Source organism: Taurulus bubalis (genome assembly GCF_910589615.1).
Source record: "Taurulus bubalis genome assembly, chromosome: 5".
NCBI classification, from domain to species: Eukaryota; Metazoa; Chordata; class Actinopteri; order Perciformes; family Cottidae; genus Taurulus; species Taurulus bubalis.
The window spans coordinates 20,682,740-20,754,828 of record NC_136593.1 but is presented as its reverse complement, the minus strand read 5'-3'; the positions used below and the strand labels follow the sequence as shown (position 1 = coordinate 20,754,828).

At 42.7% G+C, this 72,089-nt stretch overlaps 1 protein-coding gene across 1 annotated transcript; it reads left to right on the top strand.

Moving 5' to 3' along the window:
• Positions 1–29,259: 29,259 nt before the first annotated feature.
• On the top strand, positions 29,260–69,043 carry cntn3b (contactin 3b; the record flags this gene model as incomplete). The annotated part of the gene is made up of 22 exons (XM_079218572.1): positions 29,260–29,314; positions 31,560–31,695; positions 41,462–41,637; positions 45,698–45,796; positions 48,855–49,058; positions 50,879–50,981; positions 51,330–51,514; positions 51,940–52,076; positions 53,288–53,417; positions 54,042–54,192; positions 55,877–56,004; positions 58,437–58,612; positions 61,635–61,752; positions 62,581–62,739; positions 62,885–63,034; positions 64,470–64,540; positions 64,909–65,143; positions 65,652–65,761; positions 67,033–67,219; positions 68,048–68,160; positions 68,252–68,417; positions 68,952–69,043. 22 exons carry the CDS (start codon positions 29,260–29,262, stop codon positions 69,041–69,043), a joined length of 3,081 nt encoding a protein of 1,026 aa, XP_079074698.1.
• Between the last annotated feature and the right edge of the window lie 3,046 nt (positions 69,044–72,089).

Below are 72,089 nucleotides of genomic sequence, written 5' to 3'. Positions count from 1 at the left end.
TTGTTTGAGTGAAGTACAAGAATATATTGTCCAAACACAATAAACAAGACCAGTACAGCACACTGGTGAAAATATTGATTTCTCTTGTAAAAACAGGAAATACATCAATGCATTTTGCTAAAAAAATCGGAACAGATCCTATTCTAACTAGATTTAAAAAACACAGGCCTCTTGCCTTGTCAAGTCCTCACCTGTGGTCTTTTTTACATTAGCTTACATCCTGATTGATGAGTCGGCACAAGCAATCAGGTGTACTGGGCAATTGGTCCCACTGGTGTGGCCTTTTGAATGGCAGACAAGTGACTTTATGTCAGATCCCTGTCTGATGTAAAGAACAGTGAACAGTGTGTTGCAAAGAGTAGCATGTTGAGTTGCAAATTGGGTGCAAAGTGTTTTGAGAAAACAGTAAAGTGCAGTACAATATGAGTAAATAATAACCGCAAGTTTGAGGAAAGTCAGATAAAGGTGATTGTTATCTATTTACGTCATTATTTTAAATCAAAGCCTGATCCTATTTCTGACCATAACCAAGTAGTTTTGTTGCTTCACCCTAACCAATCGTTTCACAACATTAAGCATGGCATTGTGAGTTTCTGCAAGGCCGATGTGAAAAGTAGTTCTGAAACTATTGGTGTTATTGGTATAACTACTCAGTCAATCTCACATCTGAACGCACAGGTCTGTGTGTTCAGATGTGAGATTGACTGAGTAATGAGATAATCCTCCTTCAACGCTCTACTGGGGGAGGCTTTGAGCTTTCTCATTGGGCTTTGACCTATGCTGCAGAGTGTTGAGCATCATATAGCAACATCTAGCCTCATTTAGGAGTGTCTCATCCAGATCGTTGGGAAACACCTCGGATAGGTCCACAGTAAAGCTCAAGGAAGCTGGCTGCCGCTCATAATTGGAGGTGGAGAAGTTAACGTGGCATTCATTTATTTGTTGAAGCAACGCTGCAGGCTTCAAGAAGCCTGACTGGTCCCCGCCCAACCTGCCCACGACCTACCTCGCAATGTGGCGGCTGCTAATTTCTCCTCTTAAGTGTGCATCGGTGGCTGACTTTTCAAATTAATGTTTTAGGGGAAACAATTTTAAAGTGGCATTATATCCATTACATCCAGGCCTAAATTTGAATCAGTGGAATGCTGGATTAGATTGCTGTGGCCTGCACCATGCAGTCTGCCGTAGTGCACCCCCACATTTCAGAAGCTCCCTCAGGGATTTCAGCATGTAGCTGGGCCTGCTGACAGTCAGGCGCTTTAAATGGAGACATACTGTACATGATCCCCTGCAGCTAAAGCAATTCAAGGTGGTCCAGATTCTCATACATCCATCTACCTTGTCCATTCAAGTCAGGTCCAGCTCAGCCACCGGGGCCAAACACACCTGTCAGCAGAGAACTGTTGGCTGCAACCTGCTGGTCATCTTCAAGCTTGTATTTCTGTGAGCTCCTCTGGGTCCTCCAGCACCTCGGGGCAGAAATACAACATTTAGGCACTTTTACAACTTCTCCCCCTTGCATATTTGCATTCCAGAACAGTTTATCCTCAAATCATCAACGGACGGATGGCAGCATAGAGGAAAATAAAGAACTGGAGATAACGCATTTCTCTTGGATGCCAGGATACAGAGTTCACCTCTCGCAGCAGAGCTCCAGTCCAATTAAACCTTCTATCTACTTCTAAATATGTTAGGTGGCTTTCACACTGGTTTCACTCCCCCGCCTCCCCAGTGCAATAACTAACTGTGTAACCAGCACGTAGTGATATGTTTCACATTATTTTGCCTTATTGACAACGCTCCTTTAAATAGGTACTTATGGCACAAACTGCTCTGTCAGACTTTAAAGCTGCTCCCACTTGGATTTATTCTACACATTTTTTTTCACACATACCTGCAGCCAGTATTTTTTGTGCGTGTTTTGTGTGCGTATTTTTGGCAAGATGCAGACAGTTTGTACTGCCGAAGGGTCAAGTGTTGTGAACTGAAAACTCTGATGTCTTTTAGAACAAAGCCAATGGCGGAAGGCTATACTGCTGTCGATAATAATGTGCAGAAAGAGAAATATGTAGTCTAAAATAGTCAGTAAACTGCAGCAATGTAGAGCTTTGTTGCATTTTACCCACGCTACCTAAATACAGCACCATCAAGTGTGCGGGAGCAGTCAAACAAGGAGCTGTTTGTGCTTAACCTTGTCTCCTAGAACAGAGTATTTTACCCAATTGTTACCAGGAGGCGGTCAGGTTGGATGGTGGAGCTGTAGTCTGAGGCATTACCTTTCCCTTAAAACACATGTGATGTTGCATATTAGTTGGATATGAACATAATTCGTGGGAGGGTTGTTGTGCTACATTGTGCTGTGTCAGAAGAAAAGTTTTCCTCTATGATAATGTGTGGAAATGTAAGGAAATCCAAGCAGAAATATTCAGTAAGATTATTGATATGTTTACAGTTGCAATTGCTAAAAGACATTTTTCTGAAACTAGTTCCCTCTCGGTCAAAACTCTACACAGAAACCAAAATCATAAGTGCAAAAACAGCATTAGACACAATTATGTTGAATATGACATAGAAGATGACATAGTTACTGCATTATACTGGAAACAAAACGCAGCATATTGCATATTCAACTCTCTCTTGGCCTCCGTTTTTTGTCCACGCCATTCAGCGAACCTGATTACTTTTAGTGCTCAATCTCTGATTTCTAAGCGATCTAATTGGTCACAGGTGGACTCTGTAGTGCATGAATACGATACACGGTGTGGTGGTTTCAATAGTTGTGCCATAACCATATCGGACTTGTTTGATCTTATGTCATAGAGATTTTCTCATACACATACATTGCAATATTTCAGTTATTTTAATTATTACATTTCGATTGCTTACTTATTCTTTTGTTGTTTTGTGTAACATGGATGGAAAAGGGGTCCGCGAGCATGCAGTTTGGTGCATGCATTTGGTGTCCAAGATTAGCCGTGGACAGACACAGAGATACACTCACACACACCTTCACACACACACACACACACACACACGCACACAATCTTGCTTTACGGAGATAATTATTATAATAACTATCATAAACTCTCTTCAGAATATTTTTTCCCCTATCCATTACAAGGGAGTAAGCAGTACTGTTGTGTTTTGTGGCATACTGAATATATATAGTGTATATTTAGTGGACTATGCCATGTAATGTTGAATGTCTTGGTCGGCCCTGTGAGAGACCATGATTGTTTTTCCTGTTTGAAGGAATGACATGAGATGAGATGAGATTAGTCTGCCAAGAGCATTCTGCCGGAGTTGATTCCCAGTGTTAAGAAGGGTGCATTTACATTGCGATGAGAGTGGCAAAGGACAGGATTTTTTATTTCTATTCAGTAAAGTCAGCGTAGTTAAGAGGCACTCCAAATATGGCACTCAGTGGGTTAGGTACAGTAGCAGTCGTGCTTTTGAAAAACAAGTGGGGTTAGAGTCCAATGGTTAGTTTCCCCATCCATCCGCCCTCCCGTCACAGATTTTGTTGTGCAAAAATAACGTACCTGACTTCCTCCAGAACCCGTCACAATAACTATGTCGGCCAGAGGTCTCTTTTTTTCCCACAGTCATCCAGAGTCATTTATTTTCTTGGACTTCTTTGTAAAAAAGTAGATTTGTCTTTTCTTTAAGAGGATGTCATTTTACTTTGATAGGCCATGCTACAGGAAACACCCGTAAGTACTTTTGAGTGTGAACTATTTATAGTAATCTGGTTTTGTCGTGACACTGGCACTAACAACTGGTAGATCACACTAATTGTGTTATGTATGACAGTCTGACTCCGTTGCAGTTTTTGTCCTCCGGAAACATGTCACAAGCGGAGCATCTGTTTCTCAGCAGCCACATATTAGTGTTGTTTTGTCCCAAAAAAAAATCTTCATTTTGTTTCAAGCATTCAAACATAAATACACAGTTTTAGGTTCCTTCGATGGCGGTAACAGATGCTTCCCTTGGCTCTGACCTCGTCTGTCATCATCCTAAACGTCGATACAGCTGATCTCACGGCATGCTGTCATTTACCTGTATCTTGTAGTGATAATAACCAACTGGTTAAGTAGAAGCCTGATAAATATAATAAATATAAAGTGCAGCACTGACGGGTGCAGATGTAGTGGCACAAGGTAAGGCAAAAACAAGGACAGAGAAGTACAAATTATCAAAAAAAACATGCAGCCTCGTGAGAAGAGTGAACAATGAGAGCATGTTGATGTTGTTACAAAAGCCTCCGGAGTGAAAATCGCAAAACCTCAGAAACCAACAAGGCAGACAAGTTGTTTGGCAGCTAATTGAGGAGCTCTGAGCTTGTGCCAGAGTTGCGTTGGGGAGCTTGTTGGGGTTTTTAATTAATACCAGCGGACCTCCGAAAGCCCTAAGAGCGAGAAGCCATGGAAGCGAGGCGCTCGCTCAACCGTAAAGGTACAGAGGTCGGCACACGCCAGATAATTGCATTGACGTTCTGGTGGACTACACGGCACTATATTCATGTTGCTGGTGGAGCGTTTTACCAAAGTGTTTTTCCCACTGTCCTGTCAAACACTGGTTTGTTATCTCCTGGAGGATTGTGTAACAGAACCCTCTTATTTCAGCAGTTGCTACTGAGCCCAAACCGTTCAGCGGTCGAGCTGCAGCCTTTGGTCCTTGCTGGATCCATGCGGCTTCTTAACTGGAAAAAAATGTTGCAGTAGCCCACTGTTATTGAGATTAATGTCGCTTTGATTGTTGTTACCTGTGCGGAGGGGCGGTCGGGAGAGCAATGGTGGAGTTATTGCCAAGTCTGCAGGGAGGCGTCTAGTGACTGAAACTGTCCACTTCTGAACCCCCTGATCGCTAAACCAGGACCATCCGTCTTTCGACATTCAATCCAGGGTTTCTGCCTTTCTATGTCTCCGAAAAACCCAGTGGCAAAAGGAATCATTAGTTTGATTCCTTCTTTGTGTCCAGCTGTGCAATATCGTCTTGGCTGACTTTGGGCCGGATCAGTCAGCTCTGCTGGAGAAAAGTGTTTGAGAGTCGCTGTAATGACTGATCAGTCTTTTTCTTTCCCTCTTCCGTCGGACACCCATTTCGAACTTCTAATTCAAATTGAGGCTGATTAGAAACAAGATCATTTAATTGCCGCTATGTTAGAAGTCTGCCTTCTGCTGATCTATACAGGAGGTTGATGTATTAGATTCCCGCAAGTTACTCTTTAAATTTCCTGTTTTTCAAACTTTCTTGCTGAAACCACATATACTCGAGTCGAGCAGAGATCGTGGATAGATCGCTATTCTCAGCTTACAGAGAGCTGTGAGGCCCGAGGGGGGGCATGTGCCTTAATAGATGGTTAGTGATATACATAATATTTCGGTTTTGACAGCAAATCTGTTCTTAAGTTGCCGTGACAGCCACTCAAATTCATGCCAGAGAGCTATCAAATGGAATGGATTATTCCCCTTACGTTGCCTGTCTACAAACCAAACTGAGCGGGCCATGACACAGTTCCTCTGGCAGTGGTTTGTGTGGTGGCATGCTGCCAAGGAACAAAGGCCCTAGCTTGGCAACAACGAGGAACATCTTCATAGCCCCGGCTCAACTTTTCAGAATCGCGCAGGTGAAGAGAGAGGGGGGGAAAAAAAACAGCTGCGCACAGCCGCAGCCGGGCGAGGATCTCGGGCCTCACTCCGATTTGTGAAAACACAGCTGCTTATTGTGCCCGAAGTCGGGGTGAGTCACACCAATTAATGCCCCCCATCTTCCTTCCTGGCAAATGTGGATGAATGCCGCTCGTCAGCTCTCTCTCTCTCTCTCCCTCTCCCTCTCCTTCTCTCTCTCTCTCTCTCTCTCTTTCTCTCTGAATCACTCCCATTGCATCTCAGATGTTCAGCGTAAAACATCCGCAGCAAAAGGCCACGTGCGATCACTAAGAGGCTCTCAGCTTCATGCACTATTTAGATGTCTCCCTAAGAGCCCTCTGCTCTTCCTTACCACTCATTGAGATAAACATCCAATTCATTCTGTTGCGCTTTTTCTCAGCGCCTGTACAGGACGTTTTCATAAACACGTGGCTGAGACTTCTATTCAAGTCGGTTCATTTTAAAAAGGAAATTGTCTGCAGATGAAAATCTGGTTTTCAGACAGGACTTAGAAGAAATGTGAACAGACATTAAAATAAATAAAAACCACACACACAACATAAATAATATAAAACAGGAACCAAATGTGAGCCAGCAACATTAAACCAAAATACTTGTTCATCACTCATTGATGTGAAATGCCACATACACAGGAAGCCACATCGCTGCATGTTAAAATGAAGCAGTCTGCAAGATTCTTTTAGTCCCGCGTTAACTCCTAAATTGGCACCCAGGGGCTGTCGATGCAGGAGAGAATAGCATTAGCTTTCCTCACCACCGCCGCGCTTCTCCAAAGACTCACTCACAGCAGTAAACACAACTGTCTGTTTTCACCCAAGTTTCCTGATCTGTTTATTAGCGCCTCCGAGAGAGAAAAGCAGCCAAGACAGAAGACGCTGCTGCTCGGCAAACACAGATAACACTTAAACACCACCGTTTCTCTCCTGCAAAGAGGCTGCAGAAATGGCAACATTAGCCCCAAATGTGATAAAATGTCTGATCTGAATATTAATACATGCAAGCACGGGGAAAAGAGCATAACCCAGGGGAGAGGCAGTAAAGGAAACGAGCCACTAAGAGAGGACGCCACTGACCCAGATACAGTGAAATGTGACAGTACAGAACCTTTAATATCCTGCCCGTAATGACCGTAGCTAACTGGACACGTAGCTGACCTGATTCACAACGACGCTCACGTCGATCGGCGGCCGATGAAAACCGTCTGGCTTTCAGCTGATCATTCTCACCACACACACACACTTCCACAACATGTTTTTCGGCGTGGACGTTCTTCAGCGTGAGCGGAGAAGATATAGCGCTCGCAAAAAAAAGGCCCTTTTCACCGTAGGGTAAACATGTGTAATTGATAACATTAATTATGGCCATGTTCCATTTAGGTACCGATACTGTGCACGCTGGCTCACTGGCGTGGCTGTGACACTAAGTATAGAGGGACCATAATTAACGTTATTAATGTCACCTGTGTTAACCCTTCAACGAAAAGGGACAACTTCCCACAACCGCGAGTCAGAAATAAGATGTGGAGGAATAACCTGGAAACTTCCGGAACAGCTTACTTAATCAGACACCGATCATATTGCCATTCATCCACACGCCGCTCACAGTAATGGCAGCGGCCGGCTCTTTCCCAGCAGCACAGTAACGAGGCGAGGTTGCATTGAGTTGCATTGTGAAGGCCGAGCTCTATTCAGTCAATGAGAGTATTGGGCCAAGGTATATTATAACGCCATCATGATATGTTGAAATGTAGCCTTGTAGAATTTAGTTTTTGGCAAGACACTTGAATTAATACTGTTTGTTGAAGGAGATTCATTCATCGCAAAATTAATATGAAAGAGGGAAATTATGACCCTTCAACTTCCTAACACTAGCTCTAAGCTTATGGTACAGCATTTAAACTACTGATGCCAAGACTTTTTCATCAAAACAAGTATTTCAATGTTATACAAATAATGTAGTTATTGATCATTTTAATTGGGTGTTTTAATGTACATAACCACTATAGACGACAGTAAAGAAAAATAATAACTTTTAGAACAGATTACACTGACTTGGACTGGATGGTTGAAATAATTGTTTAGGGTGGTGGTAAAAAAAAAAAGTAAGTCTTGAGCCTTGCTGTCAATTATAGTTTTTGGAAAGAAAGCTGAAGTTTGCTTAGACAATTGCAATCTGTTCATTTCTACTGAAACTTTTTATTTCGTCCCTTCTCTCAGCTCTGCAAACCCTCTTGTAAATCCTCCAACTCCAAGTAAAAAGCTCTTTTACAAACTGTTTTCTCCCTGCATTCCATCTTCACAATCTCCCTGCTCTTATTCCAGTGTCTGCCTGCAGTGAATTACTTTGTCGAGGGCTGCTTGCAGGTGTATAATGGCTAATGTTTTCCAGACAGTCTAATTTGTTCACATTTTATCTCCATCTTTATGCCTCCCTAACCTCCCTCTACAACCTCCCAGCCTCTTTTCTTTCTACTTTTTGCTCTTTTTGCACTTAATAGGGATGCACTGTTTGATCGGCATGACTGCAGCACTTCATTAGTTCAGTGGTCGTAAAATGTCACTGAAGTTCATGTTCAGGTCAGTGAAAGCAGCGATATTACTGAATCAGAGTTGGACATATTTTAGCCTGGAGCTTGAGTTTCAGAAAACTACCCAGTTTATTTTATAAGCAATACTGTAGTTGGAGAAAATGTTGACAGAAAAGAGAAAGATCACAAGTGGGAGTAGCTTATTCTTCCCTTACGGTCAATATATCTTTATTATCTACGCTATAAAATAGGGAAACATTTCTGATTTCATTAATTTTGAACATGATAAACTATATGGTGTACATTGACTATTAAATTGGGAAGTAACTTTCTAAACTGTATCAGAAAATCCTAGTTTACAGATCCAAGGTGAGTGAAACAATAGTAAACTACGGAACTCACAATAAAGGTTCAATTCATTGTATTTTATACGTACAAACCAGACAGAAAAGCAACACTACTGAAACACGAGCAAAGACAAGTCAGACGGACAATGAGTCACACTCTGCCTGCGAGGCCCCCCAACATTCATCAAGACGTAATGTTATGATTCACCGTGGAGGCATGCAAGTTGTCTTGTGTCTTCGTTTGCCAGAGAGACACGACTTGTTAGGTTAGGTTGGTTATTTTTGTACCCGTAGGTAGACTTGGTTTGCAATAGAAAGCGATGCATCCATCTCGACACACATTACAATTACCAGAGACAACCAGACAAACATGATGATATAAATACACAAAGCTACAGATCAGTGCGCTGGTATCATTATAATGTGTTCACCTGAGTGATGGCAGCTGGAACAAGATGTTTTTTATAACGCTTTGTTCTACAGCGTGGTACTAAATACCTCCGTCTAGAAGGGAGAAGCTGAAATTCCCTGTGCAGTATTTGAAAGCCCATACTAAACTAGTGTATACAATGATATGGCTAAAATGTAGCATGAAATATATTTGCAAAGAACAGCCATACTATAGAGTATGGCACAAAAAAACCCCACAATGTCGTAAATGTCGATTTGGAACGCACAGGATTAGTCTCCCTCGCCTACTGTAAGCCGACAACGTAAATCACTGGAACGACACAGTCTGTTCATATGCTATGTTATCACTTCTGAGGGTTTTTGAGGTGATGAATCAACTGTTTCAGATTTAGAATATTAGCGATTTAATGGACCTTGATGGCGAATTCGGAAATTTGCTCCAAGATTGAGGAGCTCAACAACCAATATTGTATGGATATCATTATCCGCTGTCTGTGGTTCTGTAACTGAAAAAGCAGTTTAAAGCAAATTTTCTCGCACGGTTTTAAATTTACATTCTCTTTACATATTTACAGTCATATTTAATTTCACCATGTAACGTTAGAATATAATTGTTCTCGTCCTGCTTGCTTTTTGTGGTCATAAAAATAACTTCCCCAATTTCAAGATTGTCAACCGCAAAGAGAGACGCAAGCCACAAACGGCTGTTTTGCGCCTTCGCAACCGGATTATAGCAAATCGTTCAGAATTTTTTTTAAACTATCTAGCCTCTGATAGTTCTATGGTCTGATGTGAGTGCTCTGACTAGTACATGTAGGCCTATTCTTTCATTGTGACATAGCCATGTTGTGATTTACCAATGATGAATGATGCTTTGTTTCATTACCACAATTAAGGCTGCTGAGATCTAATCGACAAATAGTATTCGGGGTCATCCTAGTATGAAGTGTTCCTTTAAACTGAAAAAAAAGCTGAGATAACACATCTTGTAAAATGTTATGCAATTGGCCGACCCGGTCCGAAAACGTGAAGCTTTTTTATTTCTTTAGTTCTGTAGTTATTGCCTCCTTTTCAGTGCGGTGTGGTAAAGCATTATTTATATGAAGAGTGCAAATGTGTGGTTTCTACATGTAAGCATTATGTACAGTAATGAAATAATAATGAGACTGTGCCTAAGGGGCATCAGAAACCTATGAACTAACAAGCTTCAAAATGGCCAATGACCCAGTACACCCACCAACCAGCCTATACATGTACAGCATACGGTCCCTCGTCAGAAATTGTGTGATTATTTTGGCACATACTGTTCATTTATGCATGTAAATGCTCAAAATTCCTAAAGCTGACTACTTGTTGTATTGTGCATGCAACCAAATTAAATTTGCATGACCAGGACATGTTCCAGCATCTATTGTGGGCCATTGTTGGCTTAGTGTTGAATAATTAATCACAATTAATCTGTTTGTACAGCATAGTGTTATCTTTCACTCCGGAACAGCCTGTTTTTTTTTCTCAAATTGATGAAGATGAGTTTTTTTTTTTTTTGCTTAACGGTTCCTGATGCTTCTTTGACTTGGTCATATTTTTAACAGAGGTCATGATGAGTATAAAAAAAAAAACTGGCCATAATCATGTGATCAGCTCCAGGGACTGTGGCGTCCCAGATATCCCAGTTGTTTCTATTTTAAAAGGCTGGTAGGTCATGTGCCTCTATAAAGGCATGTTTAAGCCATGCAACAAAAGAATTCAAGTAGATTTTATGGCAGGTATTTACGTCTTTGTTGGTTCCGTGAAGAGAAAAATATATGAACTCATAGCTGCATTTAAAAAAAAAAAAAAAAAAGTGGATTATTGAGCTGTTGAGGCTCAATAATCCACTTTTATTGAAGTGGGGTCGTCCTTATTCTAAGCTTCAAGCTAACTGTCTGCTGGTTGTTGCTTCATATTGGTATGGTATCATTAATGGAACAATTTGCAGAAAAGCGGAGGCGACTAAGCTTCACCTCCACGAATGAAAAGCTGTACTACGCGAAGAAGAAATGCATGTGCAATAGTTCAACGAGAGCTAACAATGTTATACAAGGTTTCACAGAAAGTGGCATGAAACAGTTTCTCAAGCACTTACTGCCACTGATTGTGTAATACAAAACATGTATTCATATTCACAGATCCACATAATTGGTTAATGAATATATTGTTTCCACATACAGTATGGGAACATCTTTTTATATGTTTCTACTAAAGGCAAAACCAGGCTAACTGTAGACCGGGTATTGTTACGAATGATGGATCTTCCTCATTTTTAGTGTTTCAGTTAATTTCGTAAAAAGAAAATAACATAAGTTCAATGAAATCTCAGTTAAAGAGGTAAAAGGTAAAAAAAGTGGTGTTCCCATTTTGCTACACAACAAATGCAAAAACCCAACAACTACATCATATGTAGAGAGTGGAGGATGAATTAAGGGATCTCACTACCAGAGGACAGAAGCTGATACTTCTATATCTCTCTTAATAACCTTTAGGGCTGCAACTAACAATTATTTTAATAATCGATTAATCGGTTGATTATTTTTTCGATTAATAGATGAATCGGATAAAAAAATGTTTTTATCAAAAAAGCGTTCATTTCCAACCCTTTATTCAAAAACAGAAGTGACAGTGCAAAACATCTTCAGAAAGTGCACAAACAGGTTGCTCCTTGAACATCCCTGAGCTGTTAATTAAAACAACAAAATGGACTAACACTAAAAACATACACATCTATGCTTTACATCTGCCAAATGTGAGCCCTTTTTACTGTAATTGATCTGCCTTTACATACCCTGCTTTATCAATATGTATGAAATACTGGGACAGAGGGAAGCTGTTCTGCTCCATATAGAGCGTCCTCTTCCTTAAACTCTTTCATTCTGGGTGACCACGACGTCACGTTGTGATTCGCTTCATTCTACTTTGAGTAAAAAAAAAAAAAACCTGCAGCCAGATCCGCCGGTGAGCTGGTTTAACGTTAACGAGTGACAGCGTGAACTGAAGCAGACCGTGGGGTGACGGCATGTTTCATCACGTTACGTTTTTTTACAAGCAAGACTGAACTGTAACGGAACATAAAGTAACTTTAACGACAATACACAACCAAACACGTTAGCTAACGCGATAGCAAGCTGACTAGCTTCCATTAAAAACAAGTTTGAGGAACATGAAGACGCTGATTGGCCAAGACTCGACTTGTCAAAGATCTTCTATTTTTGAGAACATCATAACCTCAGTTTTTCTCGTGTCTCACTCCAATCTCAGAAATGCTGGCCGGCCAGTTGCTCTGCTACGCTCTTTTTTTTCTTCTCCGCGATTTATTGCCCGGCGTAATAATGTTGTTTTCTTTGGTTTTAATACCTTTAGCCTCAGCAGACGTATTGTGACGTGTTGTCTCCCAATATCTAACAAAACATAGTTTGTTATTTGAAGTACACACAAAATGCAAGGTGTGCATTTGGATTATATAATGATTGATTGCCAGATACCTTTTTAAAAAAACAAATTCAAGGTATTTTGTCAGTGTGCTCAAGCACAGGCTGCCGGCTAAATGGTTGACTGTCACACATTCTCTTGCAGCTACTGTATTTTGCTATCTGGCTGTCTGAATATGATCTTTTTCTATCGGCATTTCATATCGCGACCGGAAATGTGCTCTTGCACTGTGTCTTCGGCATGACAGCTAACCACACTGACGGGTTCTGTCAGACAGAGCCGCAAGCGTCATAGCAACAGTCTTGACAACAACACGTTGATTGATTGTCACACATGCAGACAACATCAGTGTTAAATTCAGACATGTTTTTGTTTTGGGTGAGTTAATAAGTGGGACAGAACATGATAAACATCAAAGCTGAAAACAAGTATAAAGTCCAATTTTCCATTTTTTTTCAAAATAAAATGTCCCTTTTTTCCATCGAGGAGTGTCTATTTATTCGTTTTAGCCAATGCATCCGTGAGCTTGTTATAGCGGCGCCGCAGGTCTCGTGAAGCCATCCGTCACCCATATCGGGATCGTGTCAGACGTGTGGGCGACGGGCAGCTGGACGGGCAGCAGGTGACTGACAGGCACAACATAAGAAAGCAAATTGCTATTATAGTAATAGTTATTGTATTCATATAGCACTTTCCAAGCTTTCCAGATTCAAAGATTTACAGATTGTTGTTTATTTTTTAAATATAATTTCTATATTACCCAGCCTTTGGACTAACTAGCAATATTATGTCTGGCAGCAGCCTGAGGGGATCGAGCTGTGCACTTCTGTCTCCTGTCTTCACATCCAAAAACATACATTGGTAAATAAATGAGTGATCCCTCCTTAAAATGTGTGTTGCAGAAGTCTGTATCTTGCTAAGTTTGGCAGCCGTCTGCGGAAAGCCAAACAACAGGAAGGAAAAGTACTCTATGATAACAGAATCCAATGCAGTTTGTCAGCACATTGCCAAATATCCATGTTAAGATGCCAAGATGCTGTCTTGGGTTTGAACAATGCCTGTCCACACAGAGAAGGAACAGATCAGGCATGCACACACTCAATCATTAAAAACCCACGGATGTCAAATCAACACGAGTGAATAATCAAAACAGTGCCAAAAATGTTCCACATCTTTCAAACATTTTGACTGTTATTCAACTGTCAAATCCCATTAACCCTTTTAAAAATAATCAACCTCCACCGAAGGGCAGTAAAAACACCCTTTGTTAAAGTTGACACTAGTGTGTTTGGGCCCGAATGTTCAGAGTAGATGACATCACAGCTGTGTGAGTGGAGAAAAGCACAAACATCTTTGGAAAACAATATCTTAAACTTCCCACAATTTCTACTCTTCTCAATTGTTGTCAGGTAAAAACGTACTACAATGTGTGCTCATTCACACATCGTTGCTTTTGAAGCAAAGGCACTTGAAAGTGACAGAAACTCCCACAGGAACTCAACCGGAACCACATTTTTATAGAGGATGGCAAACGGGACCAGTTTTGTAAAGGAACAACTATTTTTTCTGACTGGTGTAGCAGGTCCTCATCTCAAATAACTCGTTCACCGACTTTCCCGTTCTTCCTGCTACCAGCGTTGCTGTGAGAAAAGCAATCACTTCGGCGCTTCTTTCAACTCAGTACTCGCTCTCCCAGACCGAAGCCCACTCCCTACTCCGAGCTGAAGGTCTGACTCGGGCTTCATGAATCTCTCACTCACCCAAAAGTTTGTTCAATAATTATTTATAGTTATTTAAATAACTATTTTTCAGCCAGCCATGGCAGTACTAAAAGTCTTCAATTGGCTCAAATTGCTAGAATCTTCATGAAGACTAGCTTATTGGTTCTTTTCACAGCAACCACTTTGACAAGTCATAGCAGGGTTAGTACATTTGCAATAACAGTTTTCAGGAAATCTATTCTCGGACCTAAATGCAACAGGACCATAATTCATGTTGTTAGTTACACTTGAATAGCTTTTCATGTCAGATCAGACTTCAAATGGTAATTGGACAGGCCTCTTCTTACCTGATCTCCTGGAAAAACTTGCACTCCAGTCAGGACTCTCGGTTCTCAGAATAAAGGGCTCCAGACTATCCCGGAAACTCAAGATTATTTTTACATTTAAAGCAGCATTACAGTATCCCACCATAATTTCCCCAGAAATTGCCTTTCTGTACTTTATTTTGTGATGCTAAGTAAACTTTGCAAAATGGTGGTAGGATGTTATACCAGGTCATTTGTATTGTCATTGTATAACAGGGTTGCAGAACAAAATGCATTTTATAGTCTCATTGTACTACACGGCAAAACACAAACACACAATACAAAGTGATATCACATGTGGAGGGTGAAGAATGGATTAAGGCCTCTCACAACCTGAGGGAAGAAGCTGCTCTGAAGTCTTGTGGTAGTGCAGCTGATACTGCTTTATCTCTTGCAGGGGGAAGGAGGGCCACAGCATCATGCTGTTTAGAAGACAAGAACCACATGTTCCCATGGTAATGTAAAGTCTTTCAAGATCAAGTCATGATCTCTGAATATTCATCACAGATTAAGCAATTTGTGTTTACGTCTTTTTTTATTTATATAAAATGTAGTGATTGGCACAAAAATATAATCCTCAACCGTATTCCCTGTTACGTATTCACGAGGAAGCATCCAGATCTTCTTAGATTAGATATCATTTACAAACCAATTTCAAAATGACATATATAGAATAAAGACAACATCCCTTTTGAATAAGACGTGTATAACATTAGTATTTTTGGATACTTAGAAACAAATATTACTACCAGCTAGGTTGGGGTTCTTTCTACTTTCTGATGTCCAACAAGAAATTAAGCAGTGAAACAATGTGCCCTATGCTGTGTATCGCGGTTGCACTATGTAATTAAATGAAAAAAAGTTTTGACGATCTAAAAGAAAAAAGTGTTTAACAGTGTCTGTGCAGTCTATTGCCTTGACACTCTGGTCCAGCTTCCTCACAGTGTAGCATCCGTGCCAACTTTTAGTTTGATACATTTTTTCAACTAAGTTGCTACTTATAGTGGATTTTATCTGATCTGTCTTTTGTTACATGTTTGCTGTGTCAAACCTAAACGTTCATAAACGAGATAAACCCATTTTCTTTCGATGCAAAAAGCATTTGCATTTTCAATAATCATGTCACAGCTAAATGATGTACCCTTGTCTTACTCTATTTATAAACTGCAGTATCTTTAATTCAACTGCATCTAATGGAGATATTTAAGCCATTCCTGACTCAAAAAGATGTATGGAAAATACATGCCATTAGCTATGGTCATGTGTCTCCGATGCTGTTGAAGAAAAGCCAAGCGGTTTCCATGTTCATTACTATTTGTATATAGTATGCTTACAATTACCTCAAGTATTGCACCTCTCTACATTTGAAAGGAATTGTATACCTTTTGATTTTCTTCTGTAGCATCCTTGATATAGCATGAGAATGCAACAATGTTGGTTTCTATTTTTCAGTGTTTTTCCGTTTCCCCTACTTGTTCAACCTTTGACAAGTTCACGGTGAGGTGTTGCCCACATCTGTTGGCTTTTCTTTGCAGCAGAGACCCAAAGTGCACCAATAAAACATAAAGTGTTATTCTCGCCGGTGGATGTTGTTATACCTCCAACTGTAGGGAACTGGCAGAAACAACAATGGAAGCAGTATTGTAAGATGCCAAGCCCGAAGCTCAAAAAACTCACCAGAACTACAGTGAAAGCCGCGTATCTCACCGGGAAGCACTGGACACCTTCAGGTGAATCTCATCTTTCTGATCGCTGTCCACTTGTTTTCTTTTTCTAACTACTCTCCTCACGCAGTGTCTTTTCAGAAGAAAGAAAAAACAGTTCAATCCCAAGTATGAAAAGAATGAGAAATAATAATAATCAGACATAACGTCTTTATCATTCCATGGACTCCCTTTGCTCAAGCAGGCGGCGCATGCTTCAGGTTGCTCTTCAACGGCGGTGTCGTGTTGAAGTGCAGCAAACTTAAAGCCTGCCAGCCTCGTGATCTCTTTTTAAGTCTTTTTTTTCAAATCTGATTTGCATCTGTTTATGCCCACATATGATTCCTTAAAGAATCCCTCAATTTGGTGCAACAGCTCTTATCAACCCAACATTTTTGTTTGGGCGATGAAACAACACGTAGAGTCGCTCTTGGCACTGCACAGCGGAAGAACCAAAGTGATGCAATTTGCCTAAACAAATCTCACCTCTTCTTGCCAGAATCATAACTCAGCCAAACCAGAATACACAACATCTACACGGGATCAGGGATTTCAGTGATTCCTGTTCAGGAATATCTAATTAACGAGGCGATTTTAATTCCACTGCTATATGCAGCTATATATAAAGATATGATTCTTTATTAGGGTAAAAAATGCTCCCTGGGTATTTCCCACATTACCAACCCATTCTCACTCACAGCTCGTCAAATACCGAGGCTTGATCAGAGCCCCTCGGCGCACCAGGCTTTCAACTGACTTCAATGTAAACCCAGTTTTAGACAGGTGGCGGGTGGGACACGTGGGAGGGGAGGTTAGACGGGTCAAACAAACAGAGGACATTCACCCAGGAGACTGCTGTTAGTGTCCCGTGTGAAACCCTGTCAACCTTGACTGTTTTTTTCCCTTCGTTTTGTTACGTCATTTGGGTGCTTTATGGTGCAGTGTGCAGGAGTGGGCTGCTGTGAGCTTGTAGATTGCAACCAACTGAAACTTCCCTCCCCTATGCCAGGTGTGTAGGAGGACTATGAAGGCCAACGCCAGAACACAAATGGCCCTATCCTATCATGTATACTGAAGTAAATAGCTCATTCTAAAGTAACAAAAACACACACATTTATATTTTCAGGTGATTAAACAGTAAGTGAAACACACTTAATATATTCTACTTCTACCAATAGATACCTTTAAATGCTTTGTGTACTGCCTGTTACGTAAGAAATATACTTATTGTACATACAAAACATACTTATTTTATACCAAACCACTATCTTTCCGAAACCTAACCAAATAGTTTTGTATGAATACTAAATAAACCTACGTAGGAAGTTGATTTCAGAAAAGACACTCATGGTACGAACGGAAACGCCGTCTCAGACCCGTCCGAACCTGACGCTAGAGGGGCACCCAGAAGGTAGCGTAGGGCAACTGACCAAACTGCGGTATTTGCTAAATTGGGATTGAGAAAGTGTTTCCAATACCCACGCACAGTATTTGTCTGTGATCCAAGCCAGCAGTGCCCTAGAGGTTGATCAGAGCACAATGGGGCTTTTTTAATGAGGACATCCCATCACTCACACAAAATGTCATCCAAGCTCAAGTGAACCATATCTGTATTTGTGTAAAAATACATTAATAAAGCAATTGAATCGAGAACTACAGAGGTATACATAAGAGGTCCATTTAGAAAACATTTCCACAATGCGCTATGATTTAGTCCCATATATATTGAAGCAGCCTAGCAGTTGTATTAACGTCTGCATGTCGACAACAACTGACTGTCAAAATGGAATAAAGAAAGTTCAATTCAATAATATCTACATAAAACAATATCGTTTGTTGAAATTGAACTCGATGAATTTTAAATAAGACATACTCTAATTAAGTGAATGTTCTTCTCTCGTTTCAAGTGAAATAAGTGATGCATTTAAGAATAAATTAGATCACAAGAAGCTTTTGAAAAATGTGCATCTCAAAAATAAAGTACGGAATTGCCCTGCAGCTTTAAATTCAGTTCATTCAGTTGTGAAGTGATGTCACCCAAAAGAGCCACGATATTATATTCGTGTCCTCTTCTAATATGAGAAATGTGTGTGCAGGGACTTTATCTGCAGTTATTAAAACTACTTTTTTCAGCTCTATTCTCCTCTCTGTTAATATCATTGTTGGACAGTAAATCTCCGTGTTAGGATTCTGATCATATTGGGCTCTTCGGCTTATTTTTCTGTCAAAGTGTGTACATTTGATTGTGTACATTTGCTAAAAGGATGTGTGCCTTGTCTCGTGGTGGCGCTTCACATCGCCGCTTCTAGAAATCTGCACGGTCTCTGAACGTATGAGACGTACTGGTTTGAAATGCCCGTGGGAAAACTGAACACATCAGAGTCTGTCCATTCTTGGTTAAAGACTCTGGTCTCGCTGTCCACTTTTCTCTTCTTGGAGAACGCCATCTGAAAATCCTTCTCCGACTGTCGGCTCTCTCTCTGCCCGTCTCTCACACGGGTGTTTATCTTGCTCGAATCAAAGGCGATACTTATCGGAATACACATGTTCTATTAGCATCACGAGTAGCATCACGTGAGATTATTTACAACGCATGTATTTAGTCGGTGTGTTTCCTGGACTGCCGAGTGCCGTAAAGGCTAGAAAAGCTGCCCCGGGTAAAATATAAGTGTTCCATCAACACTTTATAATTCTCAATTATCTATTGATTATAGGTCGAGGTAAAACTGCGTCTGGTCCGCCTATTAGTGACCCCCTTTCCTAAAGCATGATGGGGGAAAACCTAGAAACCAATTCATCCCAATGTTTTCAGAAACGCAGCACAGCAGTTTCTCGTTTGTTTTACACTATCAAACGTTTTTACCAGCACTTAGTCATGCAGTGTCCAACAAAGTTCTCCCAAAAACGCTGACATTCACCTCTATCCATTCATATACAGGAATCTGTTGGGTTTAAAAGAGATTAATTTCACATGTAATTGTGCTTTGTCTGAATATATATATATATATAATAATAAAAACAAAACGTAGAGATGCCAGATCATGGCATTTACTCTCAGAATAACAATATATGGCAAACCTATGACACGTCATATTCCAGGCTAAAACTATGTTCAGTTGAAAGGGTTAATAACAAGCCATTGTTTTCTTTTCTGCCTTCATCAAAAGGTGACATCAGCTACAAAAAAATAGTTTCAGAGGCAAAAATTGCCGTACTGTAAAATGTGGCCAGATTCTCGAACTAAATATTCCTTGCTCAGGTCTATCAAGTTGGTTCACAAACTTTGGGCGTCGCTGAATATTCCTTTTGAAATGTACAGCGCCGCCTCAACATTTAATTGTAAGAGGGAATTTTCTTTTTGTCTGTCAAGAAGCTCTATGACCTACAGCGTCTTTCTCTGGGAGACTTAAGCGGGACTTCTGCTCTGTGAAACGGATGCTTGTACGTGCAGAATTGTCTCATTACTCATTCCTCCGCCTTCGTTACCCGTGGGTGGAGGTGGATTATCTGCAGTGGCAGTGTATGTGGCAGCCTCCCGTCTCTCCTGACCTTGAACTGTCATATTTATTTTTCAAACCCCCCCGTCCTCCCCCGTCCCTCTCCTCCTGCACACCTCTCCACAACCAATAAGATACCAAATGACCTTAATTAATGGCATTTCACCTCGTCTGTATTTTCCATCAGTCTCTCTGAAAATCCCCTGGAGTTCTCCGGTGCCCAGAAACATTAAATATTCATATCGCCATCATTTTAATATTTAAGTCAATCAAATGGATTGCAGCAGATAAAACTAACAGCAATTATCTATGCAGTGATAGGGAGATTTATTTAGTGGGAGTGCCGAGTGACAGTCGGTGGGACATGGGGCTGCATGTCATGCTGCTCTCCCACTTCTTTGCCTATTTTTTTTTTTTTTTTTTGACGACAGTGCGTCTTTCAAGGCTCCCCTTAACTTGAAAGGGAATCGCTGGCACAGCTTATGAAGAGTTTTAAAAAAGAGATATCCCCTTTAAAGGAAAAGTGACACAGACCCGTTCACAGTGGCTGACAACTTTAGAATGATAAACTGTAGTGCCATCCAGAAGACTGTTGTGGATAGAGTGGCTTTGAGGGCTCTATTTTTATTGAAATTTAAAGGTGCAATGTGTCAGATCTGGGCTGGATATTTTTAGTTTCAAACATTAAAAAAATGAACTAAAATGATCAACAGAATGTGAACTGATTAGGGTTGACACGTCCACGTATCGCGTTGCAGATATATCTTCGGAAATGAGCACGCTAACCAGCTAGCCCCGCCCCCTCCTGTCTTGTAATACCACTTGTACCTTAATAAGAGGCGATAGTGACTCGCTGCCGGCTTATTATTAACGGCTTGTCAATAATACATCCAAGGTCTCTGTACATTTTGATTTGGATCAGATCCAAAGTGGCAGAAACAAGAAATAAACTGGTATTGCCGTTTGGTCCTCCGTGCATTTTGCAGATTCTGGTCCTCCTTGTTAGTAATTGTAGGAGGTGAAATTCTGCCACGTATTTATTTGTAGTATGTGGAACTACACCGTGCACCGTCATGGATAATCATTCTCACGTGTTTGATTCCACTATTGTTCTCGGCTCCTCGGACACAGGCTGCACTGCAGTATATCAGTCTGAAAGAAAGGCCGCGATTTCGCATTCCCCCTGAACTTCTCCACATGTCATAAATCAGAGCCAGACTTTCCAATATGTGCTTCTTCTCCCGTGAGGGAGGTGTACGGTGTCTCCATCAGGACGGAATATTGGTTTATTTGGTCAATTGACCCTGAAACAAATTGTCTCAATCAATTATTCAGTATAATGATGAATGATATTGGTTTCCCGTATCAGATGTATTTCAATATTTGTGTTGATCGTTGAAAATGCTGGTTCACTTCTTAACGGTGATAAATCAGGGACATACACGACATATGGTGGATTACTATTCTACGTACCTCGAAATACATTTACTTTGGCCTCTTGGGGCTGCTGGAAATCAGACTAGTGAGCAGGGATGTCGCAAACAAATTGGGCCCCTTTCCCCTTTCAATGATCTCCTGTCACGTACAAACAACAGAATCACCAAGTAAACATGCAACTGTAGCGGTACGAGTTTTCAGGTCTTCAGTACCCAGACAATGGCGGAAAGCCATCCTATCTACTGTACACTGAGCAAGGGGAACTGTATTTCATAACAGAGGACAACAGAGTAAGACTTCACTGTGGAATCATCTTTTACTTGCAGAGCCAATAAGTGCGAGCCAATTGTGTCGTGACACAGAAGGAACACGCCTTGGAAACTTAAAGGGCACAATCCCTATATATATCAACCCAGTGGCCCAGAATAAAATGTTGGCGTGGTAGGTTTCTGCAAACCTCTGATGTTTCCACATTTCACATCAACATTTCAACATTTTGACAATACAGTATATGTTTTTTTTGTTGCTTTTTTTCTTATAGGAGACCAAGCTGTGTATACATATTCAGTCAAATGACTTATTTAGCCAATAGTGGCCAAACAGTTTACTCATAATGTTAATAACGGAAAATCTCCACAAAAAAAATCACAAGTTCATCAAGGCTACAAGCCGTCTGTCACATTACATGTTGATTTTGATCCTGAATATTGATAAGTGCATCTTTAAAGAAGATTTTTTGTTTCGTTTTAAGGTCACCGGAACAATTTTTTTTGAAAGAGCATCTAATAGCCCAGATGTCTATACATCCATACCATTATCCCACGTGTTTACAAGCAGGGGACTGGATGTCCTTGTAGAACTAATGAACTATAAGTGAAAAATCTCGTTCTCTTTGGTATAGTTGCATGATTAAATCAGTTAAATTTAGATGAGCCTCCTGTGTCTGTGTGGTCCTCTCACACTATATAAAGGGCTCTGGCTGAAGAATATGACATGTGGGCTCATTCCACATCTAATAAAGACGACTCTTGGTGTTTCATATTCAATGCATCACAATAAAACCCTTGTTGTGGGTCAGTTTTGAACCTTTCATCCTCTCTCCCCCCTTCTTTTTTTTGGTCGGCAGAAGCTGCAGTTCACAACATCTGCTGCAAAATCCCTGCATCAGTAAACACCACACAAACACTACAAGACGTCGATTGAGATTGGACATTTTGGACAGTTTGGTTATTTGTGATATGACCGATGCGTCCTCTGAAGCGTGTTCCTCTCTCTCTCTCTTTACGCCTCGTTATTCCCAGTATATTCCATCTCGGCTCTTTTTATGAACGACAAAATATCCCCGAGATCAAACGTGCACCCACTCCAGCAGAGGAATGGCAGGTGCCCACAGGCTGGTGGCGCATTACTGTGCTGCGATGGGTGTTTTTTCTTTTTCTTTCACGCGTCACCAGTGGGCGCTTCTTTCCTGCGTACAAAGAGAGCAGAGCCCGGGGATGCGCACAATGTGCAGTCTCTCTCTCTCTCCGCTCAGAGGCTGTCCGCTGTCCTCTCTGCTCTTTTCTCGGCAGCATCTCGTGGAGTGTAGCACGAGGAGGAGTCGGGGAGCATTCGCGGTGCAGCGCAGCGCGGCGCGCATCGTCCTCGGCCGGCCAAACGAAACAACTAAAAAACTAAAAAAACTCACTGATTGTGGAATTTCAAAGCTACCGAGCATCGCCGTTGGTCGTCCCATTCTTTTTTTTAAAGGACCGAGAAGCACGAGGACGGAGCAGCGCTAAGTGCGGAGCGTCAAAACGCCGCCGGAGCACAGAGCGACCTTCTTCTTTTTCTTCTTCTTCCTCCTCTTCTTCTTCTTCTTCTTTGGGCTTCTGGTGAGGACAAGAGTTGCATTGAGCAATGTTACCCGTTCACTAGAGCCACAACCAACGCGTCTATACGGACACTGGAATTACAATCAGCAGTTTAATGATGAGGAGAAAAAAATCTGCATCCTAAAACAAGTAAGTATCCATCCAAGAAATCCTGCCTGCCTCCAACCGATATGCTTAACATGCAAATAAACTGTGTGTTGCTATAAGTTCTTTTTCTTTTTTTTTTGTTTCTGCATAGACAAAAATGGTAGCACAAACAAGTTCATTTGAATTCAGAGCGAAATGAAATAACCCAGAAAAAGCCACATCCCTGCAGGCGAGATGGCTTCATGTAGTGTTCTGGGGGAAAAAAAAAAAAAAAAGGGAGAAAAAGGGGACCACTGCATGCTGATCGTGGCCACACTCTGCATGATGCTGATGATGGCGTTTTTCTCGACGAGTCTCAAATGATTCGAGCAGTCCTACTGGGATTGTTCTGGGATTGTACTGGGATTGTTCTGGGATTGTTCTGGGATTGGTCCCGCTGGGGCTCGTTCTCCTCATCTAGGACAAAGTCCATATGGTGCTGCTCCGCTCAGTCACACAGAGAGACAGCATCAGGGCTTGAGAGAGAGAGAGAGAGAGAGAGAAAGAAAGAGAGAGAGAGAGAGAGAAAAGCTCTCCCTCTAACTTGTTTAAACCAGTGATCTCAGTCTCTGCAGAGGTGTTTTTTGGGGGGGGAGTTTGTGATTTTATTTGTGATTTTATTTGTCATCTAACAGCATAATATTCTGATATTTTTTCTGCAGAGAATTGTTCTCAAAGATCTCACAGGATTTATGATAGTTGCAGCCAACAGGGGAGTGTTATTAGATAAATCAATGCAAAAGCTCTGCTTCCATGTCTATATCTCTATATTGTCCCCCCCCCCCCCCCCCCCACACCCCCCCTCTGGAAAAGCAAATATTTGGCCACCAGTGGTTTGCACACAAGTATTCTTTTTCTTCTTCTCTCCACCCAGACGGCAAAAAAGGACCCAACAGTGAGACGGAAATGCTCCATCTTCAAAGTATTTTTTATTTATTTTGTATTAATATTATTATTATTATTATTCAGTAGGGATTGTAGTCGTTCTCCCCTCTATTCATGTTTATTTATAGCTCCCTTGCACATAATTTGAGCAGTAGCCAAAGGAGAGGTGAAACATGCCTTTGAAGCCATGCAGCGAATTATTCCGTAACGCAGCATTTGTAGCACCATTTGCTTCAACCACCCCCCTTTTTGATTGAACTAGAGTGGCAATTATTGTACAGCCAGCTTTTCCAAGAAAGGCTGTGAAATGGATTGAATAGCAAAATAGTATTTTGAAAAAAAAAATGTAAAGAGCCTTGTCTGAGTGTCTCCCGCTCCTCATCCTTGACCCCGCACCCCCCCAGTGATGTGTGTGTGTCTGTATCTTGGATGAGGATCTGGGGGTGATGTGGCTGGCTGATGATGAGGTTGAGGAATGGATCGCTGCTCCCCTCTCTTTTAAGTGCACTTACTCTCCTGCCCCCCTGCGTTAGGCAGCAGCTGAGGGGATGCAGCCGTGTTAAACATGGGGGGTCACTAGGGGCGTCCTGCTGTTCTTCCAGGGATTTCTTTATTTTATTTATGTCTTTATTTTCGCATGAAAATACACAGCTGTCTACGCTCTGCAGAGCCTCCTGGCCCAGATGTTGCACTCCCACTGTGGCGAACGGATATTTTCCACGAGAGGCTACACCACGCGCGAGCATGAAATGACACTTTGCGCGAAAATCTTCCCATTGTCGCCGCTTTTCCGCTCGAGTGACACCAACCGAGCAGTCATACATGTCAAGTGGCTACTATGGGGTTTGGTCTTGTTTCCCCAGCCTACAGCCTCAAAATGAAACCGGAGAACCATCTCAGGAGAGAATGCATGCGTTCAACCGATTCGTCCATGAATGCCAATTGTAACAGCTGCCGAGGCTGGGTCGCTTTTTTGTGTGTGTGTTTTGTTTGCAACCTCAATACTTAATTGGTAATGGAATGCAACTCATTCACCTGAGAGAATGCAGGCTTGTGATGCAACCAGCGCCGAACAATTACCCCTACTTGGCTGCGTCTTCCCACTCCACAAGTATTTTGCTGTGGACATTAAACTTCTGCCTTTATTTGTTAATCACTTCACTTGTTTGTTTGTTGTCGGCCTTTTTCATCCCCTCTTTTTAATCCTCCCCGGCTCATGCTGAAATAGACTTGGTGCCAGGGCCCCTCGGAGGAGTAAATTAGGAGGCATCAGTGCACGGTTGATCGTGAATTCTTCATTCATTGGCGAAAGCACAGAGCAGCTGTGTATTCCGATTGAGTCCGTTCCCCCCGGGGTGGCGGATCCTCGACTCCCAGGTTCTCCCGCAGAGCGCTTTAACGGAGACACTCATGAAAAGGCGATAACTACGTGGAAATGAATGCATCATGTACTGGAGAGAATTCATACCCATTGGGCCACTGGTGTTCAATTTTGTGTGAGTGAGGGGTTTGTGTGTGTGTTTGTGTGTGTGTGTGTGTGTGTGATGGGATATATCTTGATCTCCCGGCTCTGTGCGCCACTTGTGATCTGAATACAGACCTTGAGCGTGCACACCCCTGTGATAGAGAAACTCTTCCCTTTTCCCTCCCTCCCTCCCTCCCTTTATTGGATTCTTTCGCAATTATGCTGCCCTCGGGGGTTGGGTTGGTGGGGTGTGTGTGTGTGGGGTGGGGGGGGGATGCAAGCCTTTAACCACCTTTCCCATCAATTATGTGCCAAAACAACAACCCCACTAACCAAAAAGGCATCTCATTTACTCTGGAATGTGTTTAGTCCAATGACTTCCATTAGGTTTAGCTTCTGCGGAGGTGAAAGTGTGATGCCTCATTACATTTGGCAGAGCAATCTTTTGCTCATCATTTTCAGCTGAAAGAAAAACGGCTGCCTCACCTTCATGGCGTCAGAGCCCAGAGAGGATGTTTTTTTAAATTCAGTTCTATCTTGCGTCCAGAGGTCTTTTTTTTGTTTTAAATCCTGTTTCTTTTGGATTTGCTAAAGCTTTTCGCTCATATGCAGCTCAAGGTTTGACACTGGTGAAGCTTTTTGAAGGTCAAAAGTGATACAATTTCTTTCTCCAATTTTTGCAGCTCGGAAATGGCTTTGGTTGCGTCACGAGACACTTAAGCTCTCCACCGAGAGCCACTGCAAAGCCGTAGGGTGGTGACACACCCTTGCTGCACAGTGTCTGGACAAACTGGCACATCATGTATGTGTTGCTTTTTAATCAACCGTTAATTCAGACCATATTTTTTCTTCTCGAAAACTGAAAATGTCACTGCAGGTTTTAACAGACTGCAGAAATGAAGCTGTCCTCTCGGGGCAAACATCAATCATATCAGCACAGGCGGTGTGCCATGAGCTGAGTAACACCCAACTTGCAAAGAGAGTCTTTTTCGAGGAGATTTTCTTCTCAGGATCTTGAGGCTTTTTGGACTGATGGGTTGTGATGACGACGTCGGATCCTCCAGAAAGAGAATGGCAGTTAATGCTGCACTCAAACTAAAAAATGCAGTAGCCCTTTTTTTCTCTTCTCTTTTGCTCCAGTAGAATCTCTAACCATTTAATTCAATGTGATGTGTTTTTAAAGCGGCAAAACGCCCCTAAAATTGTTAAAGACACCAGGAAATCCACTCTGGAGCTCGCTGTGCCTGCAATTACACCCGATGCGGAACAATTACTGGCACTAGGACAGTGGTGTTAAGCCAACACTGGGCATTAAATTGTGATCAGGCAAATGGGATGAACCACACCCCCTCCATGAGATTATGTAGCCAATGCTTTCCATGTCAGAGCCCAGCCACAATCCTGCAGTTACAAGTTGGTTTGAAACAAGTGAGCGGTTAGTATGTTTCAAGAATTCCAAACATAGCCCTGGGTTAATCCGCATAACAGGGTTGTGTTGTAAGGATGGATTCTTAATCCTGGGAGGCGTATCAGTTTCCACTTAGTGTGATGTAGGTCAGGGCTTGAGCAAAGCCCCTCCTGTAGCCACCGATACTGCATTTACAGTCTCAGGGCGCTTGGTTCCACCTCCTCGTGAGAATCGTTGAATGGCCATTGCTCTCTGGTCAGGTGGTATATCGGATGCAGGTGAGTGTGACGGTGGTGGGGGGTGTGTGGGAGGTGTGTGGGGGGGGGGGGTAATACCGGTGAGGATAAAATCTTCCCTTGCAATATATTTTTTGTCAAGATACCTTGATATACTGTCGTATAAAGACTGGGATGGCTTGTCCATATTGATGCAGATGTGCAATACTACTTTATAGCAGTTTTACCAATGCATTCGTAACAATGCATCTAACACAGCCAGAGATATTAAAGAGACAAACGCGTATCATGTTCCCACAAAGTTGGGGAATTTAAGGGTCGACTTAAAAACAAAAGAATGGTAAAAATCTGAACCTCAGAGGCCGATGCATTCTGACTTTAGTTGTACTTGTATGGGTCAAGCGACAAAATCACTGGATCCTCAATTTACCATAATACAACCATAGTTTCTACCCCACAACAGCAGAAAAGCTTTTTGTTTCAAGCAGCATTGGGGAAGTTATCAATTAATCATGAAAACGTTATTTGTCTAGCACCTTTGCATATAGGTCAGTGCAGTTCAAAGTGCGTCACAGATGACTCGCAAGCTGGATATAAGAACAAGTATGGACCCTGAAAGCAACAGAAAAGACCAAAAACATCAGCAATTTGACAATTTACGACCATTGCAATACAATGATAAACAATGTAATTAAAAGCTATGATTACAGTTATAGTAGTAAAACAGCATGAAATAAAAATTGATTAATTAAATAACAATTAAATAGATTACAATTTCAATAAAATAAAATAAGTGATCAATAAGACAACAAAACAGAGTGAAATTAAATTCAATCAAATAAGTGAATAAAATAATCAAAGGCCTGGACAATAGATAGGTTTTAAGTTTATGATTAAATATATCACTTACCGACATCACTTTACCAATGACTCAGCAAAAAAACAAAAACAAAGTTTGACTCTCCTTTTACATTACTTTGTTTCGCTCAGCTCAAAGCCTCCTCATGCACCGAGAGATTTAACAATTCGGTACGACTGGGACAAGAAACGCCGCGTATCGAATAAAGCCGACCCAACACTTCATTGGTTAGAATGCATTTGCCCCTAAAGTAGCTTCATAGCCCGTGTTTGAGAATTGATGCCGCTCCCTGTATTCGCCGTGCCTCCGCTGCCTCTGTGAGTTCGCTGCCCCCCATTTGTAGTGTATAATTCAAAATGCTGCTGGTCAAACAGAAGAACAAGCCAACCCCCAAAGTAACAGCATTGCGGAGATTAGTGACTGCAACGTGGCGACTGAATTCCTAAATGTAGCCACTTAGACTCCATGTTACTCGCTAACGCGTTACAGCCCAACACTGTACTCTTCCGACGACAGTAACGCTAATGACACAGTCGTCATTGTCTCAGACAGATGACACGCAGCTGTTTTCACAGGCTGAGTAGCAAACGGAGCTTAATGTGGTAAACTATTGTAGTTCCCCTTTAAATTGCTTGGTAGCGAAGGTACAGGACGAGAAATTACAGTGTGCAACGCTGACAGGGAGATGTACCATTTGTATGCGTTTCGTATGACACCTTCTTTTATCTCCTCTGCCGATCCAAAGAGGTGATGTGTTTGTGTTGAAAAGAAAAGAGTCCGTTTGCTCACATTCAGTCGGCAGCATAAACCTTTGTTAAAGCGTGAAGTGGCATTTTGTTGAGATTGATACCTTTCAGGGTCAATCATTTCCTTCCCCACTCTTCTTTAAAGCTGCTGCGTTGAGCTTGTTAGGCGGGATGTCAACGTAGCCATTTACCAGCTGTTTCTTCTTCTGTGCCACCTGAACAAATTCTCACCCTCAAGTTTTTTTGTCTGCTGCTATCACTCCTCACTTCCTCAAGATTCCCTTTTCTCTCCACTACCAGCATCTCTCGGATAAAACGAAGCAATTATGTAACTTAGCAGTGCTATAATCATGTTTTCCTTTTTTTGCTGATGAATGCTTGTCGTATCTGGCTCAAAATGTCATATTTTAATCACATGCATAATTACTTTCCCCCTCAGATTAGAATTCTTGTATTCAAGGGAGAGGATTCACAAGCAATTGGATGAGAGTCTTATTAGCCCTCGGCAACTAAAGATGATGTTACCATGGAAACAAATTGTTCTGCTATCAATCACCGGATGCCTTGCAGGTAAGATGTTTTAACACACATTATGTTTGTGTCTCACTGCAGTTGTTTATGTCACGGCAACATCTCTGCTAATACATTCGTGTTTTTTTTCTCGATGCATATTCATTACAGGCTGATGTTACTGTCGTGCTTTTTCCTCTCGCGGGCAAAACGCGTGTCCGTAAAGGTTAGAGGTTATAAATAGAATATTCATACTTAGGCAGCAGTGTTTATGTGAAATATGGAGTTTCATCCATTAGTGAGGAAGAGATAGAATCAGAACCGTTGCAAATAACCTCTGAGAGAAAAAACAAAAACATTGTTCTCAACAAAAAAAAGAGGCTAAACTGATTAAATTGCAGTCATTACACAGTGCACAGCGTACCGAGCACGATGTCCTTCCTGCTCACTGACAGCACACTGTCAGGCGCGACCGGGAGTCCGATCCCCATCCCGGCTCATGGCCCGTTCAGATCGCTATCTGGATCCGCGCAATGACTCCAGCCCCCCTTGCATTTTAGCACAATCCACTCCTGCCCTTGTGTGGCCACCGAGGGATTTGAGAAGCACAGACACTCCCCCAGAATGTCAACCCTTGTTCGAATGACATTGTAAATCCCAATGAATGTTATTCAAATTGGCTCATGGTTAATTCACGCCTCAGTACTCAAGGGAGCCAGATCCAGGCAGTCTCACCTTCCTAGCGGACAAGTGCTTTTTAACAGCACCTATGGTCTACCGCCTATAGGTGCTAGCTCTCATTCAGTGTTGTGATGGAAACCCCTTGACACAATGGCTACAGCTGATAACAATCATTATGACATCTGAAGTGACACGCTGTCTGGCTCTACATTCTCACAAAACACTCCCGACACCTCAGATGTTTCGCCTGCGTGGCATTTTGCTCCAACTCACATTAGGGAGACCTTTTTAAGTCAAACTGTTAAGCGAGCGAATTCCGATGTGATGCTATAGGTGTTGCATCCTCTATGCTCCACTGTGTTTTCGAAATGTGTTAAAAGTTAACAACTTTTTTTGCTGTAGTTTGACTCAAAGAGTTGCATTGATTGTGTTCATCTTGATCCCTCCGTCTATCACACGGCGACGTGTGTGTTGATTCCCGGACGTGTTCTTTCCGGTTAAAAACCACGTGTAGAGCAGCTAGCCACATGCTGCAATCTGTTAGCAGTAGGATATTAATTGGGCCTACTCCGGCCGTCTGTTGACTCTGCTTTCATTTAGTACCAGACTGTGTTCCATATCCTTCCCTTTTAAGCTGCTGGCAGATGAGTGCATCCTTATGGCCTCAATTAACCGGTGCATGCGGTATGACATAGACATTCTGAAAATAGACTGCTCCGCTTTATTTATCAACCCTGTCACTTGCAAGGAAACGTTCATTGTTGTGGAAATATGTGAACAATTGGCTTCCTACTTCTGTGGTCAACTATTGTCTCAACTGTTGTTTCTGACAAGTAATTAACGCAGAACATCTCCGTTTAGTTGAATCACACACACACACACACACACACACACACACACACACACACACACACACACACACACACACACACACACACACTTGTCTATGTGAGATCTGTGCAAACGCATTAAACTCACCCAAACCCCCGAGCCAGCTAAATACTTACACCGTAATCATTTGCATTGTATGGCACGTTTGCAGTATATTTTTGTTGTTGCATTTTTTGGAAGCGGGGAGATTAATTATACCGGACAGTAGCAACAATATGATGATTTAGCATGATGATAAAGTGACACAGGGAGGCCCCTCGCGATGGAAAACAGACCCAGCCTGCAAAATTGCAGTGAATACACATAACCGCCACGGTCAGTGTTTTTTTCTTCTTCTTCTTCCTTCCCGTCACGATTCCAAGTGTCAGATACTAAATGTGTCAGCAATAGCAGTTAATGCCTAACAAGGGTAAGTGGGATTCTGCTCTTCTTAACGCGAGATATGGAAAGGGCGCACACAACACTTTAATGGGAATGCGATTCTTTCCTTGGGAAAGAAAAACACTCTTCATATATATATATATATATATATATATATATATATACACACCTTATATTGAAAAAGTAATATACACTGAGTGTCAGAACGTTGCTGTATTTCAGCAAGATTAACCGTTTGTCCTCCCAGGGTCTGTACACTGTATGCTCTCAGTATTTTCTCCTAAGGTCAAAGAGACAATTTCTTTGGCTTGTACTACGATAGACTTTCTCCCCTTTCTTTCCCCTTCCCCAGCCTGTACAGAGGATGTCATATTTCAAGGGCCAAGATGGAAGACGGAGCCGAGTGACCTCATTTTACCGATCAACTCCCCGGACCAGCAGGCCACCATCACGTGCGGGGCAGAAGGGAGCCCTCCCCCGCAGTACAGGTAGATGACCACTTCTTTGAGCATTTGGAAAAGCGCTATATAAATTAAAAGTATTATTATTATTATTTCTCCCTCAGCCGTCCGCACACGCGCGTCGTCTCCGCATCGCACGCTGCAAAACTGGTTGCTGCCTAATTGCTTGTGAATCTCCGTTTGCTCGCTTCCGCGGGAAATCAAAGAGGGTACCGATAGCGGTGATTGCTATTGATTCGTTAGAGAACAACGTTTTCTGGACACAAACGCACAAGAGAGATTACGCACCATCCGACAAAAAGACAGGCTTCAAAGAGCCGCTGCCTAATTGAGCATTCATTTCTAATTGAAAAATAAGCTTATCTATCTCAACCGAGGGTATGATGTCGAGTCAGAGTCGGGGCCGCTGCGGTTGATGAATATGCCAACACCTCAGATACAAGTGAGGTTAACTTTATTAATGATAAGATTTAAACCACAGCTCGGCTAAAGCTGATGATTTATGATATGGTGCACGGCTTAAGAAATCATTAGGAGAGAAAAGGAGATTTCAGCAACTCATTTGCACCACGGATCCTTTGATATCTCCCCGGCTATTCCCTGGCGGTGAAGTGGAGCCTGCTCCGGAAAAAAAACGGCAGCTGGCTGTGTTTTTTTTCTTTTTGTGTGGTGGATTGTGTTTCGGAGCTTGGTCAGCACCGTGTAGATGCACTGCAAGCAGGGAAGAGAGGCAATAACCTTGTGAGTGACATTCTGTTAAATGCTTACATTTCCTATAATGCGTCTGCGCTGAAAACATGGTCCGGGCACAGCGGGAGGGTAGGGGGGGTTATCATTGTTGTGCAACTGGATAGTCGTCGAAAGTCGAGACCATCACTTGCGTTATTTCAGCCGCGACTTAAAGCCTTCTGACGTTCAATTGTGTTGTGCAAAAGGTTTTCTCGGTTGTTGTTTTTTTGTTCAGGTACAGCTCTGATTAACGGACTTCACGCCGTGCTTCTTATCTGAATCAAGTCTCTGAGGATAGAGGGTGTTGTATGTTGTACGGATTTTAAAGTCTCTCTTTATACATTGTTGGTGGAGACTAAAATTGTCTTGACTTGAATTACCCGTTGGTGGATTAGTAGTGCCAAATATATTTGTCAGGAGGTGGAGACCCAAACAAAGCTAGCACTAGACTTATAATGGTCGGGTCCAGGGATGTCACGTGAGGCAATACTTTGAGTTTACTGAATCTTAGAATCAGTTTGGTACAGATTTTCTACAGTACCATAGTTACCAGGGGTCAGGGTTCGAGACTAACGGCACATCGCCGTCAGGATCGATGTCCAGTCTTGGCCAATCAGCGTTAAGATGTCTCCAGCGTCTTCATTTCCCTCAAAGTTGTTTTTAATGGAAGCTAGTCAGCTTGCTATCACGTTAGCTAACGTGTTTGGGTTGTGTATTGTCGTTAAAGTTACTTTATGTTCCATTACAGTTCAGTCTTGCTTGGAAAAAACCATAACGTGGTGAAACATGCCGTAACCCCCCGGTCTGGTTCAGTTCACCAGTCACTCGTTAACGTTAAACCGGCGGATCTGGCTGCAGGTTGTTTTTTCAAATCACGCAGTTGGGCTTAGCCAACAACGCGATGTCGTGGTCATAGGAGACCCAGAATGAAATAGTTTAAGGAAGAGGATGCTCTATATGCAGCGCAGCTTGATGCAGGGCTGAGATGAAGTGGTCAAAACAGACGTGAGAGGAGCAGTACAGCTTCACACTGTCCCAGTGTTTCATACATGTTGATAAAGCAGGGTATGCTAAATGCAGCCTCTGCTCCAAGGAGATCAATTACAGTAAAAAAGGGCTCACATGCCTATACATTTGGCAGATGTAAAGCATAAATGTGTATGTTTTTTGTGTTAGTCCATTTTAATTTTATTTTTTTAATTAACAGCTCAGGGATGTTCAAGGAGCAACCTGTTTGTGCTTTCTGAAGATGTTTTGCACTGCCACTTCTGTTTTTGAATAAAGGGTTGGAAATTAATGCTTTTTAGTTTTTTAGTTTTAATTTAATTTAATTAATTGATTAATCGAAAAAATAATCAACCGATTAATCAATTATTAAAATAATCGTGAGTTGCAGTCCTAGTTGTAGGCAAGAAACTTGAGGCAGATCACTTGTTTTTGTTTTTTAGTAACCAGGTTACGGTAACGTAGCTCCAAATTAATTCGATTTAAGTTCTTTGATTTAACATATAAAATGATATGAAGCAGTCTGGGTTGTTTATTACAATGTTGACGTTTGTTTTTCGTATGATTTTAATTAAACCACACTACAAAATGCTCACCATCCACTCTCAAAGACATCTAGTGATAAAATACATTTATATTACCCTTTCTATTGCTCTGATTTTATAAAGCATTTGCTCAACTTCATCCTGCTCTTCTTGTGAACCTTGTGTGACACCCCTCTTTTATTGCCCACTTGTAATGTATCCTCCCTGGAGTTCACTAACTTTCCACCTTTCGGGAACACTCAGCTTCTGTTTGGAGTGCAAAAAAAAGCGCACATCTCGCTCTGGCAATGTTCATCTAGGTCAGTAGATCCACTGTGTGCCCTCAGTTACGATTAAAAAAATAAATAAATCTGAAACCAGGTCTAAAAGGAAGAATTGACGTTTCAGTGAGCCAAGTCACCACTGTGGATTGACAGTTCTGGTAATGCTTTTAAAGACACAAGAGTTCTACCCCTAATCTCACTTTGAGGTGGGAGTCTTTTTTTTTTGGGAGCTTCATTTGGGTTGCATCATTTTTTCTGACACTGATCGTCCTTGGCTGGTTTCCCTTCCGGCGAATAGAGGACTTTCTTTTGTCCTGATGATAAAATATAGAAAGCGTAAATTCTTGGCAATTTATTTCCCCAATACTGAAAATAGAACCTCAAAATATCCTGACTGAAAAAAAAGACCGCCTTCAGGAAGTGGTCACTCTCCGACTTCCACCAGAGCCTGCAAACTATTGCCTAAACCCTGCAAATGAAAAGTATTTGTATAATTAGATATGCCAAGCGAGAGAGAGTATTACATTCAGAGCTGCACACTTAATTTCCTCAGTTACTGCAGCTATTAAGAAAAATTCATCCATTTGGTTTAATAGCCACAGAAAAAAAATTAGGTCACACAATATTGAATTTGTCAGAGAAGATGATGTTAACCCTTCTCAGGGAGCCACGGCACCATTGAGGGTATCAGTGCTCCCACAATAGGCTGTTTCAGCTTTCCCGCATAACTTACGGTGATGAAATGTAGATGAAATATTGAAATGATCAGTCAGATATTATTTAAATAAGTGGACAAATACACCAAATGGATTGGATTTCCAGCACAGCTGCAATGAACCACTGAATAGTGGTAATACCAGGCACAATATAGGGAGTTGCAGAGGTTGTTTATTTCTGTCATAAACATACACATTTTGGTTATTTAGATAATGTGTTAATAATGTAGATCACCACACATTAACCGCCTGGTTTCCTTTACTTGTAAAGTTCTATTAATCCAAAACAACAATTTTTTGTGCCAGAAATCCCATTTACAGATTTTTACAGTAGTAAAGAAGTAGAGTGCATCTTTATAGTAACATTGTTTATATTATAAAAAAAAATACAAATGAAGGATGAGGCTGGAAGTATTCCATATTTTTTTCTCACTGTCAGCAAACAATCCTGTTAACAGAACAATATTTCCCTTTTCTGTGCGGCTCTCAGCTCCAAGCACTCTGGTTCCATGTAAGTATTTAAAAATGGCTCGCAAATATTTACTTTGTTAAGAACATAAAAGGGCTCATCACAAACAAAAGTGCATTTGCCCGGGACTATTTTCAGCGGTGGATGAACACAAATGTGATGCTCCAGTGCGTCTTTACGGCAGCAGGACGGCGTATTGAGTCAAAATAAACTGCGGTGCTCATGTTTAAAAGCGTAACAGAGCGACTCACTGAGGAGAAGCTCGAGCGCAGAGGAATTTAGACTCGCCCGGATTTGTCAACACAAAAACAAACGTGTTAGTAGTATCAACTAATTGCTGGGCTCTTATTATAAGGATTGATAATAAAAACAACCTAATATCTTTGTCAGAGACAATCTAAAATGTAAACGAGAACATTCCTCGCATAACTGCCCCTGTGATCTACTAACATCTGACAGTGATATGGAAGTGGATCCGTCATTTAATATGCCGTTTGACGAGTTTGAGAATCCCATCTAGTGGTTTGAATACTAAAGTAGAGAGAAATGAGAATACCAGGTTGTCGTTTGTGTTTAAGCTCATACCCTTTGCTAGTCAGCTTCGTATGGTCTGATTTTGTTTCCATCACATCGACTCTCCCCTCCGCCTCGCCCCACTCGCCGACGCCATGAATATATGAACGGGGAGCCCTGACAGTTCTCCAGTTGACAAATAGTCCAGTGTAGCGCCAGAGCACACTCCAGGGCTGCGAGCGGTGCTTTATGAATACACCTGTCACTGTGTTTACTATGAATCTGCTGTAACACAGGATCAAGGGCACGGCAGTGATTGGAAAGGGGGAATAAAAAAGTGCTCTGGCTGGTGTCTGCCATCATGTAATGTGACTTCGGGCAGATGTATGACTCTACCTTTGTTTACGGGTCGGTTCAAGGGAGCAGGAGCATAAATAGAACTGGGAGGGTGATTAGAAGATGTTAGTTTGTTTCTTGTTTTTTCCCCCTAGTTGCAGCACAGAGCCGGATAACAGGGCTGAATCTAGAAATTGTTTCGGATCGTATCGATTTTCATCTTTTGTCGGGTTACTTGTCATTTTGCAGGGGGAGAAAATCCTATGAACCCTCGGGCGTGCGAGATTGTTTCAAAACTATTGGCATCAACTGGATGAAGGCCGGCTTTGAATAACTTTACTTTGAATAAAAGCATCATTTATCCAGGCTGTAAAATATGATTGTAAATGGTATTCTATCTGCCGGTAAGGTTTTATGAATGTGAGCGCCCATGTACTATATTACTGTAAATATTTCAGTAACTGCAACTGACTTTTTTGTTAAGCAGCCAGACATGAAAACATTCACCTTGATACAGAGCGTTTTTTAGGAATATTTATCGTGTTCCATTTGACTCGAAAGCCAAATGAACATCCATTTATTTTTAAAAGCAGCAGCAATAATCTGCTACACACACATATTGCAGAGAGCACCACGGTCAGCAGTTGACTTTCCATTATCAGCTCCAAGCTCTGCCCGTGCGTGCATGTGTGTGTGTGCGTGTGCGTGTGCTTGTGTGTGCGTGTGTGTGAACAGTATGCAAACTGTGTGGTCACTGCCGTCTCTGTGGGTGTCTGGCCTGAAGGAAAAGGCAGGTGAGCCAGTGCTGCAGCGCAATCCCCAGTCTATTTGATGAGTAGACCTCATGCAAAATTGATGTGAACCTCAAGGTCACGGGGAGTTCAGTCAGAGCATGCTCAGATCAGCCAGCGCCCTGCAGCACACCGCAGCACACAGAACTATTCTCCGGGAGTCAGTTGGACTTACTGTATAAGCTCCTCTGCACATGGCGCGCTGTTGGATACAGCTCGGTTTGGGAAGGTGCTAAGAGCTAAGAGCTCTGCTCGGCCTCACCTCTCCGTGCAACCGATGCAAGTTTCAGAGGGAATTATAGATGGAAGATACTCAAAGACACGGAGATGTCGTGCGACCCCTTAAAACAAATCAATGCCTGTGATCATCACAGGTGATGGCCTCAGCATGGGCATTGTGAGAAGTTATTTTCCAGCTCAGGTTTGCTTCATTCAAATCTCTTTTTGAGGACTGAAGAGGTGAACATATCCAGTATATCAGAATAAAATATTTTTTTTCTTTTTTGAATAGAAAAATGACGTGCAGTTGGTGGTTGGTAAAAGAACTCACACACTGCGTCCGTATTCGCTAACCTTTCATTGCAATACTCAAGATAGAATTTCAGCTCATTATTCTTTCGTAGGTACAGCCACGAACGCTGTCTGACAACGGCCTGAATCACGAGGCAATTTGAAGGGGGATGGTATCGCCATAGTTAGCAAAACCGCTTCCCCCTTGTAAGATGCCACCGACGTCTCCATCCCCGAGAGAGAGGGAGCTCAAGGTCAGAGGGGTCGTTAGTCTAATCTGTCTCACTCATTGATCATTTATCTGACTGAGGTCTGCTCAAGTTAGAACCCCTGGCCCGACCGTGGCTCTGACACAAACACTAAGTGGCCTCCACCTCTTGACCTTGCTCGTCATCCTACCAGACGCTATAAAGTTTTTGGGGGAAATTCGCGTTATTTCATCATGCTCTTCAAAATGAATGTATTAAAGACTTAAAATCTTTTACTACTGCACAGTTTTGTAAGAAGCCTTCTTGAATCACTTCTACTGTACTTGAAGGTGTTGTTCTCCATTAATGGCTTATTATAATTAAAAATGACTCACCAACTTTTGCTGTTGGCTTATTACTAAGACAGGAGGTCAGTAGGTCTTGCAGCAGAAAATATTGGTGCTGCATTTTACAGCTGGAGGGAAAACATTGGACGAGGCTGCGGCAAATATGAAAATATGCACCAAATTCAAGCAGTCCGCCAAACAGCAGTGAAAGAGCGCTCCATTAAGAGAAGGGTTGTATTTCTCATTAGCGTTTTCTGTTTGATCCCGCTGCCGTAAAAGCATCCCAGCTGGGTCTTATAAAGATGCTGTGTACGGCGCATTGTGCTGATGTTTTTTTTTCACGTTTTCCAAGTGTGAAGGCTCACATTTTCTATTTATTTTTTGCCTCTCACTTTCACCATGTGGGAAAATGCAAGCGCAAGTTCGTTATTTTGTCCACAACCGGCTCGTAATAACAAAGAGTGACATATAGCTGTGGCTGCAATGTCAGGCCCGTCCTTAAAATAGTCCAGTTAAGGCCATGTGCTTTACCTCTCATTACTCCCCGATCTTTCCCTCCACCTTTAAATCGCGCCCACCTTTTCACAAGGTTCACTCGCGAAGGCAAAAACAAGGTCCCTCCGTGTCTTCTAATAGCAGAGCCTGTCTCAGTTTTTTTTTCCCTTTTTCTGAAGCGAGAGTAGGTAGGTGGCTTACTGATTGTGTCTGCGATGCAGAGACACAACACCATCACACCCCACCAGCTGTCTGCTCCGGTGGTGTGTGTGATCTGTCCAGGCTGCCCACCTTCCTCCCCCATTACGTTCAATTATACTGGGTGGCTGCAAGTCTAACTAGCTTCCCATCCTTTTCCATTTAACCTCCTCCTCCTCCTGCACACACACACAATAACCCTCCCTTTGGCACAAACAGGGAGGGTGCAGAATTAAAATCGAGAAACACTAGGACTTCATCAGGAAATTACTTAAAATGTAAAGTGTGTGAAATGCTCACATTGCGTATCAGAGGTTGTGTTTTTGTATGCAGTTTATTCTTAGAAACATAAGCCTTGCCATGACGAGTATTGTACATAAGTAATATCATTGTTGGAACAGTGACAAAATCAGTCAGATTAAGTGACTGGCACCGACTGTTAGATGAATAATGCAAGCTACAAGATGAAAGACAGCTTCGTCTTTTGTAGTCTGTCAGGCAGGAGACTGGGGAGAGCCATGACTGGCTTTAAGACTGCATGCAGCATCATTCTAACAGCCTGTTAGTTTGCCTGGGAGGGAAGAGAATGATATTGATTTGTATATCCTTCTCTTCATCATTGGAATTGTCATTTCACAGTCCTATCACAAAGGCATATTTGTGATAATTTTTTGTTTCTCAAATTCTATAAAGAAGAGGGAAAAGTCATTTTTCATCCGTGTTAGCGCTATGAGATAAAGTCCTGTCACCCCTCCGTGCTCTTACAGGTATCACTCAGTTTGCATCTCTGTCAAATACACGGCAGTCACGCCCGGCAGACTGTAGATTTGGCTGAATAACGTTTGAGGCGTTTTCATTGTTCAGCAAGAACATTGTTCAGTGTTTTGTCTCTGTTGGTCGCGGTGATTAATAGCTGTCACTTCCTGAACTGAGCTCGCATGACAAAGTATCCCGTGACCTTTCTTTGGAGGAAATGGTCTGTAGACAATGCAATGTGAAGGTGTCAGAAAGCAATAAGTCAGAGCAACAAAAGCATAAACATGAACTAATTAGAAAGCACTCAGAGAGCGCATAACTCTGCCAAAGCGGCACGGTCTTTCAGATTTCTAATTTCAATAACACCTGCATTTCCAATCTAGATCAACATCTGTGTCAAAATGTGCATAGAAATATACAAGCATGCTCACGAATCATGCTTGTGCCATTTAAAAAAAAGTAAGTCAGTGCAGTGATTCATGAATACATAGCAACACAAGTCTACAGCCATGCTACGGGCTCTGTGAGGCTGTATTTTGGCACGGTGGATCTTATGCTGCGTTCACAGCAAAAGCTTTGCAAGTTTTTGCGTCGCACCATTCACGCTATTCGCGCTATTCGCGTTGTTCGTATCCATTCGCGTCTGTGCATTGACTTTGCATGTAATCAACTTGCGCAAAAAGTTTGTAACTCTTTTGGTGTGAACGCAGCATTAGGCTAAATGCTAACGTAAACATGCTAACTTGCTCGTAAGGAAAATGCTAACATGCTGATGTTTAGCAGGTGTAATTTTTGCCATGTTAGTCGACAAAAACAAAACATACAGCTGAGGCTGGTATTTTTGCTGCTATTTTGTGAACCAAAGTATTGGACAAAGGTACATTTTGATTTGAAATGTCATGTTATCACCAAAGTTATCACAATTCATCTTGAGGTTGCGTCTCAAATGACATGCCAATCCATCCAGTTATTGTTGAGAGATTACAGTGGTGTAAAGATACAGCTGAGGGACCAATAATGTTTGTCCAAACTGTTATATTTACAAGTTCAGATGAGGGAAAATGTTTAACCACGGTTGTGGCACTAGATAAAGTCAGAGGATAAACAAAGTCATTGGGATTCAGCATGGCATCACCAAAGGCATTAGGATATATCCTCTGAGGAACATGAATACCAGTACCGAATATGTTATGGCCATCCATCCAATATTTGCTGGTATATTTTACTCTAAAAATTAAATTCAGGGGATCACCATAGGCATTATTATACATCCTCTTGGGAACATAAATCTTTCTGAATATGTTATGGTAATAGTTGTTGATCTATTCTGCCAAAGTGGTGGACGGATCTACATATCTACATTTTGATTTCTCTAACGTGGCTCAAAAACAGCAAAAAGAAATTCAAAGTGCTCCCTCAAACTATGCTATGTTGCATAATTACCTGCACATAAACACCTATTCCCGAGGCCATGGTCTCATTTTCCACCCAATGTCAACATCAATTTTTAACAGTTTTCCAATATTCTGCTAGCAGATTTGCATCCAGAACCAAAAATATAACCCCCTTGGAGATAATTAAAACAGGGATGAAATAAAACCCATTTCACCATGCAAGTGGGAGAGTAGTCAATACTCACCACTGCGCATTGCTCAGTTTTGGAATGTTGCCTACATTAGTAGAAACAAAATGAATGAATGAAGTAAAACTGTTGCTGTCCTCAAAATCAAGAAATGTTTTTCTTTTGTCCCAAATTGCTATAACGTATATTTACAACATCCCGATTTCTCTGCTAACCATACAGAATGCTTCTCCTATTACTCACCTTTTATCTCCTCAGCAAGATGCGACCGATCCAATCGATCTCTGATAAACACTGTGAGCGTGCATCTCCAGGGGGCTGAGCCACTGATTGTGTTTGCGTTTTTCCAGATGGTCACTAAACGGAACACTCATTGATCTGGGGAATGACTACCGGCGTCACATGTCTGGGGGCAGCCTGATCATTAACAACCTGGACAAGGACCAAGACACCGGGGTATACCAGTGCGCGGCCTTCAACGCATGGGGGTCCATCCTCAGCCGCAGAGCCAGCCTACAATTTGCATGTAAGTGATCCCAAGGTTGTTAACACGTTTTCTGGCGTGACTCTGACACAGTTATGATATCCTGGCATCGCTTTGCATCTGCTGTTTATCAGTCGGACGTGTGTAATATGGCTGTTGCCCAGGCCTTCTTTTTCTTATCTTTTTTTTTTCACTCGCCAATGCCGATTTCTCATTTAGATTGCCTGAGAATAGATTTTTTCGTAAAGGGGAGATGGTAATCGAATGAAATGTCAGATGCAACAAACACTCACAGCGGGTGAGGCCGCTTCTGACTTCCTCTGAACTCCATTGATTCTCATTAGCGGCCCCAACTTGTGACCGCATCTTTGCTCGGTCCGAAATTGACTCATGCTTTGCCAAGTGACGGGCCAGCCCTATGATCAAGACTTTAAAAGAGACGAACACAAATTACCCTTAAGAAGCGTTCGCATCTCTGTATTCGCCAGCTATTTCTTAATGCATTATACATTCAGCAGATTGAGAGTGGATCAGTGACAGGCTGCCTGCTGCTCTGTCAGGCTGCTGCTCAAAACACAAAAAGGCTCGGGTTGGAAAGTGATTTCGTAGCGTTTGGTCCTCCAGTACCTTCCAGACGGGCACCGTCGAGGCACCTCTCTGCTCTTGATCAAGCCTGCTGACTATTGATCATCTCCCAAGGATAGAGAACATTTCACTTCCTCTCAGGAGATGGACTGCCATTATCCCTACAGCCAGCAATGAATCTTACTTGTGGGGACCGGGTGAAGAGCAGAGCTGCTTGACATTTATTGTCTTGCCTAATGCGCAGCGAGGGGGGTCTAGAAGATCAGCATGGCTGATACTCTGCTTTTCCATGTAATGAGGCCACTGCCCTAAGATAGAAATGTCGTTCCTTCCTTGCTGCTTTGCTTGCCGTCAAAATCAAGCTGCAACGACTTTAAGCTCACATGTCCTCCCACGGCTCACAAGAAGAAACTACTGAAATAATGCATAGAATGAAACACATAATTGCAATCGGCATCATCAGCATGCAAACTGTGTTTCATCTTTTTCCACACTGCTTTGAAGAAAAACCGAGTTGTATTCAATCATGGTTTTATGTTCATAGTTTTGGCAATCATCATCGGTTGAGATAACATTGTGCTCATGAAGTTGTTTGCTGTGATCTGGTAACGTGGCAACATTGGCCGAGCGGAAAAGAAGATTATTGTTTCTTTACTGACCTTCTCAGTTCCGCTCAACCCAGAATATAAATTGGGATAACTTCACACGTAAAAATATCTATTCTTTACGTAACTTTTTACTTTTAAGAAAACACAACATTGTAATTAACAAAGTTGATATTGACCTTTTTAACGGTTGATGTTGCCTTCTCATCCTCATATTTCATAGGGGAGTTTTTTTCACGTAGTACCTAGATTAGCCACTGGTGCAAAATTAGCTTCAAGATTTTTGCCTCATTTCCAGTGCATGGTTTGGCTTTTTATTTGAGTGATACAAAATATTGTGGTTGCCATTGATGGTAGCGTGACTATTTAAAAACATGTGAAATTCTCTCTGACCAATCAATGGGCTGCAGTGTTTTAACTACAACTTCTAGTATCGGCGCAGGTCACTTGGAACCTTGCAGGGGAAAAGTCAGTGTACTGGTGCCTGTTGGGTGGACCATTGCCATCTCATAAATAGCCCTGTATTCAAAGAAGAACTGACATTGTTCTAAAAGTTCTGTCATTGGCTATAAGTACCCTAAAAAATGATTTTGAAATGTTTTTTTATATATTATTCTACTTTAACTATAACTATTCAATGGTATTAATAGTTTCTCATTACTTGGCGATCATCACTGCATCTAAAAAAACACCCAAAGAAATAAGTATGTTGGAGTTGTCCAATGTTAATCACTCTCTCTTTAATCACGAGACAAGATGGTACGATATACGGAAGCTAGTTTAGCCGCAAATCCTATCCAGACTGACAATTTGAGCCCATCCGCAGTCATGCTTTTCAAACACAAAAGTAAGTAACGAGGGCCCGTCTTAGTAGCGTGCACTGGGCCCCCTCATAACTACCTTACGGCACTGGAACCACGGTGGTACCGAAAAAGTACCACTATCCAGAACTTCTCCAAAATCCAAATTTAGTCGAGTAGAGCCGTGCAGTGGAAATGCGGCTTAAATTGCCACACAGTATCTATCATCCTTAATACGTCCATGCAGTTTACGGACCAACTTCCTGGTTCAGCTTTGATACACGTACAGTTTGGAATAATAAGTAAAAAAAAATGATATCAACAATAGATCAAATGACTGTGTATTATGAAACGTGTTACTGGTAAATAAAAAGGAAGCAAAAAAGACTCCTGACTGCGAGTTCACCTCAGCTTTATGAGGCCCTTTGGTTATAATAAACGCCTTATCAGCTTTTACAAGACATGTGTCGGCGTTGAGTTTACAATACTGCTTTAAATAGCCGGTTTATAACCTGTTTGTTATTATCTCACAGCTCAGTTATGTTGTAATGATGTCGTCCCGTTTCCACTTCTCACTAATTGCCTGACAGTGACATAGTAAGAGATGAAAACTATAGCTAAGCTACAATAAAAGGGAACTTATAATAAACCAGATACATCTGCTGCATTGTGTGGCCCCTGCAGCAGGTAAAAGTAGTTTGTTCATGAACATTGTATATAACTGGGATACGTGCGGCGCCATTGACCAGACCAATCATCTTTGAGCTGTAGTGGTTGCTTCTCTGTAATCTCCAAGCCAGCCATTCTATGTTTTTCTTCTTCTCTTTTTTGCTTACAAAGGAATCACTGCAGCTACAGTGAGTTTGGCCTCTAGCTCTCAGAGTTAGTGTGTGGTCAGTTCACTCCAGTGAAGCCCATTATTCTTCTGCTCAGTGGCCGAGGAAAGACAGAAGTGTATCCCCTTCAGCACCGAGCCCAGCTACATCTCCGCAACTCCTCTGTGGCATTTTACACCAACTTGGTGAAGTAGTCCTCATCTCCCCGTCCGCTAAGTAGTTATTTGTTGGTCTCGGATTCCCCATAAAAGCGTGGCTATTGTAATTATCAACAGCTATTATGCCGGAGCTTCTTTTTTTTTTTTTTTTTAAATCAACGGGATACCGTGAATGTCTTTAAGAGATGTTCTCTGTATTTACTAAGACAGCCTGATGAGATCAGAAGGACGTTGCCTCTGTCTGTATTTTTGAAGTCAGCCGTCTCCTCCTGTGGCCTCCTCGGTGTCCTGCCGTGACTTGGCTCTGTTTGATTCTACTGCGGTCATCCGAAAGATACTCATTAATCTTACCAACACTCTGTCCCACTTCTCTCCATAATCTTCCTTCCCCTAATTTCCCTTATCGGTCACACTGACTTTCTTTTGTTTGTGTTTGGATGGCTTACTCTAGGCTGCTAGCCAGAGGGTGCCGACAGAGTACAGAGCGGACTGCGGCAGCTTCCCTCCATCAGTCATGAAGCCAGAGGTGGTTTATCATCCCAGGTTTTTTCTTTTTCTTTTGGGGTCTGCCAGCGACTGCTCATTCATTTGCAAAGGGGATAGATTGTGCTGAGAGTATTGATGGGGGAGCTAATGATTTTAAGTGTGAGATTACACCACATTTAATAATGATGTTACTTATTGCTGCTGGCACTGCAAACTGTCATTTGTCATGCCCCCCCCCCTCCCATGTTTGCTCAGTCCACACTCCCTCTATCCCATCTCAGCCTAATCTTCTTCGCTGTGCTAAAGCGTTGTGTCGCAGGGTAAGCATCAGCAAGTTGGGTATTTCATCGGCACCCAAGGTGTCCCGGCGGGGCAATCAATGGATGCTCTGTTAAAGTCCCAGTGCTTAAAATGTAACATCAAAAACAGGCCTCAGAGAATCACTGCAGGGAGTCTTGGAAAAAACTACATTCAGAACTTGAAAATATAGTACATAAAAAAGTACATAAAAGAGTACATAAAAAAACAAAAACGTTCTGGCTGTCTGGTATTGAGCTCAGTGCCGTTAATATTTAACTTTTGTCTTCCCCGGCAGGAGTTTAATTTGCTTTCGATCTTGTTTGACTCCTCAGATCTTGATAACTTCAGAACTCAAGCGGTGAGGAGTGCTGTCAACGTCCGTGAGGGCCAGGGAGTGGTTCTCCTATGTGGACCGCCTGCACACTCTGGAGGTGAGCTTGCTCTATCTGGGTCTGCCGCTTTTGTGCCTCTTATTTAAATGTGACTCAAAACAAGGCTTTCACAGGGCTTCTGTTTTTACACCCATTCATGTGTGGAATACACATGCTTTTAATAATCATCCCCCTATGTATTTCATACTGAATATTACCGCTACGCAAATCCCTACTTCGGAGTTCCTTTCCTTATTCTGTCTATTTTCTTAATTTACTCCGCCAGGTGTAAGCCTGTGGGGGAGATTATGCATTCGGTGCTGTGTGTGTGTGTGTGTGTGTGTGTGTGTGTGTGTGTGTATGTGTGTGTTCCCTTGTGGTGGCAGGGATTCACAATTTACTTAAAACAATTCTGTTTCATGCCTTCATTGATTGCTGACTCCAACTCAAGTGATCAAAAAGTGATGCCTCTGTGGCAAAAGGCCTTTTAAATTATCTTGGCATTTGTTGTGGCTCAAAAACTGACATCCATAGCAAAGTTTGGTCTCATTTTGAACCGCAGCATCTGCAGATTAATTCCATACAAATGTTTTATGATCCGTGGGAGAAAGCAACAAAAACAACAGTTTTTGTTATCCTCTCCGCCATCATGACCGTAAGGGATTCAACTCTTCTTTGTGTGGGAGGAGAGGAGAGGGGGAGACACTTGGTCGAGATCTGCAATCTAATGAGTGCACATTGCTATCGTGTTTCTCAAATTAGGCTTAAAGGAAAAGTTTGACATTTTGGAAAATATACGCTTATTTGTTTTGTTGCTGAGAGTTAGAAGAGAAAACTGATACCTCTCTTCATGTCTCTCTGTTAAATATGAAGATACAGCCATCAGCTGGCTAGCATAGCTTAGCACAAAGACTATTTAGATTCAAGATTCAAGATATTTTTTATGTCATATGCACAGATAACAGACAGTCACTCTGTACAATAAAAAAAAGCTTATTTTGCTGGGTCCTCCTAACACACAGAAATTATAATAAAAAGGTAAAAGATAAATACAAATAAGGCACTAAATATAGTAATAGTATTGCACAAAAATAAGGAACACAAATGTGATGACAGTATTGCACAGTGTATAAAGTATTGTTCAGCGTTTAAAGTGCACTATGCATTGTTACAACTATACAAGTATGGTCGTGACATGAAGTTACAAAGGAAAACGCCACTAAAGCTCACTAAATGACACGCCATGTCTCTTTTGTTAAACCCGTACAAAACCAAAGTATTTCAACAGTGTGGGTTTGGTGGGCCCTAAAAGTACAACTTGTTCCACTTTGTTTTTTTCACGGGTAAAACAAAAGAGATGCAACGTGTCGATTAGTGAGTCTTAGAGGTGCTGGTAGAAGCATTTTGTTGCCAGAGCCAGACTTGCTGTTTCCAGTCTTTATGCCAGGCTAACCAGCTGCTAGCGGCAGCCTCATAATGATGCACCGCACATTCAAAACAAATGCTTTTAATTGTTCAACTGAGAAGCTGGGAACGTCGTCTTTAAATAAGAGGCCACAAGTAGGAGATAAAGACTCGCGCAGCTCAGCCCCACCTCTCTGAGGATATGGACAATGGCTGCTGCCTAGCTTGTCTTCCTCTTGATACAGTAGCTTGCACATTGGAACAACCAATTTCCTTCACAAGGGAACAGTTTGTAGCACATTGCATTGTACAGCTGGTCTATGGGATAATGGGTCAGAGTACTCTGTGTGAAATACAGTTTGACAGCTTTCCTCTGACATAGGCCTGGGTTTATACGCGGTTGGCTGCTGTAACTGTGGCGCTATTGTGTTCAGATTTTTTCCACATTTTCAGAAGTGAATGAAAGTAAAGCAGTGTGCGCTTGCTGTCCCTTTCTTCCTATCTCATCCTACTGCTCCTTCACCTTCTCTCCCTCTTTTTCTCACACCTTTCCATCACCTCTCTCTTTTTTTATTCTTTTTTTTTCCTCTCATGAATTCTGAAAGCATCAATTTGCTTCCTAACCTTGAACACCATTGAACTTTATCCAACACCCACGGAATAAAACACCCTCTCCGGCTCTCGGTTCACATGGTCAACTTTGAATTCTGCAAAAGGCTTTTACTACCACATTCTTGCTCATCCAGATATAAAAGAGTGTAAGACGAAATTGTCACACGCAGTCGTTATTGTGTCCCTATTGTGCTCCGCCGCAGCCATTTGTTATGAGCTTTTTTTTAGTGCACAAGTCACCTTTTCTGTTGCATTAAAGCCCTTATGTTGTATTTCCACTGTCCACTTGACTTAAAATCCCCACTGCTCATTACAGCCTCGCATAGTTCAGATGGCGATAATGCTGAGTCTGAACTTTGTGGCTCCTGCTGGCCTAATCAGAAGCAGCGTTGCATCTGCATCGCTGCTCCCAGCTTCGGACGCTTGATCCCATCCGAGGCTGTGAGGCCCGCTCCCCCGGGGCAAAAGGGTGGGGGCGGGGAGGGTGGCATTGAATATGATTGACAGTCGACCCGTACACCTTTTGACTCTGAGCCCCTCAACTCCAAACTGGTAGATTACACAGAGCATCTCCTCACTCTCGCAAATCTGCGCAGCGCGCGCTTCTGGAAATGACACAGTAATTCACCATGGCAGGTTTCTCTTTTCGTATGGTAGACCTGCAGCTTGCGAAGGGGGGCGTCGCAACATGTTCCCACTTCCAGCCGTCAATCCATCAGTCAATCCATCCATCAATCCAACCATCCCTCCGTTCGCCCGTGCCTCCCATGAACCAACCAAGTCGCTCAGGGACCCGGGGAATGGAGGCCATGTGTCAGGGGAGGGCCACTGACGCGCTGTAATCCATTTTGTTTCGCTCCCTTTCCCTGGGTCTCCCATTGCTTCTGCACTGATAGCTATTACATTTCCCATGCCTTGGTATATCTTCCCAAGGAAACTGAGATAAGGGAAAGAAAATTAGGTTATATACTAACATTTCTAGGCCACAGTGGGGTATCTTCTTTTGGCTGTTCAGGTCGATTTTATAAATCCAGTCCGTGTGCAATCAGTTTTGAGCGAGTTTTTGGTGACGACAGTTTAATTGTTTTCCTTTCCATTGCAGGCCTGACATTTGCGTGGATCTTCAATGAGTACCCGCACTTTGTCCAACAAGACAGTCGTCGATTCATCTCTCAGGAGACCGGGAGTCTGTACATCTCAAAAGTGGAGCCGTCAGATGTTGGCAACTACACCTGTGTGGTGAACAACTCTGTGACGAGGGAGAAGGTGCTCAGCTCTCCCACGCCTCTCGTCCTCAGAAGCGACGGTAAATTCGTTAAACTATGTGGAACGGAGTAGACTGAAATAATCCACAGTTGTTACATCTTCATGTCAGCGTGTTGCTATTTGTGGTTGTGAGAAGTCTTCGCCCAGTAGGCATCAATTTGATATTACATCAATATTAAAACTGGGCTATTTTGGATTGAGCTTACTTTGCATTATTTGGTAATATTTAAATAAACTACAGTATAAGAAGTCACATCTGACAATGTTTGGATATTGGACTGTTGACATCCAATGATAGGGTTGACAGCTCCGCATTTAAGCTGCCTGAGCTCATGTTAACGTTGGCTTAACATGCTGACAGGACGGCTTCCCAGCTCTGAATATTGGACGTCTCAATTTGAGCCGCAGTATTTCATATCCTCTTCAACAAGATGGTGTGACATACTTCACATATACACTGAATTACATTATGTTTAAAAGGTTAAGAAAATTACTTTTCAGAAAGGCTTTTTATCTCTCATTGCTTTATACTGGTTATTAAACACTTCCACAGATCAGTTATGTTCCACATTTTTGGTGACCAGGTTGGTCGGTCTTTATCCTCCAATAGCTCGACATTTTCTGGTTTATTAATAATTCATATTCATTACTGCTGATTTGATGGCTTATTAGAAAATGAGAACCCCATAAGTATTACCAGCATCAATGCATTGGCAATAATTAAAACTGGATTATTACAGAATACACCAGTCATTAATGGTAAAGTCGGGCAACCCATACGCTGTTGTTTTCAATGATTTATGATCAATAAAGCCGAAGTAGATAATTTGTTAACTGCTGATGAAGCCATTGATTGCAGGGTGCCTTATTAGAATGCGTTACAGTGTTTCCCGTCAGTCTTTCAGATGTCAGCGTCTCTATTCAGCCATTATTCAGAATTATCAGACCATTGATTTGAAGCACAAAATGCCAAACTGTGAAGGCTTTTGTGAGCTGAATTATAGTTAAAATGAATGTTGACGTTTTCATACAGGAAAAGGCTGCATATCACTAATAACTAATCATCAAGATAATCGGCAATCCAGTTGCTCTAAAACATTGTTTAACATTGTGCGTTTCTGCAAACGCACAATGTGCATGACTTGAATGTCAATATTTCTGAACCATATCAGCCTTGTATCACACACAATGCTACGTGGTTTACATTGTGAAACACTTTGGTTTACTTGTTTACGGTTGGAAAAATGAAAGCGGTTTGTGTGGAAATACTAGCGTAACAACATAACTAGCGTGAAAAATATCCTTTTCTTACAAAACGTTACATAACAAGCTCAACAATGTTACGCAACAAGTGTAAAGTCACAGTGTCTCCTGGGTGAAAGTTATTTTTATGTTTGACCCATCCTCCTCATCTCTCACCTGACCTTAGTGGAGTATTGACACGCTGGGGCTGAGCTGTGAACACTTACTTTTCTACGTCTTTCGCGACCTTTAGTCTGAAAACATGCACAGGTCCCCAAATCAGCTCTTGCTGCCAGACTGTGGGTTTGTGCTTGGTAATCGTAAAGGGCCCACTACTATCGCTGGGAAGAAGTATTTGACTCGTTCCAGTGATGTGAATATAAATAAAGTCATGAATGAAGTCACATTGCCACAGGAGTCTTTTCCCTGATGTGTTCTCTGAATCTTTTATAAGCCACCTCTTCACCTGCCCTTCAGTGGTCACTTTTACTCAACATGCATTTTTTTTTTGTCATGTCACTGCGTTTCTGCTCTCTATTTGATCCAACACGAAGTGTACAATAAGTGAGCTGTTAATCCTTGATGTAAAAAGCATCATCCATTGTCCCCCTTTTACAGGAGTAATGGGCGAATATGAGCCCAAAATAGAAGTTCACTTCCCTGATTCAGTTCCAGCTGCGAAGGAATCGGTGGTGAAACTGGAATGCTTCGCTCTGGGAAAGTAAGTCTGCCTCACTGTGTGTGTGTGTGTGTGTGTGTGTGTGTGTGTGTGTGTGTGTGTGTGTGTGACATATTCCGTAGGCTCATTCGTGCATGAATGAGTGCTACTCAAGGTGATTTAGGGATACACGAGCGTAGCATCACTCACTCTCAGATTCATCAATCCATAGGAAAGCGAGGGCCGCAACATGAAAAGACAGGGGGGTAGAAATCAAAGTTCTTTTTAAGAGCTTCTGAAATCAGGGCAATCACAGTTTGATTTGCAGGGAACAATAAATTTAGCTTCAGCTGCTTTTCGTCTGTGCTTAATCAAACTCGGGAACTTTTTCCCATGTCTGTTTTTCCGCAGCCCCGTCCCAGAAATAAGCTGGAGGAGAACCAGCGGCATCCCTTTCCCTAGCAAAGTGAAAATGAAGAATTCAAACGCCGTCCTTGAGATCCCCAATTTCCAGCAGGAAGACGCGGGGACGTACGAATGTATGGCGGAGAATCGTCGAGGCAAAAATGCCGCGCGGGGTCGTATTTCATTCCATGGTGAGTGGACCATTTAGAATTGACAGGAAACGCAGGGAGACGCCGCAGGAGCCAATGTGTGTCCCCATTTGCACAGGAAACATGCGAGCAGCTGCTTTAATCTCGTTCTTTTGACAGGAAGCCTATTTATCAACAACGTGCTGGGAACAATCGTACAATGAAATGAAAGTTCAGGCTTTTTTTCTAAGCTCGAAAACGTAAAAAGTGAATCTTATTCTAGAGGCGCCACAATTCCTGTCGATATTAAAATCTGTTGACCAGCCCGCCTTCCTCATTATGCTCATAATCCACTTTAAACTTTGATGGTTTAATGCAAGGCTGCTTTAACGGCTTCATGATTTCTGATCCCCCTGACACCCGTTGCTAATCCACTGCTTCTATAATTAAAACACATTTTTGAAGATAACCCTCTCATTTATTCCAAGCTAAACCTCACTGGCTCCAGACAATGACGGACACGGCGCTGTCCATCGAGGAGAACCTCTTTTGGGAGTGCAAGGCCAACGGGAAGCCTAAACCGTCCTACAGCTGGCTGAAGAATGGGGAGCAAGTGACGGCTGAGGTATGGAGATATGTTGAGACAATAGAGCGGAATAATTCTGTGGGGCAACGCAATGAAAGCAGATGTTTCTGTTCCGGTTGCTTACGCTGAATCAAAAATGTAGAGAAACAGTTTAAAAGATGGCTCGTGAGCGTACCCTGCTCTGGATAAACGCATGTTCTGTATCAGAACTGGCTTTTTATGACGAGAATCAACCTCTCATCCATTTTCCACTTGCTCGGTAGAACTACCGTTCATTAAATTCAAGGGGTGCTCCAGCGATTTAGTACCGCGCTTTCATAATGGGGCAGACAGGCACACCTGGTATCTGTATCTAAATATATCATGCGGATAAGAACATCTGATCCAAGGGCCTTTGAATTAACTCTTGATATTAACAAGCAATCGCTAATTCATTTCTAAATCACTTTTTATATTACTGAGGTGAAAATTCACTTTCTGCCTGAACACACCGACCAAACTGCCAGTTTATTTTTTTTTGTAATTAAGAAAATTCGTTTTCCCAAACTCCCAAGCCCCCCTCGGACCTATTTCACACATCATGCCAAAGCCAAGATGTGTGAAATAGGAGAAGTGCCCCTTTAAATCAGCAACTGAAGCAAGTGAATGTAGAATGTAATCATCAGTAGAAACATGCGACAACTAGATTCACATTGAAGGTTGGCAGTGTTTATGCAATAAGGTGACTTTGTACCACACTAATGTGTTCTATTTCACTGAGCTCCAGCTTTCCAAATGCGTCTATAATTAAGAGAGCGCTGAGAGAAGCCCCTCCCCGCCGCCTTGAGGATGTCTGACTAGCTCAATGGGTTAAAAATCATCATCATCCGAGCTGTCATCATAGTTTTTCCAGCTGAGCACCCGCGGCAAATGAATGACTTCTTAATATGCTGCTGGTGCTGTTGTCAACACTGCTTCTCTTCTGTGTATCTACGACGTCAGGTTAGCAGCTTCCACCGCTGCCCTCGTCTCTTCCCATATTCCAAGCTGAACATACGTAGAGCGACACCACACTCTTTAAGCTTTTTCTTTCTTTCTTTCTTTCTTTCTTTCTTTCTTTCTTTCTCGCTCCCTCTCTCTCCCTCCCCCTCTCTGTCCCTCTCCCGCTGTCCTCCTCCCTTCATGGTGCACCAGTAATTGCTGCTGCGCTTGTGGACATAATAGGCTGGCCTTGCAATGGATATGCAGAACTGTATCTCTCTCCTCCTCAGGGCCGGGTACAAATCGAAAACGGGGCCCTCTCCATAGCCGCGGTAAACCTGTCAGATTCTGGGGTGTATCAGTGTGTGGCTGAAAACAAACATGGCATTATTTATTCCGGTGCCCAACTAATGGTGTTAGGTAAGATTGCATCCCTCCCTCTGCTTTTATCCTGCTTATCTGTCTGTGCGTTTGATCATCTCCTGAGATAAAATAAATAAATAACCCAGCAGCCTGCTATAGCTCTACTCAGCAATCAGTCTGCAGACTCATTTGATGTCACTATGGTCTCTGCCAGCAAAAAAAAAAATGAATCTGATGGAGTGTCTCATTTTACTTTTGGTCCTTTCATCATATTGATTTGGATACTACAAACACGATGTGCATGCTTTCTCATGTAGATGGAGTATTGATTCATTGGCGACACTTTGATGACTGCCATCTGACTGGCTCGATGAGAAATTCAATTCTGTCTTGATACATGTGATGACACTTTGAACGACGTCTGACAAAATGCGCAAAACTGCGCAGTGTGGAAGCTTTTCGAGGGGTGGATTATGTGTGTGGCATTGAAAAGGTTGGGCTGGCAGGTGGGTCCGTATCGCCTTGAGCTCAATAGGCATTTCTGCTGAGTTCATGCTGAGCTGACCTCACTGAAAGCTGAGGAGAGTTGATCTCGATACGGCGCGGATGATCTGCAAAGATACAGTTTGCCTATACTTTTGTTTTGATCTCATGTCTTTCTCTACTCCTCCCGGTGCTCAGCATCACCCCCCAGTTTCTCCAGAAGTCCATTAAGGACCCTGCTAAAAGCTCGCTCAGGCAGCGAAGTCACTCTTGAATGCAAGCCCCAGGCCTCCCCCCCAGCAATTACCCTGTGGAAGAAAGGGAACGAGATCCTGCAGAGAACCGAAAGGTAGGATAAAAGTCCAAGTGCATATTCCTAGCAGCTTTTATTCGCATTCAACTGCAAGCCCGATTTGTTTGAATAGTGTGTTTGGGATTTGTGCGGATGCATAGAAGGGAAGGCTAATGAGAAGATTGAGAGCAAGAAAACCCACCCAGCAGGAAAATTGCACATGGCTATTATACTACATGCATGTGCACATAGCTCGGTGTGAGCGATGAAGTTGCCAGAATAGGATGACTTTTATATCGGAGAAGTAAAACAGGAAGCTGTTGCTTGTGCAAACAGAGTTTGATTCACGCAATCATCTGTGCCGCAAAGACAAAAAATGCCTTGTTGCAGATTTGAGAAAAGAGCCATCTAACAAGACGAGAAACACACACAGACATTATGCAGACAATGAGCAAACTTAAAGCGCCACTTTAAGCTGCACAAAGAGGTAGTTTGTTTTCTCCTCTGTTTCGCCGAGAGGCTAATTTGAGCTACTGCAAAGACCTCACACAATGCTAAAGGACCAATTAAAAGGTGGAGAAATCCAAAAGGGAAATCACAAGCGAGAAATGACACATTTGAGCAATCCATCCGCAGACTTGTCATCATCGCAGGGGGAGAAGAAAACCGGTGACTAAACTCCCCCTGCTGCAAGTCGACACACGCACATCGAGAATTCGCAGCAAGTGCACGGGCCGGATCGTATGAATAAGAGCAACTGGAAAACAGCACATTGAAGAAATGGTTAACTGCTGTCTGAATCACGGCCATTGCTTCCTATTCAGAAGGAGGTTTTGAAAGCGAACAATACGAGCAAAGAATCTTGTCAAACCAGCACTGAGGCTCCTTGGTTGGCTCCAGACGGGGAGCTGCATCTAAAGCTGCAAAAAATTGGTAAAATTCCCAAGCTGAGTGACATTGAGCACACAGCATGTGAAGCCCACGTAGTCTCTCAAACATTAGATGTACGCAGACACTGGGTGGGAAAGGTGTTTTCTCTTGAATACAGCCATGCTGTAAGTTGGAACAGTGTTTTGAAAATTGTGTACACAAAATGTCACTGAATAGCAATAAATGAATGGTACTCTCACTCAGATTATGACTATTTCCAATACATATTTTCCTCGTGGCGTCGAGACATGCAGATCATTTTAGCTTTAATTCCTTTATTTGTGTCTTCAATTGTCTTGAATCCTTTTTGCCAGTTATTATAAACAGTGCACTATTTTGTGGGGTAATACTGTATTCCATCACGTCATATCATACAGAGACTTGGGTTCCCAGCGTGATGCCGTCCTCGGTGACCTCAGCAACATAAAATCCGTGAAGCACATTTTATTTATTCATTGAGTTATTCAGTGTTGCTGTTTGTAAAATATTTTCCTCATTTAGTAATGTGTCCCAGAGTTTAGCCTACCACTGAGCCAGGGTGATGGGTCACCCTTCCTGCTGCTTTCCAGCCTCAAAGAATTGTATTTTCCTGGGATTTGGTGAAGAGCTTTAAAGCACCATGAGGGTCAAAGTGCCTCAGTAAGAAACTCCCAGTAGACTTACTAGATGAAGACTAAAATAGTAAAATAAAATAAAACATTTTGAATATCTGCAATAATAATGATTAAAGACAGCAGCAGTATAATGCTCATTACTTCAGTCTAATTGTACACTGTCCACCTCAGTAAAATGCAATTCTGTTTCCACACAGGATTACGCTGCTTCCCAATGGGACATTAAAGATCGCCAATGTAACCAGACGGGATGCAGCCAGCTACACGTGCATCGCTAAGAATCAGTTTGGGACAGCGAGCACGACTGGGAGGCTGCTCATCACCGGTGAGTCCTGCTCTCGTCCATCAACAGCTCACCTTTTACTTACATAATGCTCCACAACCCACCCTACTTTGTTGACGTTATTATGCTTTGCTTATGTTATGCTTTTCAATCGACAGTGGCAGATTTGCCTCTCAAGGGTCCTGGTGACTTAAAAAAAATAGGTTCTAGATTTTCAACGGAAGAAGACAAAGGCAGCTTCTTGTTTCTTCATGGAAACCATTGAGCTTTACAGCTGAAATAACAGCTATAGTTAGTTTATTTTACTATCTGTAGCTAGCCTGATTACCAGATGAGAGAGTTGGCTGAAATCTTCTCTGGCTGACTTCTCATTGTTTCGAGGTGACTCATGAAATGAGCCTCTGAACACCTCCAAAAGGTGTTCAGTTAATCTGGCTGATTAGACCTCTGCCCAGTACTGTGTGGGCATATACAGATGCAATTGATTGACATCTTCCTGAGTCTCTTGTTAGCTTTTCTTGCACCTGCTAAGGTGGAAGAAATGACACCTTTATCATTTTATTGGTAGACGAAGATTTGTGACCTAATGAATTCTGCCCAAAGCTACGCCGTCTTCAACCTGAGCAGAGGTATAATCAGCCAGAATAACTGGAAACACCTATTTACACCCCAGTTTAGATGGTTAAAAGGAAAGTTTGATATCTTGCAAAATGTGCTTAAGTGCTTTAAGTGCTGAGAGTCAGACGAGAGGATGGATATATCTGTACGCTAAATATGAAGCTACGGGCTAACTTTGATGAGCACAAAGACTAAAATGGGGAAACAGCTAGCTTGGCTCTGTCCAACATAAACAAATACCCCTACCAAGACCCATGAGGGCAACTGTGGCTTAGTGGTAGAGCAGGGTCAAACTTCAATCAACGGCTCGGTGGTTAGATCCCCGGCTCCGCTAGTCCATGTCGTTGTGTTCTTGGGCAAGACCCGGATTTGCCCCCGCAGGCTGTGCCTGTGGTGTGTGAATGGGTATGAATGGTTAGATAAGTATAAGGATAAGATGAGTATAATAGATAGACAAGTAATGTTAACGAGCTGTGAGTGGTCGGAAGACTAGAAGAGTGCAAGTGCAGTCCATTTACCATGAGCCACGCACATTAAAACATTGTAGGAAAATGAGGTGTAAACACGACGAATAGCTGTTTAATAAGTGTGTATGTGTCAGACCAACTGTTCAGTAACTTCCTGGAGTATCTGCTAATTGCCAGGAAATGTGTCCCAATCACGAAATAGTCCGTCACTTGATCCCATCAAAATCGCAGATTTGTTATTTGCCTATTGTTGGAGCTAGCTGTTTCCCCTGTTTCCAATCTCTGGGCTAAGCTAAGCTAAATTAGCCGGCTGTTGTCTTTTAAACTTTGCCTGCAGACGGTGACATCAAGCTTCTCATCTTACTCTTGGCATGAATATAAATAAAATACGCTCCAAAACGCTTCCTTTTAGTATGTATTTGATAGCTGCCTAAATGATATCGTACCATTTCAGTGTTCTAATAACGCAAACAAAGACTAAGATGTCCAACATGTAGATGCCATGGAAATAAAAGAGGAGCATTGCTTTCGTAATGAAGCCCAGTACAGTATCATGAGGATTTTTTTTTTATATAAAATATACACTTTTCTTTCTGGACTCTTTAGATGCCAGGTATTGCTCTTTAGGAATCCAAAGCTTTTAAAATCGTGCTGAACCCAGTTATGGTCGTAATGCTATGATTCAACATTTCCTATCAAGGGATGGATTTAGCTCATGGACAATTTCCTTTAAAGGTCTACTATTTCTTGTCAATTTATAGCTTGAGAATACCTTTTATTTATATTGAATGTCGTATTGCACGTTAACAACCAAAGTTATTGTCATATTAATATGACTGGTCTACTTTATGCAAAAACAGCAGTTAAATAAGCAACAAAAACATTATCCTTGATTTAGTCAAAGGTCATTATTTATGAAGGCAGTGACATAACACGTACATGTAGCCCTCCAGTTGTATCTGTTGTGTGTGCGTAGCCACCTGACCTATTTTTCTCATTAGCTTCCATTCTTTTCACACACTGACAGCTGAACCATTTAATGTCACAGCATTTAATTACTGTGACCTTTCCTCAACAAACTCCAATCCACCACAGCCACCAGTGGGAATGTGCTCCCATCTCTGTAATCCTGTTTCAAACATTTTCTCCCAAATTGATACCGGAACATAAAGTGCGTCATTAAATGTTGCTAATGGACAGGCTTGGAATTTAAGTGCTTATTAAAATCAGGGAAAACACACATTTAATTTAATGCCTCGATTCAGCCGTTGAACTGAACTGAGATGGCAGTTGCCGGGGTCATGGTGGGGTCAAAGGTTCTCGTGGCAGTGAAAGGTTCCCGTGGCAGCAAAATTAACATGCGTGCGCCGCCGTCTGTTGTCTGGCCAGAGCCCACCAGGATCACCATGAGGCCCACTAACATGGAGATTATTGTTGGCGAGAGCATCGTGTTACCCTGCCAGATTGCCTGCGATCCAGCTCTGGATGTTTCTTTCTCGTGGGCATTCAACGGCCAGCTCATCGACTTCCAGCGAGACGGCGATCACTTCGAAAGAGTGGGCGGGGTGAGTCTCGAGCATCGCACTCAGCTACATTCCGGCTATTCTCGGATTAATTGGTACACACTGTGTGATGTGTAAGGGTGTGCTCCGCTGCCCTGCTGAGGTCTTCTTTGACACCAATAATTCCCAAGCAGAGAAATGTACACCAAGACCATTTGAGAGTTCCACAGTGGTCCAAAACAGAGCCTCAATGAATGGCACTGTCAGGTCTGTAATGGGGGTTCTTACCTTTTGAATTGGCTGTGTGAGCTGCCCTGTGTTACACTTCTAAAGATATATTAGTGAAATGCCATTTCAGTCATAAAGAGGGTCTTTATTAATACGGTCTTTATACTTTTTCATCCCTTCAACTTCTGGCTCTCTTACCTGAAGGGAGAACATGTTCTTATCGTCTAGCTCTGCCATAATTGAATTTTGCATACCTATTTGTGAATCTTGAGCCCTGAAATAATTAAGTAATGAGCTAGCTGGCATGGCACCAGTGAATGTCCGTATGAAATTCTTATTCTCTCATATAATGATGAGTGAGGACTCTCTGTCGAGTATTTGTTCCTTTTGATGAAGGGCAAAGTCAATTGTTCAGAGCTTGTCAGGATGAAATTGCTTTACGTACGCCTTTCTTTGCTTTTTATAGTGCCAGCCCGTGGCCTGATCGCTGCCATTCACGTGGTAAAGGTTGACATGATATCGGAATGCCCTCACAGCGGCGCGGACACGCCAAATTCATATCTTCATGAATGCAAATGGCAATTACTAATGACATTGAACTGTGCAAAGGAATATAATGAGATATAGTTTTCACAGAATCTGTTTCCCCTGTCCAGAGAGATTACCAGCCCCCTGCTCAACAGCTTCTGATGAATTAATTAACATAATTAAAGCAAATCTGCCTCATCACGGCCTCCATGCCAAGGAAGGACGCCTTGCTCTCTCGGGCACAGGCTCCCAGGTTGGCCAGGTGGCGGCTGACATGAGAGAGGGAGAATCAGACATGGCAGAAAAGTGCATGGAGAACTGTCACACGAAGGGAGGGCAGATGAAAGGAAGAGGTAAAAGAGAAAATAGAGGGGCGGGGTTGTCTCTTTTGCCCGTGGGCGCACAGAAGTGCCATTCCGCTCGGCCCTGCTCTGTCAGGTGCCTCAGAGAGTCGGAGATCCGCGGGCGGTGCCGTTGCTGCGGAAAGGGAGCTGTGATCACTTACCACTGGGGGGTGATGAAATCCGCTACGACTGCAGCAAGTCTTACCTGGCTCGCCCCCAGGTGACTCGTTTCTAAAAGCAACACACTTCCTTTCACAAGCCGACATGCTTTGTTACAGACTGTTCAAGAGCTGACTTTCAGAAGGTGGATTCCAGCGAGAACAGAATAACGCTGGATACAATGTGTTATTGCAACATTGTAAATTACCTTTTTTCGCATTGACATGCATTACGCCATTTTATAAGATAAGGCTTGTGATATTCTATAGTTGTGTTGTTATTGTTGTCAATGAATACCACCAGAAGATCACAAGCGACAATGAATTGATTGTGCCGAACACGTTTTTCACGATAACCGGGATATTACAGGTTCAGTGCATGTCACACTATGCAAGATGGGTCTAGTATCTCATTTTGACAATCCAGTGTGTTAAATTACTAAAATGTCTCATTCTTTGAAAGTGCAGTCAAATGCAAGCTGTACTACTGGCGATGCATAGTTAAAATGTTACTCAAAAGTGACATCGCATATGTGCCAATGTGTCCATGGCCACTTGCAATGTGTATTGTTTCATTTAATGTTGCAATCGGATTAGCTGGTCTGTAGCGAGTCGCAGAACCGGATATATTGTGAGAATTGAACACTTGGTTTTTCAGGCACTGTGTGAATTTTCTGCAAGGTGACAACATTTGCCGTAAGTGGACGTCTCTCCCAGTGCGGTCCAGGATCACCACTTTAGATTGACGTCCCTCTCACAACTGCTAACCTTTGTGTTATGACCCCTGTGCAAAAGTATTGTTCCGTATTGTATTGCTTGTTCCACTGTGCTGTCTCAAAGCTATTAAAATAGTCACAGTGTGTGCCATGATAATTCTTCAAAATGAACATGGGCACCGTAGTTGATTTTGAGTCGATCCCACACAAACAGTCCTGCTGCTGTCGATACGAGACTAGACAGAAGAGAACCAAACATGTATTAATCCTCAGCTGAAAATAGTCTCCAACAATTTCACCATTTATTCCTGTTTGAGTATTGTTTGCTAAAAACTACAGTGCCTAACTGTTAGACAGTATTCAGACTTCTTTCTTTTTTTAAAGGAAACTAAACACTGTTTGTTTTCTGTTTTCAAATAATATGTATTTACATCTTCAGTAGGAACACATGATCTTAGGTCTGAGCAGCACAGACAGTGTCGGGAACATTTTCTGAATTGAGAGACGGACAAAGATATTTGCCGGATTTTGATCTTTTAATGAGATTTATTGACGATAAGAAAAGTATAGAAAACAGCAGCCTTAAAAAAAAGAAGCCTTTCATGCAGCCACTAATAATACAAATGTCAAACACAGATGAGAATGATGACAATAGTTGTGTTTTGCCGTGTTCCCTTACGGCCACCACATGCATCCAGCTTATGTAAAATAATATTTGCTCTTTACACTGGGAGTTATACTCATATCTTGCTTGAGCTTATGTAATTACAGAATAATTAGGATTGCCTTGCCAATTAACTCGACTATGTTTGTTTTATGTGTCCTGTGTGTAGCTGGTAGCTGTTTCTAGTGGGTGGGGGAGGTTGGCATGGTGCTGGTTGGTTGGGTAGCGCCTGAAGGACAGCCAAAAGCATTATTTGTGCAGACTACATCTGCCATGTCTGTTGTTGGTGTTTGAAGAGATGCAAAAATATGTGGCCTGGAGACAATGTGATTGTGCAAGGCATTATAAATGTTTCAAACATCCTGGAGCCAAAAGCTGAGTGATGAAATAACGCTGCATCTCTCACTTAGCCTCGAGTTTTCCAACGATCATATTCCCCTCTTCCAGAGTATATCAGGGGATCTGATGATTCGTAACATCCAGCTGAACCACGGGGGGAAATACGTCTGCGTTATTGACACGGATGTGGAGAGCCTGTCCACCTCTGCCATCCTGGTTGTCAAAGGTAAGAGAGCCAAGCAAAAAGCTTGTTTTCCTATGCCAGTGCATAAACACACCCTGGTAGCAATACTGTGAAATAATGTGGCGTTGAAGCATCTGCACAAGTATTCAAAGAGAAGGATGATTGACAGAGAGGGATGTTAAAAAAATTAAAATCCTTGAAGCTACCTGTAAATATATACGCTGCGGCAGCTTCTGTTTACATTATATATGTCTTGCTGAAATATATTTGGAGAAGAAAAAAAGAGCACACACACTTATTCTGGCATGTGTGACCAGTTTTGTTGATGTGTGCTCGGCGTATCTGGCTCACTGCGCCGGCTTATCTCCGGTGATTTACATTGGTATTCATGCCCTTAACAAACGGTAATAGCAGTCCCAGGTGCTTCGAGAAGGCAATGTTTATCACAGAAAATGACTATAATTGGCTCATTTACACATGGGCAAAATATCATGGAAAGCATTTAAATAATTGAGCAGTTGAGCAAACAACAGCAACATGGTAACGCCGGAGCGCCGAGCAGTCACGGACGCTCGCTCCTCTCTCTCTGCCGGCGTATTGACTCTTCTTTCATCCGTCTTCCTAGTGTCTGCTCCCATCTAGCCCCTCTTTCCTCTTCTCATAAATGATCCCATCCCGTTGGGTAATCACTTCGTAGCCCTGCACACGAAACCCACTGTGACTAAAGAGTCCCCCGCATGCACACCCGCCACGGATGTAGCCAATAAATTGAAGGGAACGCGGTGGCCTTGATATGTAACGAGGGGCAGAAGTCTTAATGAGTTTGATAACGGGAAGGCTTCTTGAAACCTCATTGTCTGATTGACTCAGGTCCGCCAGGGCCTCCGGACAAAGTAGCAGTGGAGGAGATCACAGACAGCACTGCCCAGCTTTCCTGGACTCCCGGAAGGGACAACGGCAGCCCCATCACCGGCTACATCATCCAGGCCCGCACGCCTTTTACCGTGGGCTGGCAGGCTGTTGACTCAGGTACCTCCCTATCCCCCCCCGTCCCCGTCTCTTTTGCAGTAGTATTCATCTGGGTTCCTCTGTGGGGTTTTATTTATTCATCGTTCAATTTGAGTCCAGTTGCGCGAAAACCTGATTTTCCAAACAATGCGTTTCCACTTCGCAGTGCCGGAGGTGGTCAACGGGAACACGCTGACAGCGACAGTGGTGGGTCTGAACGCCTGGGTGGAGTACGAGTTCAGGGTCGTGGCCCGCAACATCGTAGGCCTCGGAGAGCCCAGTCCGGCCTCAGCCAAGACCAGGACAGAGGATGCCAGTACGTGAAACTAAACACTTCAGTGCACAAAAACACAGATTTGCAGCGATTTTAAAGTAATTAAATATCAGGAAACTGGTACTCATTAATTAAATATTTCAACCACAGTACAGCTGTAAGTAATGTATGAACAGTTCAAATTTTCAGGTTTTGTGTTTCTGATTGTTACGTTTTCATGGAAGCAGAGCAAGAATGCTTTTACACCATCTTTGAGGCGGGAAAAACCCTGTCAAGTGTCCAATTGTCTGCTCAAAGTGTTCTAACAGCTGTGACGGAGCTTGCATGTAATGATTTACTTGTCTGGTGTCAATTAAGTTAAATACTGACCAATCCTTGCACTGCCAGTAGATTTCAGTAATAAATGAAGTTTAAGATGTTTCCAAAACCCCGGATTATATTCAGTGGCATGTGAAGAACATTATCGGTAAGACTGCATAATTGACACGTCAAGCTGTAATACATTCCACTTACTTGGTGTCACATTTGTCGGGGTAAATGGACAATGAACAGCACTTACATTGAGCTTTTCTACCACCATGTCATATCGTGAGAAACTCTGTGAGATTAATATTATGAATTTGTTAGAAAACAACTGAATTTCATTAGCAGTGTTCTTAGTTTTCTTTCATGAACGTAAATACATACTAATATATTCATACTTTGCGCTCGTCGGATTATATGATGGCAGTGTTTACCGGTGGCATCTGAGGTGTGATGAGGTTGATAAAAAAAAAATGCAAATTGGTTCCGTGACAAAAAAAACGTTTTTTTATCGAAAATCTGTGAGTGTTATCTCAGAGAAGAATCTTTTTTTTTCTCATATATTTGTGCCATCAACTTTTTCTCAAAATAATACACCCCCTTCCCACTAATCCTTTTATTTGGAAGCCCTTATGTGCCCTTGCAGGAAGGGCTCTCAATAATGTTCAGGTATTTCTCCCGGGAAATAGGAGCGGAATTCCGAGGAAGTACTGGGATCTCCTTTGCCAACATTCAACCTGAACACAACCATGCATGAGCATCAGATATAAGTGCTGCATAACTAGTTGCTGATACGACACGTTAAATGCGATGCTCCATTTACTATAGGGTTCTAAAAGGACGTGCACAAGTGCTCCTCCACCTACACTGTCAGCTTTGCCATCACACTGCGGCGCACAAACAGTTATGAGTGGGAACAGGAATGAAGTGGGTCGGTGCCGAGTGTCATTTCGCAAAGCGACAGATCTTGGCTTGGGTGTTTATGCACGGTGACATTTGGGAAATATCCGTAATTCGGTATTCTCTGAAATGTTTGTGTTTGCACAGTGAGGGATTTGCGGGCTGCAATATGGAAGACAGCATCTGCAGCGCCAGCCTTGTCATAAGGCTACAAGTCTAGTTTGGGCTTGTCGTTGAGTGTTCTAATTGCTCCCCTCTGGGCTTTACTTCTCAGTTCCTGATACAGCTCCCACTGATGTCGGAGGTGGAGGCGGTACAAAGTCTGAATTAGTGATAACATGGGAGGTAAGTCATCTTTCACATTTTACTGTTCTATGCATTGCCGAGTGACGCTTCTGCTTAATTGCGCAGAATTGAACGGAGCAATTTTATGGCCCACATTAGAGCGAGGCACCTCAGGCCCCAAGTGCCATCTCTCTCCCGTCCAAAAGCAAGGACGGAGCGCCCTCGCTCTCGAGGTTTCGCTCTTTGGCCACAATCGTGTAGCCACGCAGCAAACACCGAGGCAGAAGGTGGTGTTCGAGGGTGAAACGGTTCAAGAAAAGGGGTCTGCGTCTAACCGCAGAAGCCCTTGTGCAGCGCAGAGACGGGCCTGTCCGTTTCTTCGTCTGTATGCGTTTTAATATCACTATAGTTCTGTGTTTCGCTCCCAGCCTGTTCCCGAGGAACTGCAGAACGGCGAGGGCTTCGGCTACATCATCGCCTTCCGGCCCGTGGGCACGGTCACGTGGACGCGAGCGGTCATCTCCACTCCCGGCGTGGCGCCCTACGTCTTCCGCAACGACACCATCCCGCCCTTCTCGCCGTTCGACGTGAAAGTGGGGGCGTACAACAACCGTGGGGAGGGGCCCTTCAGCTCCATCGCCACCGTGGACTCGGCGGAGGAGGGTAAGCGCGGACTTCACAGCCCGGCAGCGGAGAGTGATGCTTAAATCAGCTCTAATCTCTCTCTCCTCACAACTGTGACCTTGAATAGCAATGATGAAATGAGCTCCCCCGCCCGCCTCTTCCTTTTACCCCTGTGCTGTTATTTCCCTCCCCACTCAAGCTGGGAATGTCAACTTGATATTAGTTATCGTGCTGGTAGATTACAGGAAATCCTAGCAGACACTTACCACACCGCGCTGTCAGGGAGGTATTCTCTTAATTGAATTTGCTGGGCAGATAGTCTTTCCTTATGTCAGTCACAGATCCCATTAAAAGAGAGTGGGGGAAATAGCTTTTCAGTGAAACTACAGGTCTATTCAGTGCCTTTCTTATTGCTACTAGTGTGTGTGTGTGTGTGTGTGTGTGTGTGTGTGTGTGTGTGTGTGTGTGTGTGTGTGTGTGTGTTTGTGTGTTTGTAATTGTGTTGGATGAGTCGGTGGGATCCTCACCAGCGCTCTATTTTCTGCAGTCCCCAGCCTGGCTCCTAAGAGGGTTTGGACTAGAAGTGTGTCTGCAGTGCAAATTGAGGTGGTCTGGGAAGCTCTCCCTGCCATCTCGGAAAGAGTGCTTGGATATGAGGTACGATATGAATCACTGCAAAATCATTCTTTTCCTCTTTTTTGTTCTCCCTCAAATTACATGATAATTGAGCTCTCCCGTGTGGCCTGTTTATCCAATCATCACCATCCTTTCATTGTTCTGAAAATTAGTTTTCTCACTTGAAATATGCTGCAATATCTTCTTGTTTTTGAGTGTTATGGTATCATGAAATTACCTCAAAACCGCTGGTGCACCAACAGCCAACCCACACGAGGAAAATAAAACCCCTCGTCCTTTCAAGGATGCAAAGAGGGCTTTGCAGTGTGTGTTTTTTTTCTTTTTCTTTCTCCCACCCTCCGGTGCTCCTTCAATATCTGTCACCTCTGGCCCTCAGCTCAGAGCTCTCCAGTTGCCATGGCGGTGGACCCATTGTCCTTTTAGAACAGAGCTCATTGCTCCAAACGACGTCCTGAAGTGGATTTTAGCTGCTGAATCTCAATGCGGAGCCCACAGCATGGATCCGGAGCCGTGTGACGGCACATACGCGGCGCTCAGGCTTTAATTAGACGTTGTTAGGATTGCTAATCCAGCTTCAGTTTAATGCAATCACTGCTATTACCGCCCAAAAGATTACATTACTGTAAACCGAATCCTGCCGCTTACAACTTTACATTGATAACAGATTTGAAATACAACAATTCTACGCGATGGAATGGCAGGTGTATGCCTGAGGGCGAACTTCACATTTAAATTTGATTATTTATCGACTTAACTCTTATGCCACTTAATACCAGACGCATGAATATTGAAAATTACCCAAAGCAAGCGACCAATTAGTCAATTTTGCTTTATCAAACATCGCTTCACCTGCACCCTTAATTGAAGACAAACAACCTGGAGGAAAGCATCTTCCACAGAGCACGTATGGCTGTGCAGGAGGTTGTTTGATACTGCAAAGCAATTTGAAATATTTAGTCACATTTATCCATAACCTCTTCACTTTTAATACACCCTGCTCCCCAAAAGTAAAAAGCTGAGGCTGGTTTCACGGAAAACCGGCAATTATCATAAATTCTCCTTCCTGGGTCAGTCATCATGTGACCAAATAACGCTCTGTTTGTTTGGCCCCGCTGACTGAGAGGATGTGCATCAGTAATTGAGATTCCAGTGAAAAACTCCCTCACTGTAATCCACACAGCATTTCCGATTTCACAACGAAATATACATTTCAATAATGCGGTGAAATGCACCACTAGAATCTGTCCGTTTGTGCCCAAGATTGTGACTTTTATTCATTCCATTTTTTTTAGGTTGTCTACTGGGAAGACGACACCAAGCCCGACACTGTTGGCAAAGTGCGCATATCTGGGAACTACACGCTGGTGAACATCACTGGGCTGAGAGCCAACACAGTCTACTACCTCTGTGTGGCCGCATTCAATACGGCTGGCCCCGGGCCGCAGTCGGCGCCCATCAACGCCACCACAAAGAAACCACGTGAGTGTGGTGGGGGGGCGGTGGCATGAAACGTCCATGAACCGTGCGAGGCCCCTCTCGGGTGACATCGCACTATCCTCAACGTGACAGCCGTAGCGTTTCTTCAGCTTTGTCGGTTGCGCTCGTAAAATTGAATGTGACAAGGGAGCTTTCCATTTACCTTGGGATGAAAAAAGATGTAATCAGTGGTGCTGCAGTGGCAATTTAGCTATTCAAAATGTCTCCAGAAACTGCTGCACAAACATGTGGGGATTCAAGCCCTCAGATCTTCTGCCACACGAGTGAAAGAAATTAACCGTGGCATGCTTGTGTTTTGTGACAACAGGATAGTAAAGCAAATAGGATGGAAAATAGTGAGCCCAAAAAAATCCATGCAAATAGTCCAAACACAAGCAAATGAAGACATCTTCACCAAGTTGAATAAAACATGTGCAGCATTGAGAAAGAAGTAAGCAAATGAGAAATACAGAAACACATAATGAAACACGCTGCGTTTTTTTTCTTTCTTTCTTCTGTTTTCTTACTAGTTTTTGAATGCCATGTCATCAGTTTGCTTTGCTTTTGTGTATTTGCATCTACATTGCAGTGTGTTGGGCTCTCAAGGCCTCCGTAGAATTCACTCTGGCTTAATTAGTGGAGGTGCTCTGCTGCAGCCTCAATTTATAATTGAGGGTTTTTTAATATCTAAATTTTTCCAAGTGGAGCCCACTGTGCTTCATGTAGCAGGAATAAGTAAATGATCCTATGCATGCATTGATTGAGAAGAACCCCCCCCTACGGGAAATAGTTATGCAGCATATCCTGTAGTATAACCATATCCCTTTCCAGCTCCAGATCGTGCTCCGCTCAACATACAATGGACCATGATTGGCTCCACACTCACGATGCACTGGGATGCGGTAGTAGCTATGGAGACGGAATCGAGGGTCACTGGATATTTGGTAGGTCGCGATTCACTGCAAAGCTCCGATTTGTCTTCAGAATTCAGGGTTAGCCTGAACTAATTCTCCGCGTCGCCCTCCTGACCCTCAGGTGCTGCTGAAAAGAAACCGCTACAACGACGTCAACGCCATCTCGACAATCAAAACCACCGTGGAGCTCAGCCTCTCTGCCAATGACAACTATCTCATTCAGATCAAGGCCGTGAGTGAGGGAGGCGAAGGTGTGGGCAGCGAACCCATCCACATCCATAAATTAAGTGAGTTACCTTCACGTCGTTCTCCTTCTGACCACTGATCAAACGGAGGGTTCAATGATTCGGATGGGACATTTAATTTGGCTTCATCGCTTCCCCTTCCATCCGTGTGTAATAGACTTATTTAGAGTGCAAGAAAAGCGACCTTTTTAGAAATGCGTGTGCGGTGTCATCCATCTCTGCCATTGGGTTATTATTCCTTGTTGACTGGCTGCACAGCGCCGCAGCATATAAAGCAGTTCCCATCCCACTGCTTTGCAAAATATGTGAGGCGGCCCAGTTTGCCGCTCTCCCCTTTGATATGATACGAACTTTATCTTCCCAGGAAACTTAAACAGCCTCTCCTGTCGGAAGCCAGTAATAATGTAGATATGGGAGAGAATAAAAAAATAAAAAAATCACAGTTGGCTTTTGATTTATGATGACTTGTCAGAAATGTAGGGGGATAGCGCTGCAGAGCGCAGTTTTTTTTGTTCTTTCGATCTGAGGGGTATTTCTGGTTCTTCACTGGCTGCTCTGCTGCTTTTTGGTTTGCAGGCATGGGAGCGCGGGGCTCGGGAGCGATCCGCCTCAGCCCATTGTACCTCTCTGCGGTCCTCATCGGTGCCCTGCTCTGCTCCGCCTGGTGATGTCTAATCGGAGCCTACAGAGCGCCCTCCCTCCCCCTTCAGTCAGCCCGTCCACTGGACTGGCACGAGGCCCGGGCTTTCAGTGGCCAGGACTGGGAGAGACTGGAAAGGACCGGACTCCGCCGAACTCTTTAAAGGGACCACGCCACTTTTTTTTTTCAAAGGAACATCTGATTTTATTTTTCGCGTGCATGATACCTTTTAGTATTTCTTTCAGCGTCATAAGTGCCACCATGCTCTAGGTTAACATTTTTTTTTATTTTAGAAGTTATGCTGTCTCCTTGACTTAATCTTCTTAGTATCTTTTGGAGATACTAATGCCTTAAAAAAAACATTTTACACATACAGTCCATACCAAAGTAGGTGATAGGCTGCTTGCTTTATGGTTCCTCACAATAATTTATCTTCTCCAGATTACCTACATTCATTGACTTTATCCATATTTTATCATCTCAAAAATGAAATATAAACTAAACCAGTTCCATTGACAGAACATCAACTAAAGTCCTTATCACATTTTTCGCAGCTTTTGCCAAAAGAAACACCAATTGTAGGCTTAAAAAAAGACTTTGACAGATATACAAAAGATGCATAGCAAATTGATCAACTGTGCCTCATCCCACTTTTCTGTGCAAACTGAAATAACATTAGGTCTGTTGGAAAGCCAAAGTCTCCTGAGTTTAAGGCCCTCTCTACAATAATCTGATAGATCTTGGCATTCTGCCATCTCTTGCTCCTCTAAATAATAAATGCCTATCACGCTTCGTGTTCTCAGTCTGGCTTAAAAAGCCGGGGATTGCAGAAGATAGAGACGTGTGGTGTCAGATCCCGTGTGTGCTGTTCCTCCTCCACATTTAGACAACCCCTGTTCTAGATGCGTATACCATATCACAGGAACATGTAACATATAAACACCCCAGATGACCAGCTGGCCCAGTGCACAATACACTTGCAGCGTAACAGTGCCTTCACTAGAGCTCACTTATTTCTCTCTTTCTTTCTTTTCAAATAGCTTAGGGGGGGGAAGAATCATGTTGCGGAAGAAGGCATTGTTTGCTTTTCTCTCTCCGAAGAAGTTTGTCAGGAAGAACAGGAAACTCAGAATGTAGATGGAGCCCGTTATTGGAGAGGGTATGTTGATTAAATTTTCATTTGAACAAGCACCGGGTTTACCTTCGACTAAAAGGGTTGGAAGCTTTAGAAAAGCCGCAATGGATTGAGATATACGGCGGAAATTTTGGTCCCAGTATTTATGACCTGTGGTTTAATAAATGTATGACTCCATCCGAAGCATAATTTATGGGCTATTAAGGCATCAGAATAATTGAAGCCGATACTGCGGTGAGAGTGCCCTGACTGGAATTGGAGCGAAAGGCACGGCTGTCATTCTACCCCCACCCCATCACCGCCCATTGGACACACACCAGACTGAACAGTAACAAAAGAGCATTGCTACTCTGCTGAGGGGGAGCTACTTTTCACGCTCTTTGTATCATGTGGATGAGTCTGTCAAAAGCCAACCCGAGAAAGGTGCGATTACTGGGGTCCTGGCGGTGTTCGTTCGTGGACGTGAAAGGATACAGTCAACTGAACTGCTACACATTACTGTGCCTTTGCCGAACATGGGGCTGTGTACGGTCATTAGCTCGGAGGCTGTCGTCGTCTGTATTTTGCACTCTCTATTATCCCACCACCCCTGCTTCCCCAAAGTCATATGAAAGCACAAGGAATTGATGCAAGGTGACTGGATGTCCTCACTTAGTCGTCTGAACAGGTGTGCAGTCCCCAGAGGCCTCATAAAACGTCCAAGCGGCCGACATAATCAGGCTGTCCTATCTGCTCCTTCGCCAGTTTCATAAAGCTCTGTGCTCTTTGATTAGGTCGCTGCAGACCAGTCAATGAGATATTGATTTTCTTGCCCCATTATTACAGCTGTCACAATTCAGCTGCTTGATTGACTTATGGCCGCCATCTCATTGCACTCGTTCTGTTTTGCTACAGCACAGTCAATGATGTTTGAGAACTACTATGCTCCCGGGCGGACAACTTCCACGCCATTCTTTTTCTGTTGTGTTTCGGTTTTTACTAGAAATCTCACTGTATTTGCGCAATTTGTTTCACAGATTTGTACAAGTATTTTGTAGTGCAGTGGTAGATTGTGATTTTGCATTGGAGCCGTGATCTGAAAGTGATTGGCTGGTTGATTTGTTTGAGTTCCACATCGAAGTAATACTGTATCTTTCTTCTCAACAGCGTAAAAGCTCAGTCACACCAGCATTTTCAGTTAAAGGCGCAATCCGTTCATGTCAACGGGGCGAAGTAAATCTGTGTCCATTTCTTTGTGCCGTAACCATTAGCAAAGCGTCTTGACAAACCGGATAGTCCAAAATGGAGGAAGCTAATGTAGCTTACCAGTTTTAAGACAAGTTATGAGAAAGGTTTTGATGGTACAAATATGTGGAATAAACTGTGAAAACGTTATGTCCTGTTATATACCAAGCTAATGAGCAACACTGAACAAGTTGGCTAGCTTGGGGAATTTGTCTTTTTAATGGACAAAAAGACTGACTAGCACTTGCATGTCCCTGCTGTCTATCGTTTAGCCGTTAGCTCGCTAGCTACACTAGTTCACAAACAAGCCCGGCGAGAATTCATGACGTCACCGAGCCTCTAGTAAAAGGACATGCGGTTGAAAATCGCTGTGCCAATTTCTGGTGTGACCGAGCCTCAAAGCAGCTTGTGTGTGCAAATACTTGATCCAAGTGGTGTTAATATTTCCGTTATTATTCAAATAAGGTAACCTAATCGCAAGGTGGCAGACTCATAGGTTATTAATTAATGTGTGGCAGTTTCTCAAAGCTTTCTTAATTTTTACATAGTTGTAATTCAGCCTAATGTTTCTTACCTCTGCTCATAATCACATAAGAAAACAAAGCTATTGTTTCTGGCCTTGTGCTTTAATAAATACAACAAAGTACAATCTAATGGAAGTGAAGGCAGTGATCAGAGACATCAGCTAAAATGGTTGAAGTGTACTGATCACAGA